Source organism: Vicia villosa, linkage group LG6 (assembly GCF_029867415.1).
Source record: "Vicia villosa cultivar HV-30 ecotype Madison, WI linkage group LG6, Vvil1.0, whole genome shotgun sequence".
Lineage (NCBI taxonomy): Eukaryota > Viridiplantae > Streptophyta > Magnoliopsida > Fabales > Fabaceae > Vicia > Vicia villosa.
Genome location: NC_081185.1, coordinates 91,369,130 through 91,441,218, shown reverse-complemented (window position 1 = coordinate 91,441,218; position 72,089 = coordinate 91,369,130). Strand labels below are relative to the sequence as shown.

Below are 72,089 nucleotides of genomic sequence, written 5' to 3'. Positions count from 1 at the left end.
GGAAGAACATCGTCAGTGTGGTCCAACTGAGACTGATGAGTCTGCAAGATCTCCTAATGGGATGGCTTGGACGGTGATCCCACTGCAATGGGGATCATGTAGGGCTGTGACACCGTGAAGTACCAGGTGATGTACCCGTCGGCGCAACTTAAGTCTCTCTCTAATTTGGTCGCCTGAGCCTCGTCAGGAACATATGATGCTCCCAGTCTGCAAAGACCCTTATCTATCTGCCGACGGATCATCAAGATAGGAGCGGAGACAAGAGGGTCGCGAGGTATCGTTTGACAGTAGCCAAACTGCCGCATGAAACGCTCTGGAAGATAACAAACAATGATGATCGAATTGGCAGCAACCATCCAGAATATAGGGCAATGTCATCCCAAAGAACCGTCTCACGGTGAGCAGCATAGCAATTCTATCGGATGTCCTCTGCAACCATGCGGCCAATAGAATACCGATAAGGATCTGACACCTGGTTCCCTCCGAGGAGGATGTAGGCACTAGCACGGGGCATGACCTCAGTGTAGCCGGGCATCTCTCCCCAGCCAATGATCATGGGGAAGTGCTGTAATATCCAACCCTAAAAAAAACATGGGAATCAAACATTATCACAAATATATAATGAATAACTTTGAGAAAAAGTAGAATGATATAAAATTGTTACCACTACGAGGGAACAATTGCCAGCAATAGTGTAACACCCCAAATCTACCCGATAAATTATACAGAAAATCAGAGTATAAATTCCAAACAAGTTCATTTGAGGTATCACATATTCGTCATTTCAAAAACAATTACGGCTTATTTGCCTTCATATAGATACATAGCACGTAACTTAAAACGGATAATTAAATCATTATTCAAAAATCACTTTGTTTCAAATTAAATAATTAACTCGCAGCGGAATCATCAAACTTCATAAATATTCAAATCAAGTCGTATCATCATTGCACGGTAACTTTAAGTTACAATTTAAACAAAAACCATAGAAAAATTCAGCATAAGAATTAATAAATAAAACAATCGTTTTATCCCCCCGAGTACTACGTATCAGAGCAAGACACCAACTCGACTAACAGCAACTAAAGACTTCATAAAATCACTTCAAAACTTCCACCGCTATCTTGAGTACCTGTCCGTTTCCCATGGTAAGGAAACATCATTCAGAAAGGGTGAGATATCTACCAATATAAACAAACGCATGATAAACAATATATTAGAATTTAATCATACGAAATTATCACGTTACAGCTTTCAGACTACATTTATAATAACAATTAACCTGAACAGTTATAATTACCAAAAATCAATAACAACAACATATTAATAGTTATAACAACTATTTCTCATCTTCCAGACAATACCTGTCACAACACGTCATTAGTATAACAATGTATAATTACAAATTCACATTATCACAATTCAATAACTCAAGTCACATCACGTCACAATTAAATCACACTCATGCCACATATAACGAGACTCTAACAAATGCACATGCATGTGGTACCCAGGGCTTCAGCCCCCATCGCCAATTGCCAGTTAACAGAGGCATCAAGGCATAAGCCTTCTTCACTAATTTGCCAATCCAGGCCGTCGCCAAAATGCATATGTATATGAATGCAACAAACACATACAACAACAACATCATCGTCACAAAAGGCATAAGCCTATATCGTCGCTATACCAATAAATAGAGGTATACATCGTCACTAAAACATCATGCAACTTCGCATAAAACAACAACAATATACAGATCACTCAGAAATCACAAAGAAATAACAACACAACGTACTCATCATAATTCACAAAACAAGCCGATCACAATCACCTACTAGCATATACGAACTACCTCTACAATTTTCAATTAATTCCGGATAACTAAATACACCATAATCCCACATACAATCATCATATTCCTATCTCCAAGTATTTCAATAATTATTTTGCACTACAAATTTAACTACACTATCGATTCAACAACAACAAGATTCGACACAATAGCATAAAAATTATTGTTTTGCAACATAAATCACACACAAATAAACTGGAATAATTTCCTACGAAATTAACCCCCGCATATCATTCATCATGAGTTCGGTTATAGAGTTAGAACCCCACCCCTTACCTTGTATTCGGAGTCCATTCTACAATTCTATCGATCGAAGCCATCTAGCCTTAGCTCCCAACCATTGCCTCTTTTAATCAGAATCAAAAGCTGAAAATTTTCCCAAATATGCAGCTACAGTGCGATGAGCATATCTCACAACTCATACCTTATTTTAAAGATCCCAACGGTCAAAAGTTAACTATAGGTGTTGCGAACCTACCCACAAAATTTGGTGGCGATCCAACGGTTAACGAATCGGGGATCTTCGATTTAGTGAGACTGCTGCAAGAAAAACGGGAATGAATTTCTCTCTTATTTTCTCTCTACTCTACAACTTCCCATGTCCAATTTCCCAAGACTTTTTCTCTTCTAATTAACCTAATCCTTATCTTAACTTAATTTCATTAAATCTATTGGGCCTAACATTCACACCCCACCTTTTACTACCATCGTCACTTAATTAAGTCCATATAATAAATCTAGTATTTCTTCAATACTATTTCTACAACTTAATTAATTAATTAATCGACTAATTAATCATAAAACTCATGTCAACAATTATCAACACTCCACAAATTCAACAATTAAATTCGAAATAATTTGAAAGTATTTAATTAAATAATTAACTAAATACCGAGTGTTACAAATAGTCCTTGCCTTCCACTTGCAGCCCTATCCCAGTTTATGGTAGTTGTACGCCAGTGTAGTCCCTCCCAAGTTGTACTCATGAATACGTGCGACATCCAATAAGTACCTCAAGTAAGCGACGTCAGTGTACGGGGAGCTGGTGTCCACGAATAGCTGAGTGCCTAACAAAAATAAGAAGTAACATCTCAGCACCCGCTACTTGTGTATGTCCTTCACTACTGGGTCACCAACAGCCTACTATGCTGCAAGGGCCCGGCCTCGTACTGCCGCGTCCAGAAGGAACATCTCACGTGTACGCAGCGGGTCCTCTCCACCTCCTCAAGCGTGTCCTCGGGATCATCCCCGAGCTCAGCAATAAGAACCTCCATCAATTCCTCCTTGGTCAGCGTACCGTGACTAAGAAGGGTTCCCATGATAAGTATATGCAACAGGCAGACGATGACGTCAAGTGATATGGAAATCTCACCATGATACAGATGGAATAACAAAGTCTCTAGGTGACACCTCTCTGCAAATGCCATCATCATCCCATTATGTATTGTGTGGTACCCAATCTGACACAGGTCCTTCAGCCCAGAAGCAGCAAGGACATCTTGGAACCACGATTCGGTAGGCTGCACGAGAGAGGCAATCTTTCAGCTGTGGTTGTATAACTTCTGCGGATCCCTATCTTGAAATTTTCCAAAGAAAACAACATTAGAAATTAGCAAAGTTAGAAATGATTAATTTTCACTGAGGACAAAAAAGTAATAAGTAATAAGTCTAAGAAATTTTACCTCTCCGTCCCAGTTATGTCTGGCTAAATGATCAACATACCTTGTCAACATGGATGAATCTGAAGGACCCCTGCGTAGCCCATAGGCTCCTAATGCCAATCTTCCTCCTCGTGCAGCTCAGGTGGTGGCATCCAGGATCCAGCATCAACCGTAGGTGGCACAGGAGTAGAAGAAGCATCCCGACGACGTCTGCGGGCGAAGGGCGTCTGTGAGGAACCCTCACCGTCATCCCGAGGCCTCCAGGATGAGGTAGTAGATATGGAAGACCCCTCAGTTGGGACGGATGTAACATGTACCTCTGGTGCAACGGATGTATCAGGTGCATCTGTTGGAACGGATGCTTCATCTGTCACCTGTGACAGCATCTGCATCTATGCACGACGCATAGAGGCATGTTGTGTTGTCCTTCTAGATATAATGCGGTCTGAATGGTCAGCTACAATGTCCATATTGTATTACAAATAAAATCTAGTTATATACAATTTGGTTATTTAAAAGAAAAGAAAAAACAAATTTACTTCCGTAGATGCAAATACGGAACTCTTTCGTAGATGTATCTACGGAACAAGCTTACATTTCAAAAAAATGTGTTTGTTCCGTAGGTGCATCTACGGAACTACCTAACGTTTCATTTGTTCCGTAGAAGCACCTACAGAACATTTTGAAACTCAAAGAACACAACAATGGCATCTGTCATTGTTCCAAATGTTTAAAAACCCATTTTTCCAGCATGATTGTCCGTTTTACACATCCAAAAATACCTAAATTGTCTCTAAACTATGTTTCTAAAACTATCTAATCATTTCTACACCTAAAAATTGAATTATAATTCTATTACGGGAAATCTTTGAAATAACTCAAAAACTCGAAAATTTACCGATTAAATTGAGTTTTGAAGATGTTGGAATATGTTGATTGTTGATGTTGATGCTCACTGCCGTACTCGGGAGAAAAAAAAACAACTTTGATGGATTTTGATTTTTGATGTTGAGAGAGATTGAGAGTTTGAGAATATGAAAAGTGAAGAATGAGGGGGAGAAGAGTCTGACGCGAATATAACATCGAATGTTTCCGTAGATGCATATATGGAAGTCTTCTGTAGATGCATCTATAGAACAAAACATCTTTAAAACAAAAAAATACTTCTGAAGGTACATCTTCGGAAGTAGGGGCATTTTTGACAATGCGCATGGTACATGAGAGATTCAAGAAGTGGGGTTAGAGATTCTCAAATACTTTTTTTTTTTTTTGGCTTTATACCACCGGTTTAGTCCGGTTCGGGGGCGAGTTCTGGCATCAAGTGGTTCCATCCCCCTCCCGATCGCAGTTGCGGGGGATTGAACCGTGGTTCTCCCTACCAAGTCCAGCGCCAATCACCACTGGACCAACTAACGATTGGTGATTCTCAAATACTTTTATAATAAAGAGAACATAATATTAATTTTCAACCGCCTCCCAGAATTAAATTTATAAATCTAAATTTTTATACCTTACATCTCAATCATTCATTACAAATCTTTAATTTTAATTAGATTTATCTTAAACATCAAATATTTATATATATATATATATATATATATATATATATATATATATATATATATATATATATATAATATTTTTTAATTGGTTGATAGAATATGAATTTGTACATTCAAAATGCATCAAAAATTAATTTCATATTTAAAGTAATTAAAAATATTACAAAAATAAATAAATTATTTAAGTTGTTAATTTATAAGTATTAATAAATTGTTTACATTGATATATAAATATAGATGATTTTTTCTGCTAGAGATTGAATTTTAAACCAACAGTTACATTAATTAATTTAACTCAACTAACACATATCATTTGAGCTATCTCACTCATCTATTTGTATTTTTTTTAAATGAACAAGAGACAATATTCAGAATATCAATTTGTTCTCAAATTTTAACTACATGACTAATCATATTCTAAGATTTTTATTGATGATGATAATATTGAGAATCTGTGGAAAAGTCACTGGAATCTTGAATAAGGGTGGACTATGTAGTATTGTTAATGCAGGGTTTTTGGCTTTTGTAGTGGTATTCGGACGGACAGTCATGTTTCATGAAACAAGTATCAATTGTATGGTTATTTCTTCTACAATATGTGCAAATTCGCGGTGAATGAGAGTTACAACCCATGTTAGTACAACCTCGACCCTTGATAGTTATGGGAATTGGTTTCTCTGCCTTCCCCAAAAGCGTTGTATGGTTGTAATTGCATGGCCAAAGGTTGGTTTTCAGAAGAATCATTAGAATGGTTTTAAAGGGGTTAAACAATGCTCTTGACCTAAAACCATATAAAAGGTTATATCCAGCAAGGGTAAATGTACAATAATAAGGATTTGAGAAAAAAGTAGAGAATTGGTCAGTGAGACCCTTAAGAAATTTGATATTGATCTATATACTTGTGTCAGAAGCGACACCACAAGGGCATTTGATGCCACTAATATAATCACGAGTGAGTCAGAAAGAGAAAATTTGCTCCAAGAGATATTTGAAAAGGTAATGTGAAACATCGGGGTTACGTTGATGAAGATGAGTTTGATCATCTTGAATATCGTAGATCTTGAAAAAAAACTCCTTGTGAAAACTAATTCTCCATATTCTTCCAACTAGTTTGAGCATTGTCGATCTAGAGGATATATTGAGTAAAAAATTCTAAGATGGATATTTGAAGTCAATAAAGGACCATGTAATTGCAGTGGATCCATGGATGATATAGGGAACGACTGGTAGATGGTTGGGAGAGTGTATTGTCAGTGAATTAAAGTTTACTTTTTATAATGAGGACAACAAACGTCTAATAATTTAATCCACAACATCATAAAAGAGAAAAGTGACTAAGAGATCCTCTCGATCCCTTAAACTTAACACCCATCATGAAATAATCTCCCCCTTACCTCCATTAAACCGAAAAACTATAGTTGTTCGTGAATGGAGATCCTACTCTTTCAGTTCTCTCTACTAGGGTTTGATTCATCTTCTTCTCATTTTTCCCAAAACAGATCGTTCTCTAAATCACTCTATGCTTATATAGAGAAAAACTTTATTTTATTCTATTTATTTTATTTTCACTAAATCTCTTAGTTGTTAATTAATTTTATCTATTGCCCTCTATTTTTTTTTTTTAAAAAAATCTCAATATTAACCCTAAATTTCTAAATTAATTTAATTATTAGAATTCTCTATTATTTCCAATAATTTTAAATGAATAATTTCATAATATTATTACTCTAAAAAATAATCAATAAATATTTAAGAAACAAACCAAAAATTAAACAAAATCATAAATAAAATTTTGGGGTACTACAACTCCCCCCCCCCCCCCCTTTATAGAATTTTCGCCCTAAAATATTTCCTGATAAAATAACTATGGATTAAGATTCCTCTATTTGGCTTGCCAACTCTAAAGAAACGCTACCACTACACTACCCTGAAGTTCCATTTTTTACTTATGATAAACTAACGATGTGGTTGCATAACCACAGGTTGGTAGCAATAGTAAAGCAAGTAGCAGTCTAATGGGATAAAGTACTAACAGTGTTAACACAAATGTCGTGTACAAGGGTAAAATAATTATTAATACCAAAGGACAGATGGACTGACCTCAAAATGATAGCAACTATGTAACACCCTAAATCCCAAGTATAATTTATAAATATTACGGAAAATATGAAGATAAAAGCAAGGGTGTCACATTGACAAAAACCTTTCAATTGATATTTCAATGCAGAATTTAAGTTAAAGCATAGCATCATAAAATATACCAAAGTGATATGTTCAAAACAAATTAATGACATAGAAAAATCCTTAACCCGATATTAATGAGTTTACTCCTGAACTCATCCTCCTAGCCTTCCTTCCTAAAGGGTGAATCCTCTTCAACCTTAGGCTTTCTCCGTATAACTTCTTGGTGATATATTTATCTCCTTTGATAACTTCCACTCGCCCATTGAAGAATGGATACTTCATGCATAAATATAGAGTGACAGAGCGGTGTCTATCTGGTTAAAGGATGGTCGCCCTATAATCATATTGTACAAAGATGGGGTTTCAATAACCAAATACCTAACCTTTATTTATTTGGCTTGATCTTCTTATCCAGAAGTGATTCTCAGGGTGATATATCCTTTTACATGTACCTATTTACCAGAGAATCCAACCAGCGATCCTTTGAAAGGCTTCAATTCGATGATCCCTTGGTCTTCTCTATCGCCTTACCTACCCTTTTGAACATAGCCTTGTCCTTTATGGGTGAGGTATAATTACTCTTCCTCTGGTGGTGTCATATTTCAGCGTTGGGAAGCGCTCATTGACATCATGTGCCTTCTTTTCGGAGTAGCTTTGCTAGACCTTTATGTAGCACTATACTCTGGTGACTACTTTCGCTAGTGAAAGTACTGGCTTCTGGGTGAGGGACTCATTGAAGGTCCCTGCCTTAAGTCCATTTTGAAACCCCTCCCACAAACATTTCTTGGTTCGGTTGGATGGCCCTAATTGTGGCATCTTTGAAGCGGGAGAGATAGTCCCTCAATGATTTTGATGGACCCTAGCGTATGTTAAACAAACTGGTCATGGACATCTACTAGTAGCGGATGGTAGAAAATTAGTGCACCAATTAAGAGGCACATGTGAACCCATATACCATTTAAGAGTGGCGTCCTTGAAAGTTCCTGGTAGTAGCTTGCATTTTAAGGAGTCGTGCGCTCCTATGATGACCATCTGTGTATTGATGGAGGCAACATGCTCGTAGGAATCATTGTGCCCATCTAACATAGCCAATAAGGAAGGCTTGAAGTCCTCGGTGACAGGCTCCCCTTATATCTCATCTGAAAGCAGTTAGGGGTCCAACAGTTCCATCTCCTCTAAAGGATTGGACTCCTGTTGGAATTTTCTGATGTTGTGGACGTCATCCTCAAGCATCTGGTTATGACAGCGTAATAAGTCCATGGCGGCACGCATCTCTGTTAAGGCATTGGAATCACCACTACCACTGGTACCTTCTGGCGTGGAGGAAGAATCTCTCTTTCTAACCATGGACGGAAGTGGCTAAGTGTATACGTGAAGGGCAACAGTTAGTAAGGTGATGATGATGAAGAAGATATATAATCACGCAAGTCCTGGCGTTGTTATATAGAGTGTTGTTGTAAATGCGTTACTTACAATCATGATCCTGTGACCGTTTGTCATACCCCAAATTTGTCCTACCCTTTAACTTCTAACTGGCTTAGGCTTTGCATTCATGTACATACATCACTTAGGACATAATCCATACCCATGCATTCATATCATAGGTGCTATTCAAGGGCTAGCAAGAAAAAGCTCTGTTGCAAAGAATTTCTGATCAGAGAATAAGAAAACTGAGGTATAACCATGTGGCTCTATGTTCATTGAAGTCCTCCTGGATTGGGGTTTTCTCAATCTCAAGTCAAGGCATTGGTTGAAGGATGTTGGCTTGCAAATCATCCGGTTCTTTAAATCAGGGTTTCTTTGACCAAAGTCAACCAGTTGACTTTCTGGTCAACATTCAATCAGGAACGGATTCTATGTGTGAAAAGATTCTCATGCCGACTATGTGGATGTGTTTGTTTGACTGGATTTGATTGGAAGAGATTTAATCGGGAATTTCATCAATAGTCGGAAAATCAGAACAATTGACTTTTGGGTCAAAACCAGAAGGATTATTCGAATGTTGATTTTTGGTGGAAAATTAATCAAGAAAAGTCGAAGAATGGATAAAATCGGGAGTTCGGCAAAAAGTTGGGAAAAATAGTAAAAAGACAATTTCCAACACTTAGAAAAATTTTGATGCTCTAAATCTTGGTGAGAAGTCCACTCCAGCACTGATTTACACGTGTCAAATGGCATTGTTTGGAAAAAATTCCAACACCAAAGTTGTTCCTCTCATGGAGGAGAACAGCTTTGTGGTTGGAAGTTTTTTCATTTAAAGCTTGTATCAAGAGATATTAAGGTGAGAAGTTTCTGAAAACTCATTTGAACCAAGTCACAATCCAGGTCACAAGTCAGGTCATGACCTGGCATTTTGCCAAACACATGGCGTGCCAAATCTCAAGCCGTTTTTAGAGCTCTACAAAAATGCCATGAATGCAAACTTGGTATCATTCTTTTCTTTGCCATCCCCTCTATCCATTGAAACAAGAATTGGCACAATTGGACAAATATTGAATGAGATACAAGTCTTCAAAGTCGTGCCCTCATCAAGTCACAATGATGCGTCTGGCTGAGCAGAAGTTCAAGGCATGCGCAAGGCTTTTTGTCAAACACATGGTGGGCCAGATTCAGACTCAAATTTCTTCCTCCACAAGCCACTATCTTGAACATGCTTGATTCTAAACCACTCCTTGCCATGCCCTCTATCTAATAAGCCCGACAACATTGATTTTGGACGCATATTGAGCAAGTTATGAGACTGCAAAGTCATCCTCCAACCTAACCGTATTCTTGCCGAGGCACAAGCATCAGACCCAGGTCATGCGCGCGTGGCATATTCCAGATGCGCATCCATGTTTCCAGGCGAGTTTGAATGACTTGCAAGCTTGCAACTCCAATCTTCCCAACACGAAACTTGCACTATCTCATGTTCTTTTCAAATTGATGTCTAGATTACACCTTTTGAGAACTTGTAGAGGAAGATATAAGCACCCAAAGTAAGACCTGGACATGACCTTGTTGTTGCAATATAGAGGACACTCACCAACATTTCCATACAAATACTACACTACAAATCACCATGCACAGGACTGTCACGTGAAAAGTCCACCAAAAACTTACCTCATTGATTCACTACACCCATGCACACCATACGCACTCACGCATGCACACTATATAAAGCCATACCCTTCACAAATCCATCACACACATTCATTTTTTCACACTCTCATTTTTTCCCTCACTTTCTCAAAAGCTCTCTCCTCGCTTTACTCTCTATCTCTCTCGATTCTCTCTCTCTCTTCCATGAACTCACATTCAATGTTTGTTACAATTTGTAACAAACTTTAACAAACTCACACAACCACAGCTTCATCATCTTCATCACAGTCATCATCACCTTCAAACGCAACTTTCATCATCCTCCATCAAACTTCATCTACCTCATTCCATTATCCTCCACCTCATTTTTGCCACCACCATGGATGTTACCGAATCTCGCTACGCTACTGCACGTTCATCATCATCATTACCACTTGGAAGGTGCTGATTTCTTCGTTCACAAGCAGCGAGAAGAAGAGGATCATCGGAACCTATTTCTAAAGGTATCGCATACGCTCCATAAGCACTCATCATCATCAACGAGGAGCTGCAAGATTCGTGGATCTTTTTGTCGTTCTCTTCAAGATTCATCAACAAGTAAGTCATTTGAGCTTGCTTAGCATCATAGTACCAGCATGTATGACCTGTATATAGATGAATGCCTGGACTAATTTTTCCTCCTCTGTATTTGATTTCAATGATTCTTGAGATTAATTCACTGTGCGTGTGGTTTATGCATTTCGATCATGGATCTGAGTTCCTTGAATGTGTGCTATTTAGATCTGAGCTTAGTTTGTGTTTCGGTGGAAATGTTCACAGTTAGGTCTTTAGAAATTGTCACGGTTTAGAACGTAGAGGGAGAATTAATGAAAACTAATGCCAGATCTGTGATCTACGCAAAAAACCGAGTGGGAGAGAGGTCTCGTTTGATCATCCGCCGGGAACTCTCGCGTCGGCGCCGTCGTGACCACCGCTTTGGTCCGTCGGAGAAGACAGTGAATAGTACCTCATGTACTGTTCACGTGAGCAACACATGCATGCTGCTCCTCTCTTTCACGTTTTTCTTCCTAAATCTTCTATTGCAATGAGTGTGACGTGTCATAACATGGTTGGCTTGTGCTGTTTTTTGTCTTATTCCACTTAATGTACCTTGACCCAATTGATGCAATGTTCACTTGTCTTCATGTTACGTTTAATGCAAACCATAGGGTATCACATGAAATAAAATAAATGCATGCTGAACGACAATAGTCACATGCTGAATAAAATAATGAACAAAATAAAAATGAGGTAAAATTAGATTGGTTTGTGAAATGATTGGGCCATGGATGTGAGCTGCGTTTGGGCCCTCACCCATTTTCAGAATCACACACTATCATCGCTAATGCACCATCATGTTCTAAACTGGGCCTCTATGCGCCCATGCTATCTCCACCCCCAGTTTCCTGGCCCATCTCACTGTTAACGTGACTTTAGTTCATTTAGAAAGCTGCCGATACACCTCCACCTGTGTAGATTTCAATTTTACTTTAATTTTATTTTCCTTTTAACTTTTTAATTCACAATTTCAATTTTAGTTCAAATAAAAAAATGCATAAAATATGTTTTAGATATTTTAGGGCGTGTAGATAATTGCCTTGATTTTTGTTGATTTTTCCTAATTGTTTTAATCCTTTTAATAAATCATCTTTTACAATAGGTTTGAATTGTTTTGTTTAATACTTACTTGTAAATAAATGTTGTTAATAGACTTAGAAATAATTTTAGTCTCGATTTTCTTTCATAGATTTAATTGGTATATGTGTGTTTGTGAATAATAGTTTGTTTGATATAGCTCAATTTTATTTGTCGCATATTGATCTTCCTTTACCTATTCCATGTATAGTTTTTTTGTTAATAAATTGTATAGTTTTTTTATCTTTGATTCCCTTGTATAGATAACTTAGACTAGAATTTAGGAATAGTCCCCTTCTCATTTTCTTTTTCTTTTCAATTTTTAAAATAATTAATAAAATACCGACAAGGATCATACCGCTATTATTTTTCATAGTAGGAAAGAAATGATTGGGGCGTAGGCCCCGATGTATGTTCTTTTCTACTTAGCGGAAAAGAAATGATTGAGGTGTGAGGCCTCGGTGTATTTCTTAACCGCTATTTAGAGAAACGATTGTGGCGTAGGCCTCGATGTGCATTCTCTAAATATCCACACAAAAAACTTCTTTTTGTATTTCCTTTACTTAGCGGAGAAGAAATGATTGAGGTGTGAAGCCTCGATGTATTTCTTAACCGTTATTTAGAGAAACGATTGTGGCGTAGGCCTCGATGTGCGTTCTCTAAATATTCAAAAACAACTTTTTTTTGGTATGATCTAAGTCCCAAATAAATTCCCTTAAAAAACACCAACCAAAAACACTTAAAACACTAATAAATGGTCAGATTTAAAACAAAGTAAGAGAGTGATGCGAAGCCTTCTAGTAGGTCTTCGTCATCATGGAATTACCCTAAAAGACACAAACCAATCATTTCTTTTTCTTTTGCCTCGTTGGCACCTAAGGGCAATGTCATTTCCACTTGTACGCATCGTAGGTCGATCCCTTATGCAAGAGTGCGAACGTTGACCCCGCCCAATTAAAAAACACAAAAGACAAATAGAAAATATTTAGCCGAGCTACGGTAACTCTGATTCCTGAAAAGGATACGTAGGCAGCGGGGTAGGGCCCGTGCGAGTACAATTCTTTTTTCCCTACATTTTGCATTCATTTCGCATTTAGACATAGACATAGTTATACACCCTTTAGATAGAAACAAACATAGGTGGATACCATCGAGTACGATGGGCGCGAGGGGTGCTAATACCTTCCCCTCGCGTAACCGACTCCCGTACCTAGATTCTCTGGTCGCAAGACCTTGTTCCTTCCTTTGTTAGGTTTTCTGATATTCCTTTCCCTTATGGGATAAATATATTGGTGGCGACTCTGTTCATTTTCGCGAGCGTGCGACACCGTTGTAGTATACTGGAAAGCATGCGCGCTATCACAAAGGATACTTAACTCAAACATTATTATAAACCTAAAGGTCCCAGGTTCTATTCTCAGCAGCGATATTCTGGAACATAAATTACAATTCATCACGATTACATTAGATTACATTGTGGAAAGTACTCATAATTTATTATATATACTTCGTAGATTGCTTATTTTTCCATACACCTCATTAAATAAATATAACCATTCAAATTGATAAAGAAGTATATAATCTAAAAAATTAAATTATTCTTGAAAACCAACTTTAACAAACCATTGTTTTCTGAATTCCATGCCTCTCATCATTCATTTCTACTCTTTAACACATAAAATATGGTTCAATGGTATAATTCGTTCATTGTATCCATTCCTTCAATTCTAGTTTAATTTTAACAACATCAATTTATTGGCTAGGTCTACCTCATCATCGTCGCTTATCATCGTGATTGTTATGATAACTTATCATCATAACAATCACGATGATAAGCGACGATAATGCTGTAGACCTAGCATATAATTAGATTTTATTCAAATTAAACTATAAGAGAAGATATCGATGTATTGAAGGAATCAGGTCACTGAATCACATTCTAAGTGCTAAAGAATGTGAAATGAATGATGAGACGCATGCAATCCAGAAAATATTGATTTATATAATTTGGTTTTCAAATACAACTAAGTTTTCAAATTATAAGTTCTATATCAATTAAAATGAATGTATTTTCACTTAAAGGTTAATGAAACAAACAATCTACATAGCATATAATAAACTATACTTCATCTATTATCAACCTGTATAATAATTTAAAGAACAAAACATTGGTAAGTCATAAGAAGCCTCTTTCTTCTAATTTAGCAACGTCTTATTCTTGTTTTCAGAACATTTACCAACAACAAAAACATACAACAACACAACAAATACATGCAACAACATTAAAAACATACATTTTAAAAATAAAACACTAATAACATACAACATCACAAGATATATTAAATTGTTTCAAAAACGCACCTTTTATTAAAAATAATCGTGGAACTGGAACAAATTACGAAGTTCATCTAGTTTGTGAAGCTATGAAAAATAAATATAAGGTGGATAAATTTTCCACAATAACTTCATACTTCTTATATTTTTCCATACGCAAACCATATGTATGATAGCCACGCATGCGTTTTATTAAGGTGATGAAACGAATCTGAATAAATCATGTCAACAAACATTTATCAACAACAACATACAATAACAGCAAAGCTAATGACGATGAAGAAGAGAACAAATCTTATGAAAATCATGTGGAATATAACAAGAACATACACGAAAACGAGAGAATAAGAAAGAAAAAGAATGCCTTCATGTATGAAGAGCAAGATTGATGGCTATTTTGTAAAATAGAAAAGCTAATGACGAAGAAGAAGAGAAAAAATTAGTGTTAGGCTTTTGTTGTGAAGGATACGACGATAGTGTCAAGAAGCGAGAGTTAATTCAATTATATATAGGTAAATTTTTTCACAACGGTTTTCATTATCAACCATGGTAATAGGTTTATATATATATATATATATATATATATATATATATATATATATATATATATATATATATATATATGTGTGTGTGTGTGTGTGTGTGTGTGTGTGTGTGTGTGTGCCTTAACGTTTAAGGAATAAAATATTTTTGGACGCTGAGGTTCAAACCCATGAAAGCTTGATTGTATCACCACAGTGAGCTTAACAACCTTTATTATATCTCAATAATTTTTTATTTAAACATAAAAAATGTTAGTACCTGATAGTTGATATGCCACCACAGTGTTTGGAAGAACCGTGGTGACTTGGGCATTATTGTTTGCGTGTTTTGTTGTAGGAAGGTTAGTTTATCAGGGCTCCACGGTGGGTGCCACTGTATTGGTCAAAAAATACAGATGTGCATGTTCCCCTGCAAGGATTGGGAGACTCAGAGGCCTAAGTAGGTTTATAATAATTTGGAATGGTTAGAGCTAGCCCATAATGGTGAGATACTCTGTACAATGATGTTTTATGATGGTTTTAAGAGTCCTGCTCATGTGAGGTGAGAGGCTCTGTAGATGAATGGTGTGCTTAGGTCTAAGCTTCTGAGGGGGTAATGATTTATATGGCTTAAGATATGTCCCTTCTCCCCTTGAGATTTCGATATGAGTAAGGGGACTGGAAACATAAGGATGCTCTCACTTCTTTCTTGAGTTTGTGAGTTGGAATAGTTGTTAAATGAATATTTATAGAAGCACTTTGGGCCTAGGGTTTGAATAATCCCGGATGTTGGCAACTTCTCCCCTTAATCAACATAAGTTATTGACCACCTATCTTTTAAGGGTAATGGAGGAATCTCTCTCCTTTGACTTACATCCTTACACCCGATCGGTATAGGGCGAGTCTTCAAAATATCGTTTGGACAAGGGAGCCCTAATTTAGGTCATTCACAAATATAACTCTACAATTAATATATCTATAAACCATTATTTTGTCATAAATATGTATCCACCAACAATATTGCTACTAGACCAATATTAGACTAATGATTTTATATAATTTTAAGACAACATGTTATTTATTTACTTTTGTATCATTTTCATCTAATTTACCAGTATTAAGTGTTATCCTATATAGATCAAATTTATTACATATTATGTGATATTTTTCCATTCAATTTAAGTGTTGGAAATGTTGCAATTGTATTGAATTGTTTTATAATTTTTTTATTTTATTTTATATGTAACTCACAAACTCAATCAAGTAAACATAGCATGTATATTAGTTGATTGGTTCGACTTTTGACAAGAAAATTGTGGGTTAAACAATGAACATAAATCATTAAAGTTGAATGGAGTGGATAATAGATTAATACAAAACATGTGTACAACCTAGGAATCCCCGCTAACGGAAACAAGTTGACATCCATAGTATAACCATATTCAAAGGAGTCTTGACCAATGACCACTCATCTTATCTTATGTGTTGTCACAATATTAATTATTTTTGTAATAAAATATGCTGAAGATATTATGTAAAATAAACTTTATAAAATAAAAGTTCTGTAAAAAAAATAGTATGCAATTAAAGTTCTATCAAGTGAAAACTATGTAATAAAATTGAACTGGATAATACAAATTTCCTTTTGAAGAAATAAATTAATTTTTAAGATGTGACCACCTCTTTTAAATGTAATCATATCTACTCATATAAATTGTTGATAATGTTGTTTCAAAGTAAATATTAAAAACAAAGCTTGTTCCTTCCAAGTTATGTTACCAATCTTAGGTCCTACTACTAGTACTCTATAAAACGTATTAATTACTAATTAAGAAATACATTGAACCTCTCTTCTTAGTTCATAATCTTTTGCACTCTTAATTAAGAATATTATAATAAGACATGAAAAAGAGAACAAGGTATCTGAGTTGCTGGAAAGAAAAGACAAGAGATGACACACGCTTTCTACTCTGCTACGTCTCTTATGGGCAAGTGACTTAGGACTCGTTTACAACTATGCTAACGTTTTATGCAAGTCCACAATGAAGTCAAGATTTTTCCTTTTTGGTTCAAATGAAAACAAAGATGATTAATAATATGCTTGCTTTTGTCTCTCTCATTGTTGAAAATTTGATATTGCTTTTCATTTTCACTTTATACCTAGCAAGACCATTTCAAACATAATGGAATTTACTACGTAAGTTATACCCTAACAACTTATTGTTTAAATTGTGTATGTTTAACTAGAATATTATAATATCTAATTATAGTTGTCGCGAGAATATTTTAATTTAGAATTGATTCCAACTTATAACATTCTATTTATTTATTTTTTAAAAATATAATTTTATCTACTAAATTTCTTGACAAATAAAAGTCAAGTGTTTTCAATAATTTATTCAGGTAAAAATTTGATAATCCATAACTATGAACTTGCAACTTATTTTGGTGTGGAATAGAAGATTGGCGGTGTGCTGATTGAAATTTTTAAGAAAGTTTTGTGGTATGTTGATGTGATTTTATATTACAGTAGAGCGAGGGGGGTCTACTAGCAAGGTTAGTACTCAACACACAAGTTAGTGACGTCATAGAGGCCTGACTTGCAAGAGTGAATAAAATTGTACTTGCTATAGTGCGTAGACGAGTTTATATGTGATAGATGATTGAAGTTTCTACTAGTATGCTTAGCGTAGAGTACGGAAGGCCTTTGGAATGGATCTGATGGCTTAAGATGGGAAAGTGGCTTAGTTCTGGGGAACTCTCTTCTGACGATAGTCCACCTATTCATCAGTCTTGAATGAAGGTGTGTTGGATTTGCCTTTAATATTGGGTCGGTCATATTGGATAGTTTGGTCAATCCAGAACAGTTGCACCCCTAAGTCCTTACTATCAACCACGAAGCTAGGAGTGTGACCGAATTGTTAAGACCATCCTCTAGGCTGACCCCATATTGAAGATAATGGTGGAGATATGTTGAGTCGGAGTAGGTGCTTCCTAGGGAACATGCAGATTTAATGTTCGTCTTGTAACTAAAATGTTTTTGCAATATAATCTCTATATGTGGCTCTAGGCCTCTAGGATATAGAGATGGGGTCATCGCTATAACACTCAAGTGCACTAAAGTTATATTATGAACACGGGGTCAATCTTGAGTCGTTGGTGGTGTCTCTTGATGTTTTGGCGATAATTAACTGTAGATCCATGCTTCCTGGCCGTCTATAAAACTGGCAGAGTGCCACCCCTTAAACTTTTCGCTCTTCTTGCACCAATATTTTGCATTCCCAACTTTTTTCCATAACTTCTACTCTACAAGTAATCATCTCCTTCCTTCAGCCTTCATCTTTATTCATGCAATGTTTTTGTATTTTTGGAGAATTTGTCCTTGTTTCTTCGACTCAACTTTTGAATCTTTCTTAACGTAACATTATTTTACTTTATTCTTTCAGTTGTTTCCATTTATTTCTAGCCATGACTAACATACAAAATCCAAACGTTGCCTTCATAGACTTGTCTAGTAGGGATGATACAAGTGACACTTTCTTGCAAACTAAAGTGATAAACCAAAAAAAAAAATGGAGGTGTCTCCTTTAGATGTGAGGTATCCTTCTATAGATTTTTATAGAGATTAGTGATATTTTTGATATTGTGGAGAATTTTGAAGAAGATACTGAAAAGTAGGAAAATCTCTAAAATACGGAAAATAATGAAATGATTGTGGATGAAGAGAAAGAAGTTAACCCTTTTAAGATTCATATGAGGGAGGTTGGTTGTGGATTTTCATTTCCTTAAATTCCCATACAAAACTTGGAGACGGTAAGCGAGTATCGGGATGAGCAGAAGGCTCGAGTTTATATTAAAGCTTTTAAATGGCGTTATGGTCGGGAAGCGAGTGATGATGAAGTTGGGATGCAGACTGAGTCTCAAACGCATTCCAAAACTCATAATCATAGTTTTTCTTGTTGACACTGGAAAGGCAATGGTACAGAGCAGATAATACGCTCTCAAGTTCTCTAATGAGGTAGACCAATACCCATGGGTAGAATAACATGTATTGGGTACAAAGTGTGTCTTTAATGAGGTATGTTAGTTGGTATAAACAGATATGTAACCACTTTGATGGGTGCACGTTTCCACTTCATAATAGGGTTTAGGCTCTGCTTCAACGAGTTTGAAGTAAGGGCTGTGAATTATTTGAATATTTCCCCCTCAGAACTGCATTCTATGATTAAGGCTTTTGTCAAGGTATTTCAGTATTGGTGAGAATACAAAATTGATATCCCTTTCTTAAAACTTTTATTCCACCTCTTCAATTTACAATATACTTCGGCCACAGAGAATCAGAATCAAGGATTATTTTCCTTCAGGAAAGTAAAGAAAATGTTTGACGTCTATATAAAAAAATTCAAAACATTTATGTATAGTGTCTGCCTAGTTATCCTCCACGGTTACGAGGCCCATGATAGAATATCTGTACTACTAAAGGATTTCCTTGAGTAATAGAGATTTTCCTTTAAGATGCAGCTCTCATTTACCTTCAACTGCTTTTAGGGGTTATAAAATTATGTATGTTTCCTAAGTAGTAGAGGAACAATCACTTTTCAGAGGTCCCGAATATGGGACATGTGACTTCATACACAATAGGGGTGAACTGTGGAGGTTTGAAAAACTTTTGTTAAAAATAAAATCATTTGGAAAATTAGAGTTTGAAAAAAATTCTAAAAACAAATGAGTAAATCAGCAATGAAAACAAAAGGAAAAAAATGACTGAAAATAAAATAGATAAGGGAGAAAGAAGACCACCAGAAAATTATATAGGTTAGACCTAAAATGACCTACTCATATCCCAAATAAGTATTCTTAAGAGTATACACTAAACTTGAGAGCTTTGAAGAATGTGCCTTATGGACCCTATCACACAAGGAAATGAAGTTTTTAAAGCTTACTTTCAACCAAACAACAAACAAGGTCTATATTAGTTACCCTTCAAACCAAATAGAGATTTTCCAAGGGTTAATCTCAAATTAAGACGGAGTTTTGAATTGGCTATCCTCTCATCTGAACTGGGGTTTTGAACATGGTGACCATGAGGTGAGGTTTTATACTGGCTAACCTCAAACTGATTTGAGCTTTTACCAAGTTGAACTCAGGAACCAAGTGGAATTTTAGTCTAACTAATCTTGAACTGGTTGAGGTTTTAATTGAGCTAAGCTCAAGAATAGTTGTGGATATTTTAATAGTTGATCATCATGGAAAAAAATAGAGCTTTTTCATCTAGGCGAAACTCAAGAATCAAATAGAGAATTCTAAAAGCAATCCCCCATAAATACAAGAGCTTTTAATGGCTTAGCTCAAAACCATACAACTTCATATGGAAGGATACTTTACATAAGAGACAATACACTCTTGGTAAATTACAACTTAACCCTCTCCCGAAATAATGATCCTCACTTAGATTCAAGAATACACTCAAAGAACTATCGCTAAATATATGTGAGAAAAATGAGAGGTTTAGAAAAGGTGATAAGAGAAATGAAAGTGAGATCAAAGCTCATTTTCTGGATGTGAAAAAGTGATAGAGAAGCTATCTATTTATAGGCCAAGGTGTGGTATAAATTTTGAAACTTTTACAGAGAACTTAAGTTATCTAATTGATTATGTAATAGACCTGATTGATCATTTGACCCCAAAAAGGAATCTTTTGATTTCTAGCTATTGCCAATCTTTAAGAGATTGTCTCTGTCGATTCTAAACTCAGTTGACATAAAATAATTGATTAGGTACTTGGTATAATTGATTATTTAGTTGGAAAAGACATTTCAATCAATCACACTCTCTCTTGATCAATTCTCTAGGTTGTAAAAACATTTTTAGGTGGTTTAAACAAAATATGAAAGGCTTCTCAAACTTTTTTAGTGTGTGTGATTTAGTCATTGTTAGGGGTGTTCAAATCCAAACCAATCCAAATAAAAACCACAAACCGATTCAAGAAAATCGAAAACCACAAAAAACCGAAGTTTATTGGATGTGTTTGGATGTCATTTTGTGAGAACCGTGTGGTTCGGATTGGATTTCAAATTGATTTTTCAAAACCAATCCAAACCAAACCGAACCGTGTTATATATTTTTTTTACTTATTTATTTTTTAATAGCATGATATGTTACATAAATTTATTATTATCTGATAATTATTTTTTAATATTATATATTAACTTAGTTTAATCTATTTATTTTTATTATTTCATTTATTTCAACCATAATCCATCATTCTCATTTTATAATATTAACTTTTAATATACTATATGATATATATTATATCAAATATATGACTGATTAGTATTTTAATATATTAATAAATATATAATTTATAATTTGGATATTCAAAAAACTGGTTCAAATTAAACCGCATTAAATTGGATCGGATTGAATTTTTTTAACATGTCATCCAAAACTAAACCAAACTGCGAGTAAATTTATCTTTGGATCAGATGAATTTTAGACTTAAAACAAATCCAAACCGAACTGCGAACACCCCTAGCCATTGTATTTCCATAAATACCCTTGTATTTTTACAAGACACTGGTCACTGAGACAGACACGACCAGGCGACCTTTCACACTTTCTCTCTTTCACAACTTTGAACTTTCAAGTCTTGGCTTCATTGTCTTTGATTTTAACAACACACAAGAATCTTGAATCTTCTTAATGAGGTTTGAGATACTATATGTTGATTACCATCATTTTAGAGTTAAGAGGTTACACCACCATGAATTCTAAAAAAAAATATTCACTTAAATATCGTTTGATCACAATGTTTACTTCAAAAATATTCTTTGATCTTCAAGAGTGTTTTCAAAAGTATAACTCGATTAACCATCTTTAGTATTTTTGACCACTTCAGCTATTTTCGTTGGATAAATATTTCACTATACATATTTTGATATTAGGTGTTATCGTCATCAAAATTAAATAACTACTTATTTAACTTACGACTTTTATATCTATAAGTTTCACCACCTTGGATTATCTTAATAATACCTACAAGCACATAGATCCACACCAAAAACATATGCCTTAAAATCTTGTGATTTGTCTCTTGACGAGAAGGGTTTGAAGTATCGCTTTGTTGTAGTTTGGGAAGGCTTAAGTTTCGTTCAAGATAACGACCTCGATGTCATAAATAAGCCTGAAGAGTGTCTTTTCACTGTCCAATTGCGTGTAGTTAGGTATGTTGGAGTATTTCATATTTAAATATTATTTAATTATTTATTCCAATAATATTATATGGGCAAATATATTTATATGAATTATACTAGCTATTTATCAAATTAAGAGTCTTCATTGATTAAGTGATCAAATAAAGTTTAAAAGGCTAATTAGATATCTATTTAGTAATTTAATTAGTTAATTAATTTGATATGAACTCAAGTGTATGTGGAAGTTTGGATGACCCATTTTTGAATAATGGGAACCCTATTTGACCATCATTATGGTCTCCAATATACCAGACATAAGCAGTTTACCAGGCATTAGGAGTAGCGGTTGAGGAAGTTCCACAAGCCAACAAGTGTTGGTCACTTGTCTCTACACTTTTGTGTTTTAGGATTACTGTTATATACCCAAAAGACTTTTATCTTATGGATTCAGGTATTCTTGCAATCTCATCTCTCATATACTAACATGTCGTATATCCTATAAATATGTACATGTTCATATTTATTTATTTTATTCCACACTAAAGTATATATGATATAATATGTTGAACATGTTTATGTGATTCACTGCTATTAAATTAATTTCAACTAGTATCAGAACAGGTGTTCATGTTTAGTTTATTGAAATTTGTCCATTAAACTTCAAATTGTTTGGATATACGAATATGAAACATAGGTTTGATTTTCATGATTGTGTGAATTTTGTTTTATAAGGCATAAAAAAATTATAATATTTGGGGATGTTTCCTTTTATTTGTTAAACTATTGTGATAGTACAAAATTTATGGTTATGAGTATATTTAATTTGAAACGATTTGTATAGATTTAAGTTCTTCTGTATAATTTTATATGCACACATGTTCTTTTATGTTCTATCGTGAATTTGTTCTCGCGTTAAGGATTTTCAAGAAATATTATTATTATCAAGAGCATCATAAATGATTATGTCCTATATTTGTAAGTAGTGTCTTGTAAATTTAATACTCTCCCCATTTAATTTTTTAAGAATATCTAATAATTTTGATTGATTTGGTTGAAACAACATGTTGCAAAAGTAACTCATGTTGTGTAAATTTGTTTCAATTAGAATAATAGAAGATACGGTGTATAATTGTTCATGCAAATTGATATGGTCGACCAAAGGAAAGATACACTTTGGCCGAATAATTGCATACATGTGAGGGTAAATATGTAATAATTATCAAATTTATCCATATGGGTAATGATTGATGTCAAAAACGTCCATTATCTGATCAAACTTATTACTAATATTCGATCGTTGTGTGAGAGTGTTACAATTAATTTTTGCAATCAAAGATTTGGTGGGGTGTTTGGTATCTTGTTTGAGTCTTTTGATTTATAAGTGAATATGCATGTTTATATAATAATTTATTGACATATAAACAATGATATTGTATTAGCGTATATTTTTCAATTGTTTATTTGATTGCGCTCACACATATAAGGTAAACATGTGACGATTGTAAGAATTAATTGTTTATAAATATCAATTGTCAGTGTATGATCATTAAAATAGATATTATTAGTACCTGATGTTATTGTCTAAATAATAAATATCAGCCATGCATCCATTACTTTGGTGAGTATATTTTTTCATTTTGTTGTTCTCTTTTAAGCTAACTCTAACTTATGTATTAGCATATTTAATTATTATTTTTCTCTCTTATAATTTATAACTTTTAGGGCTGAATTAAGAATATTAACATGTTCTTGGATCTACACCTTTAATAAGGATGGAGAAACTCACAATTCAGTATCTCTAAAATGAGAATAAATTATAGTAAGTGAGTATGCTCTAATTTAAAAGGTCCTATAATCATAAGGTATGACATTCTAATTTTTTTAAGGTATTATTTAGAGAATTTCTTTGCCAACCTCCCTACCTTCTAGTCCACCTCTGGTGAAAACCCCATACTACCCCTGACTTCGGAAATGCATTTCCGAAATGCAAGAAAAAGGTGTTTTCGGAGATGCATCTCCGAAAACGCCTTTTTTTTTTATAACGTTATCTTATTTCGGAAGTTCATTTCCGAAAACAGCATTTCGGAAGTTCACTTCCGAAATACTGCGCGTTCTGTAGATTTATCAAAACACTCCCCTTCCCCATTCATTTACCCTAACTCAAATCAAAAACAAGCAAAGGCGGAAATTTGTGCAAACGCACTTCCAAGGTTGCATCAAGGCTCCAATCACATTGCTATACAACATTCAAAAGCCCACAAATCACTCAATTTGTAAGTTTTAAATTTGTTAGATTCATTATTCAAATGCATGTTATTTAGGGTTTCAATTGCATAAATGATATATGGACTGGTTGTTAGTAGTATTTAGGTTGTTTAGAAGCTTTTTGAATTGGTTTTATGTTTGATTTTGGGGTCTTCCATGGAAGTTTCAGAAAACCCCTTCGCAGGGATGTTTCGGAAGTTCATTTCCGAAAACACCTTCATCCCATTTTTCGGAAATGAACTTCCGAATTGTATCAGAAGTTCAAATTTTTTAGTTTTTTATTTTGTCTCGCATATTAATCGATTTCAATTGTTTACAGGAACATGTCAGGCAACCAACCAGCACGCATCAGACAGGGTAGGGAGACCCAGACTGCGTCAGCTACACAGGGTAGGGAGTGTCCGTTTTAATTTGCAAGTACTTTATTTTTAACGCCTTTGTTTATTGTGCCTGTTTCTTTGAAGTTTGTGTGCATGCGTTCTGCTTCACCTCCTTTGTTCTTTAATGACTTGTCCGTTTCCCAAGCGTTTTTGTCCCCTTTCTTCTTTTATAAAAGGAGGTCTCATGGACCTTTCTTTCTTCATTTTTACACAGGAATGGGTGGCGCTAAGGGAAAAAATGAGGTGAAGGAGAAGAAGAAGGTTTCGACCGGCTCTACTTCGTGCTCTCGCAGAGTGAAGGAGGTGAAGGAGAAGAATAAGATTTTGACCGGCTCTACTTCTCGTTCCCAGGGGGCCCGGGGCCCGGATGCTCAAGCTCAACTATCTGGCGTGAGAGTCGTGGTTGATGCTGATGGTTCTGAGACTGAGTGGGATGAGGATTGGTATCAGTATCTTCATTCGGAGGAGTTCGCTCGTCGGACAGAATAATGTGTTTTTGTTTTATTTGATGTGTATTTTGTAACGCTCGTCGGGCAGAATAACGTGTTTTTGTTTTGTTTGACGTGTTTTGTTTTGTTTTGTTTTGATTTCGGATTGTATCTTTCGCACAGTGTTTTTGGATTTTATTTATCATATTAGTATTTTCTGTTTATATGTCGCTTATTCTATTTGCCGTTTGCGTTTAATTAAAATGCGAGACTGTTTAAGAAAAAACATAAAAAAAAAACACAGTTTCTGCATAATTCGGAAATGAACTTCCGAATTCACCCCCATGAGGTGTTTTCGGAAGTTCATCTCCGAAGACACCCCCATGAGGTGTTTTCGGAGATGCACTTCCGAATTATGGAAATTTAAAAAAAAAAAAAAAAAACGCTTCGGAAGTTCATTTCCGAAGCAGGGGTACTTTCGGATTTTCGCTGGGGGTGACCCCATAGGGAGGTGGCTAAAGAAATTTTCATTATTTAAGATGAAATTAATTTTGTCATATTTTTTATTTTAATCTAAACTGCTTTTTTCACATTGAAGAGACGGACAAATTCTTGTTTTGAGATTTAGAATCTTATTAAGATTAAATAAGAGAAAAAAATATCCTTAATATTTTCGTAACATTTTATTCTTGCTAAGGTGTTGTAATTTCTTACTATCGGGTGATTTGCTCAAAAAAAATTAAGATTTATTATTCTCTTTATACAATTAAATTATAGTTGGAAATAACATTTATATCCACTTTGTACTTTGTGACTACTACCATGGCTGCTATCACCAACAAAAGCACTTCATTAGGGATAATATTCAAAAAAAAATTGAAACACTAGAATGGATATTTCTTCCATTGATTCTTCTTTTTCATCATTCTTCTTCGACCCCGCGGCATTTCTCTCGGCAGATATTTTGACCTCAATGCTAACTTAATGTAAAGATAATCTAAGGCTAGTTTGTGGAAGAGTGTGGTCAAGTTGCGGCAAGTAAATCTTTACATTAAGTGATTGATTGGAAATGCCAAAATCATTTATTTGTATATCACATTTGGCTAGAAGATGGGATAAAAATTAAAGCGTTGGATGTGAACATACCGCGCGAATTAATTGGAGCCAAGTTTGTTTATTTCGTTGACACGGTTGGTACTTGGAATTTGAACATATGTGAACAAGATGAGTTAAAGTTAGTATTGATGGATCGAAATATGATAGTGCATGGTGTAGGGTGTAATAAGGAAAAGTGAGTGCGAGTAGCTCCCTGGCTTTACTAAATTTGTGGGGCAGCGTAACTTTTGTTAGAGTTATATGGGTGTATGAAGGACTGCAGTATGCTAGAAGACTTAGCATAAAATTGATTGAAATAGATGTTTATTCATTGGTGCTAGTAGGTTGAATTTCAATGTAAATCATCCGAGTCAAATTAGATTGAAAAAACATCTTGTATCAAGAAATGACTTTTGTTGAGATATTTTACTGAACTAGATCAAGTGATTGCTGGGGTGATTTACTACTCTAATCTCTATTTTTGCTTCTAGTTAGTGTCAATTTTGAGTTCCCAGAAGAGAAGAATTATGCAGACATTTCCCAACTAAAATAGATGTGTTTTATATTGAATGACAGTATATACTCGTTAAACTCTTAATCAATTTAAAAATCAGGACCCGCACTTCACTTTGCAGAAGGATTAAAAGGACTATAAACTAAAATGAATAAATAGAAAGTCTGGTATCTTGATTATTGATATGATAAACTTCACAAAAACATAAGGATATACAAATCTCATTAGAACAAAATTTATAACTAAAATCTTCACAAATTTACAATCATCCTATTATCATATTGAAATGGAAGGTGATGAGAGTTGTTTATAATATCAGTGCAACTATATGTAATCTGAATCAGTATCTCTTCTGAAATGTTGCAAATCTGGATGAGCATCATATCCTGGCCTTCTAGGATTCCTGCAAGATATGAAAGAAAAATGTGGTTATTTTATGCTAAACATAAATAACATCATTTTCTGCAATATTATGGAAAATATGATATATTACACCATAGTACCTTGCAAATCTGTTGGGTTCAAAGCCAGGGAGACCAGGAGGTCCAATAGGATCATATCGAGCACCGGGAGGAACGCCCCTATTTAAATAAATTCATTAGTCAGATTCAAACATAAAAATAAGCCAAAAGTATCCATCACAGCACACAGGGTAGTCAAATGCAAAAGGCAGCTCGAGTGGTGAATCAAAGAGCAAAAGTGAAAAGGAGTTTAAACAACTTACGGTAATCCCCCAGGAAAGGCAGGTCCTCCACCAATACCTCCACCAATACCACCACCACCAAACCAACGAGGGTCGTTAGGCCCTACGAGCATGCTGCCTCCAAAACCATGATCACCCCTGAAAATAAGTAGGAAATGTTAAAAGTTAAAGTATGAATTTACAATTTGTGCTAAGAGACAACAAAATGTAAAGTACGGTTTTACCTTGAAGGATACACACCGGCAGCAGGCCCTGGAAAAAGATCACTACCAGAACCAATGCCAACTGGAGGGATAATGAATCTATTACAAACACATCAAAATGTTGAAACTCAATGAATTAGTACAGAAGCCAAAAGCATTTATTATAAAGAAAAAACTAGAGAAAGGGATTGTAAAGACGGTATAGCATGTAGACAACTAATCACCTCATTTAAAGCTGATAAGTATGTGGCTTACATGGAGAATAAGCAAAAACAATTTGATGAAGACAATAAGACCATAAACTAGACATGTACTAAAGATTTAACTGTTTAGAAACATCAGATAATTTTTTCTACAATGTGCAAGTCTTAAGAAATAGTTAAATTCACCAATTTCCAACGACGGGTGGTTACAACACAACCATTTGTTGGATAAATATATACCATACGGGCTGATCAGAACCACAAATTTTAAAAAAGTCAACAATAAGACAGTGTAAAATCACACACTTGACAATCAACTATTAAGCAGCATAAACAATATAACACAGTGAAACTAAAAATATAATAGGAGGAATTAGAAATTTCTTACCCAGGGTTATGATCGTAAGGGCCAGTAGGTTCACCATATCCAGGAACAGGTTCAGATGTCTCTAATCTTCTTTTGTCACTGGTTTCTGAGCTGTAAAGGAAACAAAATGAATTTTGCAATTATAGTCTCAGTTCACAAAAATGAAATATTGGGGATTACAACTACGGGAGAATAAGAACATAAGTACCACTAACCAAATTGATATCGAAACTGTTCTACTTTTTAAAACACAACCTAAAGATTTATAATCATCATATGGAATGTGCATCAGTATCTTTGATTTCCATAACTCAAAGATTTATAGTCCTATACAAATATATACTTCATCATCAACAATTATGACTCACAAACACTCCACCTTTCACTTTTTCTTCAACAACCCAAAGAAACAAGGTTTTTTTAATTTTAAATTTCACTTATTGTTCCTACAGTTTCGAAGAATGCCTTCGAGATCTTGTTTGAGTTTTTTAAATCATGTATCAGTTAATGATTACGAAGAGCTAAATAGAGTTCCGAAAGTGATGACGCTAAGCGAAGACGGACAGAAGTTACAACAAACGAATAACTGTTCAGTTTCTTCACCTGTTTCGTGTGAGCGAAGAATGATAACAAACCAGTTACCAATACACATTTCTATTTTTTAGGGAAAGAAGTGGAAATTCAAATGGGATGTTGATAGTATAGTGATTCAGCTGAAACACAGTTTCTTTTCAAAAAAATTGAATTATTGTACATTAATTCGTTCAAAACAGAGATCGAACTGTCAAAACAAGAATTTTTTTCAGGATTTTATGAGAAATACTTTGGTTTATCAAACTAGAACCATTAAGTGAGCTGCTTCATATGGTTTGGTTAACCATGCATGCCCCTAATCGCCACATAGTACAACATTACTATCCCAAATAAGAACAAAACAGAAAGTTGCCCCCCATATCCTTCACCCGATTCCCATATGAGAAGTGTCAAACACAACGAATATGGTAGTTGATACCCTTCTTATTAAATGTTTTTCCTTTTTTGTGTAGTTTTTATATAGATGCCTATTTTGTATAGTTTTACAACAGTAGTTTATAATTTGTTCTGGATAATTATATCATTTTGCCAATCACGGTGTATTTTATTGGTTGAATTTGCTTCTACCTTTGATTGAGCAAATCATTAAATTTAACCTTTGTTATTTTTATAAATGACAAGGAATCCTAAATATTGAACAATAGCGGTGACCAAGGTAGAAGAGGTCGTGTTCAGGACCATGAAAGCGTAAAAATTTGCAACCGTTGGACATTGTTGTTGGTTTACAACAAAATTTGATCTAAATACCCAGAAGCATTAATAATAGCAGAGAGGTGGAAGTTGAGGAAAAGAGAAAAAGCACTGTAGAGATTGTTGAGGGGTCTAATAAGCTTTTCATGAAGAGGAGAATCAGCATACAAGTTACTATACTAGTACATTCAAGATAAAGGCAAGAGAGGAAGCATGTCAAGTATTTGCTAAGTTTTTCTACAGTAATGCCATTTCGTTCAATGTTGAGAGGAGCGTTGAATTTCCCATTATGTGTGATCTGATTGCAAAACATGGCTTCGGACTAGAGCCACCATTTTATTATGATTTTAGAGTGGAGTATCTAAAGGAAGAAGTGAAGTTGGCAGACGCGTATTTGGAAGAACCTGAAGTTGAATAAAGTTGAGTGGAAGAGGTCGGGGGTGCGTCATAATGACTGATGGGTGGACTGATAAGGGATGGACAATGTTGAACTTCGTGATTAATAGTTAGTAGATGCATCATTGAAATCTAAAACAACTAACAAAGTGATGAGATGATGGACGCTATTGTGGAAAAGGTTGGAGAAGAAAATGTCATCCAAATTACCACTAACAATGCAAGATGAGTTTGAGAAGACTCACATCCGTGATAAATAAGTTATTAGGGTGTGGCTGGTTGAAGAGTAATAGGGAAGAGAGAGTGAGGTGAGAGTGAGAAGTTGGAGAGATTAAAAATTTCTCTTGACTGGTTTAGAAGAGAGAGAAAAGAAGTGGGGCCGACCACTTTTTCCATTCTCTTCCATTTACACCCCTAATTTCTTTCAACTTAATATTATTTTTTAGAGGTATTCTCATACATTAAAAAATAATCAACATTGCTCTCTTATCTTTCTCTTATACCGAAGATACCTCAAATCTTCTTGATTTTTCACTTCTCTCTCTTCTCACACTTTTACCTATTTCTTTCTCCTCACTCCCCATAACATATCACAACCTAACAGTAGGAAAATTACAACTGCTATTTATTCCAAAATCTCTCTCTTTACTCTTTTGCAACACTTCACAAATGTGGGAGATTTGGTGAGAGCCTTACTCGCTTTGCCATGTCTTATCTAACTTTAGGGTGTTTGCATGAGTGAGCTTTGATTAGAAAGTTTACAAGTAAGAAATAAAAGTGCAGCCATTTTGAACGGAAAGAGGATGGGAAAACCATTGAGGATGTAGTTTTGGAGTAGGGGTTATGAAAGAGCAATGTGATTTGTTTGAAGGGCGCACTTCCTCCAATTGAATTGCTTCGTTTGGTCAACTAGGATAAAATGTAAGATTCAGTTGAGGCAATTGCGCAAAAGCATTTCAATGGTGTGAAGAAAAGATAGTTTAAATTCCTTCAATTGGTTTTGTTGTGTTGATTTTAGGACAGTGTTGTTAATATCAGATCGCGGAAAATATCGGATCACCAAAAACCCGATATGAGAAATATCGGATATCGTAATGGGCAAATGCAGAAACCATATAGGCGGTTAAAATAAATATTTATATATAAAATAAAACATGAAACACATATAAAAGCTACTAACATAAACAATTATTAAAAAAGTTTTGATGCTTCACCGTCACTTTCCATACTATAACAAATGTATAAAAACAGAGGGTTTAAGGACTTGAAAACTGAGAACCCAATGGAATGGAATGAAAAGAAACTAGTTTGAGAACACTAGAAGAAATGAAACCAAAGAACAAAATTGAGAAGAAAACAGAAAAGAAATAAGAATTACCTGGACGAGATGAATGACCAGGAAGAATGAATGTGAAGAAAGAAAATAGTGAAGAGAAATTTATGGTGATGGACTACGACTCCTATTAGTCCTATATATAATCACACCAATTAATATACCTCTTCACATTCACTTCCATTTTCGAGACTACCAAGAATATGTTAATATCCATACAGCTTTCCACTTTATTACTCCCTCCATCTCACAATAGGTGTTCTCTTTGCAATTTTGAGACGGAGGGAATATTACTTTACCTCTTCACATTTTCACTTGATTAGTCTGCACCTCTTCACACTTCACAGCCTACTTACTAATTATTACTGGCCACCTCTCCACCTCTTCGCAGCCTACTTTTTCCTTCCACCTCTTCACATTCAATATTTCAATTATTTTTTAATATAACTTATTAAAAAAATGATCAGAAAAATATAAATTCTGATATGAACTTCAAAACCAGTAAACTGGTATACTAGAAAACGGCCGAAATGCGGAGCATCGCGAAATTGAAACGGAATATGGGATATTGTATCAGATAGGAAAATTCCGATATGAAAAACCGGTATATCGGCGATATAACCGATATTTAACAACACTGTTTTAGGATGCATCCAATTTGTAGAAAATAAGGAACTAGAAAACACAACTCCAACTATATCGTGTTTCATTTAAAAACTGGTCATGAGACTGAACAAAATGAGAGGCTAGGGACTGGACAAAAGCTAAAATTTGTGTCCGTCACTAAAAACCATGGGACTATTTGTTCCTCGAGAAAGCTATCGCCCACACACACAAACAGACACGTGATTAATAAAAAACTCTAAAAAGATCAGTTCCATTCACTATCAGCATAAAAGTCATGATAAGATAATGACCTGATTCAAAATTTTCAAGCATATCCTCCCAAAAAATTACTCGAGGTTGGCATTCCCACAGTTCGTTTCAAAACTATAAAGAAAAAGGTTCACAAAATTCAAATTTACCTTTTAGTTGAGGAGCTTGCATTGGAAGAACCATCTAATTTTGATAAAATATCTGCATCTATTCTCTTCACCAGCTTGTCTAAATTCTTGAACTGCTGAGAAAAATTGCTACCTCCATCCTCTCCAGAGTAGTCCCCAACACTGCACATATAGAAACACACCCAAATCCCATCTCAAAGTGAGCATAATTCACACAAAATCGAGTCAAAAAAATTCCAAACCTTGCACAAGTTGGTACAAAATAATCTTTCAACTAAAAATAAATCAAAACATTTAGAACATAACCAAATAAAACACAATACCACCATTTTCCATACAGCAACCCAACCCAACAAAGAAAACCAAGTTACAATCCAAACTTTCCAAACTATAAAATAACAACAATCAAACAACCAAGCCTTATCTCACTAAATAGGGTCGAGTACATGGATCAATTTCGGTCATAACGTTCTATCCAGGACCATGCTTCTATCCAAATTATTAATCTCGAAATCTTTCCTAATAACTTCTATCTCTAACGATTTGACTTCTCTACATCTGATCTACTCTCATTACCACAAAATCTACCAATCTTTTCACTCCATGCTCTAACTACTTAAGTCAATTTTCCATCATCTTTTCTACTATGTCAGCTCAATACTTTTCGAATATGAGAAAAGGGATGATGCACTGACAGTGTAAAAAAATTTTACACTGTCAACCAATTACGACTTTGTTAAGCGTAAAAAACAGTCAATGCACTACCTTTTAACTCCTCTAATATTGTCATTTTCAAAAAAGAAAATTAAAAAGAACAAAGTAAAATCATATACAATAGAAAGAAAAAAAAACCCAATTTCCTAAAATATCAGCTGAATTCATCACAACAAATAAACCCTAATTTCAAAAATCAAAACACTCAGACAATTACAAGCAAAAACAAAAACAAACAAATTACTTGATCTCAAGATGTAGAGGCTCCGGAAACCCTTCAGACAAAGCATGAACAAGCAACTTCTCATTCATCACAATACACTTAACAAGCACTTTCTTCCCACCCTTCTCCCCATTCAAGTAAACAAACGCATACTCATCATTAAGCTCGTTCCAATGATCAACAGATACCTCATCTACACACACAAAACCCACCAAACACAAATAAAAACCTAAAAAAAATATCAAAAAATTGAACGAAAAAAAAAGGAATTTTTTAGGGTTACCATTAGAGGAGTTGGAAAGCGCGGTATCGGAGAGGGCAAGGGGACCTGTGGCGGTGAGGATGTAACCGGAAGCGAGGAAAGAAGAGTGGACGACAAAGGCGATTTTGTCGTTTTGATTGCGGAAGGTTGGTCTCGCGGCTCTGATAACCGCGAGCACCGACTTGTCAGTTGCCATGGTTTGGAGGTGATCGACGACGTGTCGTTTATGATGAGAGTGGTTTTAGTTTGTGAAAGGGAAAAAGAAACATGTATTGTAGATGGTTCTTGTAAAGATATGTTTTAAATTCAAGAATTTGTGTTTTATAAATTCTTGTAAGAGAAGCAACATTTTTTATAAAAATACAAAATAGCCAAATATATTAACCGACTAAAGATATTTTTAATAAGAAAAATCTTTCGCTTATGCTATTAATTAATTAATTAATCAATTAATAGTAATAATTTTGTTTAAGTTATTTTATTAATTTATAGTTTTATATTTAACATTTATTTAACCAACAAAATCTATTAAAACAATACAATAATGGATTTTATGGCAATAGTCTATACAATCAATTTCAATACTTTTAAAATTTATTTTTCAATTATATTTTTAGCCTAGAACATTTAATGATACGAAGAAAATATAAGATAAAGAGTTGCAAAGGATGGATCAAAATATTGTGGTTGGTATATTCGGGGAATACCGAGTTCGATTTCTGGCAGAAACAACGCTTGGCCAGTGCACGTGCCTCCGTAGCACGAGCCGGATTAGTCGATCTACTAAGTAGGTCGGAACCGGTGCGAAAGCAAAAAAAAAAAACATTGTGGTTGGTGGAATTTTTTTTTTGGAATCTTCAATGAAGGATTTGAGAAATTAAGTTTATACTCGGCACTAGAGTCTATTGTCTCATACATGTTTGTGACTTCTAGGGGTTGCGAAGGATGGATCAAAACATTGTGGTTGGTGGAATTTTTTTTTTTTGGAATCTTCAATGAAGGATTTGAGAAATTAAGTTTATACTCGGCACTAGAGTCTATTGTCTCATACATGTTTGTGACTTCTAGGGGCACGGTCTTGGGTGTTACAAAATCACATATTATGAGACAGTGAAATATATGGTATGAACCTTGATTTTAACAGAACATTAAATGATTTTACTGTTGTCATTCCAAATTTTGACATTGATAATTATATTAAAAAGGACATTGTCCCTCCTAAAGCGCATATATTTTACCGAGAGCCCTTTTTGAGACAGAAGGAGTAGACATCGGATCGGATAGGGCGGTTTTGACCGGAAAAACAACTGAAGGATAGAAAAACACTTAGAAAGGGGGGGGGGTTGAATAAGTGTAGTTTTAAAACTCTTAAGATAAAAACAATTTGCACAATGATTTTTATCCTAGTTCGTTGTTAACTAAACTACTCCAGTCCACCCCCTTGGAGTGATTTACCTCACCTGAGGATTTAATCCACTAATCACACAAGACTACAATGGTTTTCCACTTAGATAACCTCTAAGTCTTCTAGAGTATTCTGATCACAACCTGATCACTCTAGGAACACAATGCTTAGATAACCTCTAAGACTTTCTAGAGAATCCTATCACAACTTGATCTTCTCTAGTTCTTTACAAATGAATGTAAACAAATTCTTACAAGAGTATTACAATGCTTCTTAAAAGCTATAATCACAACTGTGATATTTCTCTTAAAGTTTAAGCTTAATCTCACTAAGATATTACAACAGTAATGAAGTGAGGTTGAAGATGAAGTTTGAGAGCTTTTAGAATTTGACAGTGTTTCTATATGTTTGCGCAAAGTGTTGTATTCATCTTCTCATCAGAACTTCTATTTATAGGCGTTTGAGAAGATGACCGTTGGGAGCATTTAATGCGTTGCGTGATCCGTACAGCATTGCATTTAATGTTTCACTCTTTTGTCAACTACCTCGAGCCTTGCTTTTGCTGCGTCTACTGACTTTGCCGTTAATAGCTTCTAACGTTCCTTTTGTCAGTCAGCGTAGCCTGCTATCCTGTACTTGCTTCTGATCTGATGTTTGTATGAACAACGTTTGAATTTCATCAGAGTCAAACAGCTTGGTGCAGAGCATCTTCTTGTCTTCTGACCTTGAAGTGCTTCTAGCGTGATACCATGAGAACTTCAGTGCTTCTGCTTCTGATCTCAAGTTCTTCTGATGCTTCAATAGACCATGTTCTGATTCTGCTTGACCATCTTCTGATGTCTTTCCAGAGCATGTTCTGATGTTGCATGTTGAACCTTCTGAGTCAGTGCTTCTTGCGCTGATTTTGTGCATACTCTTTATGTGATTCCTGAAATGGAAATTGCATAGGATTAGAGTACCACATTATCTCATACAAAATTCATATACATTGTTATCATCAAAACTAAGAATATTGATCAGAACAAATCTTGTTCTAACAACAACAACTGAAAGCAACCGCGGTTTCTATATTGCCAGCCATTTCCGCCTGTTTGAGCTCTCGGATTTTGCGGATCACGGGTTCGGTAAAGCACGGATTTAGCGGGTGGGTTGATTCGGTTGTCACAAATAAAGAAAAACACAAGATTAAGCAACATGCTTAATTTAGTCGGATCAAAATTTTGAAGTAAACAAGTTGTGCATGTGCAAATTTCAAGGCGGTGAAGTAATGTTGGTGGGTGTGAGTAGAATAAGTAATTTATTCTACATCTTCTTCAAACCAAATAGTTCATTCTACACTCTCTAAACATTTCGAGCTTACATAGGAAACAAAAGGGTTATTTCAAGAGTTTAATATATAAGTTGAAGAAGAATTTGTGTTGTGTTGTTAGTATAGGAGAACAATCTTCTCAAAAGAAAAAAGAGATAAGAGAACAAGGAAGAAGAAAGGTGTGGGTTTAGTTTGTTGAGGAAAAAAATAAAATGAAAAAAAAATGTAGATAGAAAAGGAAAAATAGACATTGACATAAAGTTGTAAGTTGTTTACAGCTGTAAAGTTAAAAGAAAATTAGTAAAATTATTGATGATGAAAGTTGTTGGGAAGAGAGATTGGTGACAATAATAAAATAATAAATTTACACATGTATTATAACTCAGATGAAACAAATACTTATGAGACATCTTTGGGCGGTTCGGGTAACCGTTGGGTTTGATATTGAAAACCGCACCCGCCTAGTAGAACTCTTGTTAATCCATTTTGTAATATTTTTTAAACCGCAGCTTATTTAAACCCGCCCGTGAGAGAAAAAAACCAAACGGTTGAACCGGTTTCGTTCGGATACGCGGGTCTTGTCCACCCCTAAGTAGAAGGGTAATCAATTTTTTTTAACAACATTGATATCAGCGACGTTAAAATGTTGTAAGTTCATGACAATTAACTTTTCTATTTGATGTTATTTTAGTTACGTTAGATTTATGATTTTGACCATAATACACAGTATTGTGCATATTTGAAGTTGTTATTTTCAATGCATTCTATTGTTTTATTAAACTTTAACTCCATATTTAAATTTCATTACTTTAATTTCACTTTTAAATTTCATTTGATTTTTTATATATTTTTTTAATTTTGAAAATAGTAGAAAATATTATGTATATGTGAAGTTGTTATGTTGAATGCGTTCTACTGATTTATTGAACTTTAACTCCACATTAAAATTTCACTTGGTTTTTTTTATACATTTTAATTTCACTTTTAAATTTCATTTTGATTGTATATATATATATATATATATATATATATATATATATATATATATATATATATATATATATATATATATATATATATATATATATATATATATATATATATATATATATATATATATATATATATATATATATATATATATATATATATATATATATATATATATATATATATATATATATATATATATATATATATATATATATATATATATATATATATATATATATATATATATATATATATATATATATATATATATATGAGGAGGGATCAAATTACACCCGAAGAGTTACACCACGAGTTACACTCGTTCAATAACTACATCTCGAAATAATATTTTTTAAATTCAACCGTTGGATTGAAACATAATATCATATAGATCATTCCTATAAAGTTTGAGCTTAATCTATAATGATTTACTATGTCATTGAATAACATCAAAATTAACGTTATATGAAAGCTCATTTTGACGTTAATCTTTGGATATCTTGATGATATAGTAAATCATTATAGATTAAGCTCAAACTTTATAGGAATGATCTATATGATATTATGTTTCAATCCAACGGTTGAATTTAAAAAATATTATTTCGAGATGTAGTTATTGAACGAGTGTAACTCGTGGTGTAACTCTTCGGGTGTAATTTGATCCCTCCTCTATATGTATATATATATATATATATATATATATATATATATATATATATATACATATATATATATATATACTTTAATTGTAATTAGGGATGACAATGGGTAGAGTTTGGATAGGGATCTATAATACCGTTCCCATACTTGCAGTTTGAAAAAAATCTTCGTACCTAAACCTATACCTGCGTGGGCACCAGCATTTCAACTCGTGCTCATGCCTAATGTGTATCATCATGCTTGCCTCTCTTCAATCTGCACTTTCTAGGAGTGGCATGCCTAGTGTTTTGGGTGGGCTTTTTCTTCCACTAGGGACAGGGTTTGTCTTGAGCTTTTGTTTTTTGAGGGTTTGGTGTTGATTCTTTTTTTTTTGTTGGTTTTTTGTTTGCTGTTTTTTGAGGTTTTAGTGCCCTTACGGTGTGCTTGTTTGTAGCTTTAGCTTTTCTTATTTTTCTAATAAGTTTTTATGCTTTCCCATTAAAAAATGTATCGTGTCATTTTAAGTTTTTAACAACAATTTTAAAAAAATCAATGATGTTATTATTGAGTTAAGATATAAACAAACACTTATATTAAAATGCGTATAAGTTTAAAGGTGATTTATTTAATAAAATCGATAAACATACACGTGTCTATAATAATAAAAATATATATTGTGCGGGTACGGGGTGGTTGGGTACTAAGATACTCATATTCGCGTCCATACCTACTTATTTTAGTAGGTAATTGTTCATGTTCATTTGTGTATTCATTTTGCGAGTTTTTATCCTACTCATTATAGATCATTTTTGCAGGTACCCACTGGAAATAGGTTCAATTGTCATCACTAATTATGACCAAAGTACACCACAGTATTTATATGTTAAGTCGTTTTTTTCAATGCATTCGACTTTATTAAACTTTAACTACACATTTAAATTTCATTCCATTTCTTGTATAAGTACACTTTAATTTAAATTTTAATTTCATTCGACTTTCTATATATATTTTAATTTTGACCTCATATATGCAATTAGGAATGGCAAAATAATCTGTGCCCGCTGATATCTGCGGATAATATTTGTCACGGGTACGGGACGAATAGTTTAATAGATATTCGCGGATAAAATAAATTGATATTTAAATATCCGTTTTTAAATGGATATGGATACGGATTTGATGATATGTTTCCATGGATATCCGTATCCGTTAATAAATTATAAAATTATTTAAATATCATTAGTTTAAATCATTTAAAGAAGGAAATTAAACTTGTGATGAAGGAAATTAATGTGACGATTTTTTTTGTTAAAGTAAAAGCAAATTGTATGGATCTTATGACATAATAACTTTTTGTGTCTTTATAAGAAGCTGAACATTTTAAAAAAAAAATGTTATTCATAGATATCTATAAATATCCACGGATATCTTAAAATCCATTGATTACTCGCTTAACGGATATCCGCACGAATATGGGGCGGATATGGATATCATATTTATCTAATGGAGCGGACACGAATATCATATTATCCGTCCCCATAGATATCCATTTTACATCTCTATATGTAATATTGTGTATATGTGAAATCGTTATTTCAATGCATTGTACTGATTTATTAAAGTTTAACTCCCACATTTAAATTTTGCTCGATTTCTAGTGTAAAATTAGTTTCACTTTTAATTTTATTGTATTATATATATATATATATATATATATATATATATATATATATATATATATATATATATATATATATATATATATATATATATATATATATATATATATAGGTTAATTTTGACCACAATACACATTGATTATTGTGTATATGTGAAGTCGTTGTTTTGAATGCATTCTACTGATTTATTGAACATTAAGGGCTCGTTTGTTTTGGCTTTTTTAAAAATGATTTTATAGTGTTATATAATTTTGTGAAAAAAAATTTACAAAGAAATTTTTTTATAAAAGTTTCAAATGAAAATTTTGTTTGAATAGTTATTCTTAAAATGTGATTTTAGGTATTTCATCTATTTATGGAAAAAAATTGCATATCAAAATTTCAAAAAAATCACTTAATTTTGAAGCTATTTCAAATAGATTTTCATAAAAATCATTTTTAAAATACAACCTTTTGAAAAAATTGCAATTTTGATTAAGTTTTGGTCTTCAATAATGTGTGTTTATGTTATAGGATGTCAAAATTAGTGTTTCATTTTAGAAAAAAATGAATATAAAAAAACTTTTAATATTTTGAGAAACGGTTTTAAAAAATACAAAAAAAATCCATTTTTTTAAAGCTGAAACAAACATGCCCTAGCTCCACATTTAAATTTCATCCTATTTCTTGTATAAATACACTTAAATTTCAATTTTAAATTTTATTCGATTGTCTATATATACTTTAATTTTGACCATATATACAAAGTATTGTGTATATGTGAAGTCGATTTCTTATATACAGTTTAATTTCACTTTTAAATTTCACATATAGAAGCAATCTTCTGGTATTTCTATATTTGATTCAATTATTTGTATTTTAAAAAAAAATTGAAAGATGTGCCAATACAACTTCATTAATGCTATTTATATTATTTTCAATACAATATTTGACATTTGGGTAAATTCATTGTACGCAGTTATCAGAATCAATAACATGACATCTATTTTTTAAGTGTTTGGATCTTCTGCTGCGCTTGTATGCCGCTTCCCCTGCTGCTCCATATCCAATGGTTAAGAAATAAGGAAATATTAATGAATAAGAAGAAAGATAAAACTAAAAAATAATCCAAAGGTCATACTTAGTGTTGTTATAGAGCAGAAGACAATAAATTGAAGACGATCTAGATCCATTTTTTAACGACGTGTATTGTCAAGTTGGTTTTTTTCAATATTTTTATTTTCTTTTTAAATTCATGTGGCTTTACTTTTTATTTCTTTTAAATTTATTTTAAAACCTAACAATGCAATCATATCATCATATCATACTAAATTATAATCCTACAACTTCTTCCCGCCAAAATTTTCCCGCCAAATTTTCCACCAATAACAATTCATCAATAAATAATAATAATAGGTTAAGTCTAGGGTGAGGGCTTAATTAAGTCCTTCACCGGTGAAACCTCTAAAAATAACCCTAAGATTAATTAAATGCGTCAGATCTAATATAAAAATAATGAGAACATGTAAAATCAATTGTAGGTAATTTTTTTCAACATAGTAGTACGATATTCTTACTTTTCGTAAGAATGTTTTTCTACTTAAATGTTACCCGGTTTCTGTTTCTACTTTGCAAGATTTTCTTCTTCATCACTGTCACGCGCAAAATAACTTTCTCCTTGTTCATTGCACCTTCCTCTTCTTCATCACCACCGCAACATAACTTTCTCTTTGTTGTAAAAGCTATTCTCCACTACAACACAATATATTTAACACTGCGAGAACCACCGCTGTAACACATTTTTATCACCGCCATGAGATCCACCGCCGCAACATAACTTATTTACCGCCCCGAGAGCCACCACTGCGACAAAGCCTATATACCGTCACGAGAACCACTGTTGCAACACAACCTATTTATTACTGCGAGAGCCACTTCACTCATAGTCTCGCCGCCGTCACTGCCACTTGAAGTAGTTCTTATTTATTTTTACAGAACTTCTAATTTTCAATCTCATTAATTCAAATTCTCGATAATCCAATTTTAATTGGTGAATTTTCACTTCTTCAAATTTTCTTTGATTGGCTATATTCTTGCAGCATCAATGCAGCTAATATTGTTACCAAACTCAATTTTAGGTCATTTTCTTGCTGAATTGTTTACGACACTTGTTTGATGTAATTTTCAAGGACCAACTCCATATTTCTCGAATTCGAGTTTGTTCTTCTGCGTGAAGCTTGTAGTCATATGTCTGATGTTTGTGTTCTTTTGTCTGTGAGTAACCAATTATATGTGTGTTTATTTTTTGAGAGTATTTAAATTTCTTTCCAAGACTGTATCCCGCTAAATAATTTTAGTAACTTTGTATTGCTTTATAGATGTTAAATATTGCTCCTCAATATAGCCTATGTTGTTTTTATTTGTCTGCTCGGATTTGCCAATAATGACCTATTGTAAATAGGTGACTTTGGCTCCTCATTTGTTAATTTTTGAGCCAACCATGAATGAGTTTGTCTGTAGAATATTTGTTGAGGTGCTTATGAAGTTGTGTTCTTCTGAAGTTATTATTTGGTTAACCAAGACTGCTTGAGTATACTTGTTAGTAGTTTTTGTTATGAAAAAAACATGGATGACATATTTGGTGCAGGAAATAGAGAAAGAACATCGGTACCATTTATCGAATAGTTATAGGTGGTATGGAGGTAAAAGGAGAAAATTTTAAATATTCGTATTAGTGTACTTTAGTACTTATGTTAAAACTATGTTGTTTATTGTGATAGGGACTAGAAGATGTGTCAACGGAAGTGGTTGATGAAACAGGTGAGACTATTGTTGATGATATTAGTGCTGAGGATGGAGAAAATATTGAAAATATTATAAATATTGATAGTATGGAGGATATTCTTAGTATGCACCAGAAAAGACTAAGTCCCCATGACATAAGAAAAATTCAATTTTCAAGTCTGGACATGGCTTATGTGTTCTACAACCAGTATGCTAAAATGAACGGGTTTGCAGTTTGCAAGAGCAAGATCCTTCGAAGCAAGAAAGGAGAAATAGTCTCGCCGCCGTCACTGCCACTTGAAGTAGTTCTTATTTATTTTTACAGAACTTCTAATTTTCAATCTCATTAATTCAAATTCTCGATAATCCAATTTTAATTGGTGAATTTTCACTTCTTCAAATTTTCTTTGATTGGTTATATTCTTGCAGCATCAATGCAGCTAATATTGTTACCAAACTCAATTTTAGGTCATTTTCTTGCTGAATTGTTTACGACACTTGTTTGATGTAATTTTCAAGGACCAACTCCATATTTCTCGAATTCGAGTTTGTTCTTCTGCGTGAAGCTTGTAGTCATATGTCTGATGTTTGTGTTCTTTTGTCTGTGAGTAACCAATTATATGTGTGTTTATTTTTTGAGAGTATTTAAATTTCTTTCCAAGACTGTATCCCGCTAAATAATTTTAGTAACTTTGTATTGCTTTATAGATGTTAAATATTGCTCCTCAATATAGCCTATGTTGTTTTTATTTGTCTGCTCGGATTTGCCAATAATGACCTATTGTAAATAGGTGACTTTGGCTCCTCATTTGTTAATTTTTGAGCCAACCATGAATGAGTTTGTTTGTAGAATATTTGTTGAGGTGCTTATGAAGTTGTGTTCTTCTGAAGTTATTATTTGGTTAACCAAGACTGCTTGAGTATACTTGTTAGTAGTTTTTGTTATGAAAAAAACATGGATGACATATTTGGTGCAGGAAATAGAGAAAGAACATCGGTACCATTTATCGAATAGTTATAGGTGGTATGGAGGTAAAAGGAGAAAATTTTAAATATTCGTATTAGTGTACTTTAGTACTTATGTTAAAACTATGTTGTTTATTGTGATAGGGACTAGAAGACGTGTCAACGGAAGTGGTTGATGAAACAGGTGAGACTATTGTTGATGATATTAGTGCTGAGGATGGAGAAAATATTGAAAATATTATAAATATTGATAGTATGGAGGATATTCTTAGTATGTACCAGAAAAGACTAAGTCCCCATGACACAAGAAAAATTCAATTTTCAAGTCTGGACATGGCTTATGTGTTCTACAACCAGTATGCTAAAATGAACGGGTTTGCAGTTTGCAAGAGCAAGATCCTTCGAAGCAAGAAAGGAGAAATATTACAGCGGACATTTATTTGTCACAGACAGGGGTTTAATGAGGATAGAGGTTTAAAAATAAAAAATCGTAAGCGTGAGCGTAAAACTGATACTCGGTCTGGATGTGAAGCAAATTTTTGAGTGCATATAGATATGTTCTCACAATGTTGGTGGATAATATTTTTTAACGATCAGCACAACCATGATCTTTTAGATGAAGAGTATCATGGAATGCTTGCTTCACATCAAAAAATGGAAGATTCAGATATAATGCAGATGAACGACATGTTGAAGGTCGGTATAAGACCGTCTCAATTCTATGGTTCTTATGCCAACCAATCAAGAGGGTCTGGAAAAATAGGGTTTCATAGGAAAGATATATATAATCAGATAGGAAAGCAACGCCTTTTGCAACGATGTGAAGGTAAAAATGTGTTACACTATCTACATGGACTGGCATCAGATGACCCGATGATGTTTTATCGCCACACTGTTGATGGAGAAGATAGGCTTGACAACCTTTTTAGGTTCGATGGTATAAGCCAAATGAATTTCAAAGTTTTTGGTGATGTTTTGGCATTTGATGCAACATATGGGACGAATAAATATCGTTGCCCCTTAGTGGTGTTTTTTGGAGTTAATAACCATAACCATAATATTATATTTGGCGGTGCTATTGTTGCAAATGAAAAAGAAGAAACATATGTGTGGGTTCTTGAACAGATTTTGGAAGCAATGTCAGGTAAGTCGCCTATATCTGTCATTACTGATGGCGATCTTGCAATGAAGAAAGCTATAAAAAAGGAGTTTCTGAATGCTTATCATTGGTTGTGTGCTTGGCATCTAATTTGCAATGCAATGTCTAACATTGGAGTTCCTGAATTTGTTAGTTAGTTTAGGAAATTCATGTTGGGTGACTATGACCTGGGTGAGTTTCAATGCAAGTGGGCTGACATGATTGACGCATTTGGGTGGCATGGCAACAAGTGGGTTACAGAACTGTATGCAAAGAGAAAGACGTGGGCTACAACTCATATACGCGGATTTTTTTTTGCTGGGTTCATAACTACCTCCCGGTGTGAGGGGTTACATTCAGAAATAGGGAAGTTTCTTCACTCAGGATATAATTTAAGTGACTTTTTATTACATTTTCATTAGTGTGTTAATTACATGTGTTATAAGGAGGTAAAAGCTGACTTTGTATCAAGTTACGGTGATCCTGTGCTACAAACAATATTTTAAAGCATGGAGCGTTGCGCTGGGAAGTTATTTACTAGAGAAATGTTATTTATGTTTCGTAATCTTCTTGCACAGTCTGCGGAGATGGTAGTGGCAACATGTCATCAAACTTATACTTGTATCATATACACAATTCGCAAGTACCAAGCATCAAAAAGGGAGTGGAACGTATCACTCTATCCTGATGATGACGTGTTTAACTGTTCTTGCAAGAAGATGGAATCATTTGGTCTCCTGTGTGAGCATATTATTGAACTATTAATTTTTTTAGATGTCGCAGAATTGCCAAAGACTCTGGTGGGAGATCGGTGGACAAAGAACGCGAAGGAAGAAATATGTAGAACAAATAAGCATCCTCCAAAATATTGGAATTCAGACAAGTCGTCGAGATAATCTACTCTTATGTTTTGATATATGCGTTTGAGCAGATTAGTAAGTGAGAGTGGTGATGATTTCGATGACCATATAAGAGATGGAAGCAAAAAGGGGCTTACATGATGATGGACCCACAATTTCAAGTGAATTTGTCCACGAAACATTGAAGGATCCTACTCAAGCTAGAACTAAAGGATGCGCTGGGGAATCTTCATCCCGTCATAAAAAAGGAAGCGGACTCAGTGTTCTACTTGCAGAAAATTTGGCCATAACAAGCAAACATGTTCATTACCTCGACATAATGCTAACACGGCAAATTCGTCACATGGAGATTTTCACAACATTGAATTCAGTGATGACTCTGTAAGCAATTTCTGTAATGTTGCTATTTAATGGTATCGTTATATATATTGCCCATTGTTATAAACATCTATGGTACTTGCAGTTGGATAACGATCTTGATTGAATTTTAAAAGCGCATTTGCGAAATAAATGTGAAAACAGATGCACCTTGTAAGTTAACTTAAATATAGTAATTATTTGGATACATATGCAATTGCGATGTGGTCTATTGATATTATCTTATTTTAATTCTTGACAGGAATGTTAAAATTGGTCATGCAAGATGATTCAAGAAATTCGTAGAATTCTTTCACTGGCTATTGGATCTCAATTCATATTTTTTCTGTTTATTTTTATTAAAATATTTTGTTGCATGGATGATGTATTTGTTCACCACTTGATGAAACTTACATATTTCAATTGCGCTTTTTCTATCTAATAGAATTTGATCTGTTAGTTTGGTTATACATGCATTTGTAGTGTGGACTACTCATGTACTTAATAAATTAAATTTTATTTTATTAAATTGATTATTGGTTTGATTTGGATTATCTTTCCCGTTACACGTAAGATTGGATAAGATATATCTTGGGTCCCATTACAGCTATGTATTACCGCTGTATGTCGCATAAACGAGTTCCCGAGTAAGTTCTGGATATAGCTTTCTTAACAGGCCCTGGTGTGTGTCGGATTCTAGTTTATAGATCCATTGCAGTTCCAGTTGGTCTCGTTGTCGAGGTTGATATAATTAAGCAAAATTGTACACGGAAAGCTCCAGCAACTGTATTTTATGGTGCGATGTCGTGACCAAGTGCGGCAGCTTTGAAGTGGCTTGTGTCGTTAGCATATTGGTGGTTGGGATTGTCGCACCCCAATTTTTGTCCTACAAATTTCAGTCATTTAGGCGTGTCGCATTCGTATTTCGTTTGCATTCAATCATCACATTTCTCGCATATTTCCAAGTTTTGTTTAACCTTTCAATTTCTACTTCAAAATTATAAAAAAAAATTAACTCCATTTAGATTTATGTCTTCACATCAATTCAATTAAAAAAAAAAAAGAAAAAATATGTGTTTTAACAATTAGTCTAATTTTGATCATTAGAATTAGTGTTATTTTATAGTTTATATTTATTCTACATTTTTTATTAGTATTTCTTCTAAAAAAGATTTTGTTCAATAAAAATAGAAGAAGGCTTTGTATTTTGGGCTCAAGTCCTTTCAATAAGCCCATTTATTTTATTTTATCTTACATTAAACAAAAAAAAAACAAAAACAAAAAAAAGTCCTCCTTCATCTTTCTCTATCCCACGCTTCTGCATAGCTGTCCAAACCAGTCCAAAATCCTGCTCTGCTCCACCAAAGATCTGCCAAGCAACAAACGGTCAAAAAATTGCATTTGTCCAAACATTGCATTGAAGTAGACCAAGCCAAACCTGTACCAAGAAAACAACAAGCTCAGTTAACAAAATTGTTCAAATTCATCTCAAACTTTCCCCCGAATTTCCCTTCATTCCATCTATATAAACAAGCATTCAGCACAAGCAAGAGGGGGAGAAGTCACACGAAAAACTCTGTAAAAATCCAAAATAGCTTCCTCCAAATTTTACCGAAATCAATTCTCCATTCATAAACCACAAAACCAACCTTCAATCCATTGCAACTGTACTCACTGCAAAGTAACCTCACCCAAACTTTCTTCAATCGACCCCCTGCCCATAAACCATAACCTTATCATTAAACATCATCCTCTTCATTCATCACTTGCAAAACTGTAACAACCAAAAACCAATACCTCTCATAAAATCAAACAGTGGCTCACGACCTCAACAACAACGTAACTTCCATCGGTAGCTGTTAGGATGCTAGAACCCTAAACCTAATAAAACTATGAAAAGCTGGAAAACTAAGAGAAAGATAAAACTAAACTATAAAAATTAAACTTCATTTCTTTTCTTTGATGAATAGCAAATGTGTCATAGACACTACATATATAGTACTCCTAATGGTTAATTAAATAAAAGCCCAAATCTATTAAAAGCCCAAAAGTCCTAAGAATATTCTAGAAAATATAATAATATAAAATAACTCTTAATTTATCAAAATACTGTGAATACAAGATTACACTCAAAGATGTTTTTGATTCATGGCAAACTCAAATAAGCATTCAAACAACAAGACGGAAGCAGAAAACTTAAAGAAAAGCAAGCATTGATCACTCATAGGTCAACCCATTATGTTTATATGTTTATAGGTTGCCTCAACACAAGCAAAACAAGAAGAATGCAGAAAAACAGCAGTTAGGTCGACCTACCATCAACCCAGGTCGACCTAAAATGGAGAAAAATTCATATATCCCTGCTAGGTCGACTCACACATCATTTAGGTCGACCTAAATTGATGAATTCTACATACCAGCCTGTTAGGTCGACCTACACATAAACTAGGTCGACCTAATCTGTGAAAATGTCCCCAGAATGCATCAGAAGAGGATTCTGGTCGACCTACTCCTTCAACAGGTCGACCTAACTGGGAGCAAAATTCTGCAAGCTCTGTTAGGTCGACCTAAGCACTACAAGTGTTCGACCTAACTGATCAAGAAAGTTCAAAAATTAGTTTTTCTTGGTTCTAACTGTTATGCAATCATATATATTGTGCAAGGGTAATTATTCAAGCAACACCAACGACTGAAAGATACACAAACGCTTCTCATCTTCGTTCTTCATCATCTCCAACACAATTACACATAATCATTCTTGCGTTGCGGGTTAGTGATGAGTTCGATAACGTCCATGGAACGGAATTGAAGATTCCTAGTGGGTGAAGGTTTGTGGGGTTTGTTGGTGAATAAAATCTGCGGGTTTTGTCCTCCACGACGGGTGGTTCTTGGGGGTTTTTATCAAGAGGCGTTCATTGAGGATTCGGCTGAGTGTAACGATTGAGGAACGGGGAGTTCAAGGAATCAAGACACTGCAGAAGGGAATCAAAGTGAAGCTCTTGGATAACCTTGATCTGGCTCAAGATTAAGGGGGAAGAAGATTCAAAGGATCGACATAATTGGTTTATCGTTTATCGCTTTGTTATCTTCTTTGTATATACTACTTTCAACATTAATGAAAGATTACCCAATTTCAATTTGGAATTGGGGGCAGACGTAGTCGTAGCGAGGACGATCGACGAACTGCCTAAACAAATATCGTGTTCTTGTCGCTTTTACTTTCTCTTTTACTTTCTGTTCATAATTGGTTATAAGTGCAAAATTGATCAACGATTCAAGTGTTAAAATTGTGAATTAAAGTTCTGCACAAACATCACAATTCACCACAACTTGAATCACTATCAATTTGAACGTATCACCAAGTGTTTGTGTTTTTGCTTAATCCAATCTTACTGCATTGCAAATCAAAGTTGTCAATCTAGGAGTTAATTGGTTTTCAGTTGTTAAACGTGTTGGTTAGCCATCATATTACTTCACCATCAATTCCACTTACTTTTTGGTTTTGAAACACATACGACCTTTGCAATAGCGGTCCGGAATAGACGCAAGTCGATTCAGAACCGCTTTCGCTCGAGTCAGTAGAAAAATCCGTAAAAACTTAGAGAGATCTATTCACCCCCCCTCTAGATCTTTAGGCCAGCGTCTAATAAGTGGCATCAAGAGCTCTGGTTTATTCCGTGCTACGTGAAACACTTATTGGAAAGATGGCTTCCGGACCTAAAGGGGCTCATAATAGAGCTCCAGTTTTCAACGGAGAAAACTACGGCTATTGGAAGGATTGTATGTGTGTCCATATCAATGCAATTGATAGGAACATCTGGACAGCTATTGTCAATGGTCCATTTCAGATCACCATGACAAATGCAGCTGGTGCAGTTGTTCCAAAACCAGAAGATACTTGGAATGCTGAAGATGAAAAGAAATATGCATACGATTGGAAAGCGAGAAACATTCTAATCTCAGCTCTAGGAGTTGATGAATACTATCGCGTTTCCCATTGTAGATCAGCTAAAGCTATGTGGGACACATTGCAAGTTGCCCACGAGGGAACGGATGATGTCAAACTAGCTAGGATCAATACGTTAACTCAAGAGTTCGAACTTTTCCACATGGAAGATGGTGAAACCATCAAAAGCATGCAGAAAAGATTCGTTCACCTGAAAAATCGATTAAATTCTCTTGATAGACCTGTTTCCAATGCAGTTGCTACTAACAAAATCTTAAGGTGTTTGAACAGGGAATGGCAGCCCAAAGTTACAGCAATTAAGGAAGCAAATGATCTCAACACTTTAGACATTACCACTCTCTTTGGTAAACTAGAGGAACATGAACAGCATCTTAAATGCCTTGACATGCATGAGAAGAGGACAAAGAAAGAAAAGAACATGGAGAAAGAGGTAGAGAAGAAGTCAATAGCTCTAAAAGCTTCGAGCTCCAAGACCTCAAAACGAGAGCCAAAGGATAGTGACACAAGTGATAACGAAGACTCCGATGATGAGGAAATGGGACTGTTTGTGCGAAGATACAACAAATATCTAAAGAAAAATGGAGCAAAACATTCCGACAAAGGATTGGTCAACTATAGAAAGCAATCAAACATGTTCAAACAAGATGACGACAACAAAGGAAAGATCAAAGGTCTTTGCTTCAATTGTGGGAAAGCCGGTCATTACAAACCGGATTGTCCATATCTTAAGAAAGAAAAGGAGAAGAACCAAAGCAAAGGTCACAACAAATCTAAAAGAGCTTACATAGCATGGGAAAGTGATTCATCTAGTGAAAGCTCGTCAAGCGATGAAGAAGAATCAGCAAACCTATGTTTCATGGCTCATCAAAACAAGAAAAAGAAAGCTGTAAGTCATCTTAAACCTGAACTAGTAGATAAGGTATCTCATTCTCAACTAAAACTTGCTTTTGAAGAATTACATAGAGATGCAATTAAAGCTTTCAAACTTTTGGCCTCAAATAAGAAAATATTTTCATATCTTGAATCAAAAGTTGAGAAAACCGAAAGGGATATGGAAGCTTTAAAACAATCTATGCTAGACATTCAAAAGGACAAAGTTGAAATAGATCCTACATCATGGTTTGGTTGTGAGACATGTCACATTTGGCAAAAAGAAGTGAGAGATCTAAAAGCCAAGTTAGACAAGGCTCTACAACCAAAAGTGACTTTTGCAGTTGATCCAAACAAGTTCAAAAGATCGTATACTCCTTTATATAGTAAATACACTTTTGTACCAAAAGTATCAACTAGCAAAACTCCATATTCTCATCATATTACCTGTCATTATTGTTGCAAAAAGGGACATACCATTGAAAAATGCAAATTTAGGAGAATTTTAGTTCCTAAAGGAGTATTTCAATGGTTGCCTAAGTGCAACAAATTGTGTACTCACCATCCAGGACCCAATGAAGATTGGGGACCTTCCACTCTAATTTAATCTCGCAGGAAAAGTGTCTTGACATCGCCGAACGGTGGTAGTTCCTTGACAGCTGGTGCTCAAGACACATATAGGTAGACATACCAATTTTGGTATGTCATCTATGAAGACAGTTTGAAGAATCATACTTGGCAAAGGAAATGTAGGTGTTCTAGCCATCACAAATGTATGAGATACATTACAAATACAGATATTCCGAAAAACACTTAGGACGCAGTACTTGATGTGCAAATTGGCAAGTTGCATTGCAAAGAGATTTTAAACTTATTCTTAGCAGAATATTGTTTGGGACTATGTCCCGCATCCGGGAGAACATCGAGTAATCGATACTAGATAAGTTTTTCGCAAAAATCAACCTGTGAAACATTCCATCAAAACAATTCATTATCAAATCTAGGAGTATGGCACACTGACAAGAAGACTCCACACTATGATGACAAAACACCTACATATTGAGAAAGCGGTAACATGTTTATTGTTCACTTCCAAAAATTTTATTGATGCTATAATATGCTATCAATTAACATGCTTATAGTGACTTCATGTGCTCTTATCTACTCTTCTCAAATACTTATGTATATATGTTCATCATTTCATTCATAACATACAATGGTTGTGCATTCAAGCAAATGACAAAACAAAAATACATCATATAGAAACATTTCTAAGGCATTTTCATCATTGAAAGAAACTTAGGTCGACCTACCCTGTATTTGAGTCGACCTACATAAGAAGCTTCTTTAGAAAAACCAAAAAGGTCCAGTTGCGTCGACCTACTCACAATTTAGGTCGACCTAATTTGGTCATTTGTTGTTGTTACTTCTGTTAGGTCGACCCAGCTTCACTTTAGGTCGACCTACTGCGTAAATTTTTCCATATTTGGGTCTGTTAGGTCGACCCGACCCAATAACATTCATTCAAAACACTCCATTCTTGCATTCCCTCTCATTCTCATCTCTTTTGGTACGGCTAACCCTAATTCCTCAAACTCAAAACTGTCAAAAATCATCCCTCTCTCACTCAAAGCATCTCCAACCATGCCTCCAAAATCAAGAAAAGGAAAGGAAATTGCTTCCAGTTCATCATCTCAACCGGTAAGTGCTCTTGTTCATCCTGATTGTAGAGAAAACTTTGAGAAGTGGCAGATGAAAAGGAAAATTGTTAAGCAATATACTTATGATCCAAATCTTGTCGAAAACATGCATATCCCTGATGTCGCTGCGTTAATTGAACATCAAAATATTCATCCCTTATTGCAATGTGATACCCCGTACTGTGAAAATACCGTTAGGGCTTTCTATGCAGGATTTACAAAAGGAGACGGTTGTAATTTCCGTTTCAAAATGGGATCTAGATCGCATGTTGTCGACAAACGGGTCTGGATTAGTATCTTTGGTCTGACAATCGTTGGTGATGAACTCCGTATGGTAGACGGGGATGTACCGGGAAACTATGACCATGAGGCCTACATGAAGTCAATCCTCAAAGATCCTTCCGTATTTGACAGATCAAATGAAACAATAACAGCTGGTCATTTGAAGCGAGATCCTAGGCTCTTGAACTGGGTAATCTCAAGAATCATTCGACCAAGGGCAGGAGGATATTCGAGAATTGAAAGAAATGAAGTGGTGCTCATGTATCTGCTGCAAAATAGAACGCGCTTACACTGGCCTCACTTCCTAGCTGCTAAGTTTCATGAGGTCAAACAGAAAACTACAGCCCTGTGTTATGGTTCAATCATTCAAACAATTGTCAATCACTTTGGTATGCGACTTGATCACTTACACTACACTCGCGTACATCAATCCCAGGAATTCTCACAAACCACCTTGACTCTTATGGGATATCATTGGAATCCTGTTAGGAAAACCTATTATCTCATTCAAAAAGGAACAGGGAAGGTTATCTACAACTATGATGATCCTACGGAGTTTGGAAACAATGTAGGAAATGAGGAAGAGGGAAACGATCAAGAAATAGCAAATGATGAGGATCAAACCATGGAAGACATAGCTCATGACACGGATCCAAATTGGCAATATGTTCCGTCTCAACAGGAAGAAGTTCCTTGGGGATACACTGCTCCACCTCCTCCTGATCAATCCAACATAATATCTATGCTTGAAGCTATGCAACTTCAACAACAGCAGAACTTTGAAACTCAACAGCTTCAATTTCAAACAATGCAGCAGCTTCAACAAGATAGATATGAGGAACAACAACGTCAATACCAATCTTTGTACGGCTTGGTTCAGGAACAAAGGAACGATTTTGAAACGTTTGCATCCAACTCCATATTGAGGCAGAATCAGTTTGAGGAAACGGCATTGCATCGTCATGCTAACCTAAGCCAAAGCTTCAACACTCTTAACATGTCTGTGCTGGATTTGTTGGAACAGGTTGAAGAAGATCGACCTCATACATTTCAAAGAGGAAGAGGAAGAAGGGGCAGGCGTTAGGACATATTGTTTATCATATCATCATTTCATTGCATTTCATGCCATTAAGTTTTTGTTTTGTTGTTAAAAACATTATATGATGTAGTACTCTCTGTTTTCTTTTATAAATCTCTTGAACTACTATGTATGTTGTTGGCTTTCTTTAAAACATGATTAGCTCTTATGATTTCACCATTTACATGTTATCTATCTCTATGACTACCGGCATTCTTTATTACTCTTGTTTCTCTCCTACTCTGTTCTCTTTGTTTCTCTTTTTGATGTTGTCAAAGGGGGAGATAGATACAATAGATGCTGAGTGTACGGGGGAGCTTTGTTGAGAGATTGCCCTGTTGAGAGATAGATGCTGGATGTACGGGGGAGCTCTGTTGAGTCTTTATCATTTACTACCAAAGCTTAGACGAATGGTTTGCCATCATCAAAAAGGGGGAGTATGTGAATACAAGATTACACTCAAAGATGTTTTTGATTCATGGCAAACTCAAATAAGCATTCAAACAACAAGACGGAAGCAGAAAACTTAAAGAAAAGCAAGCATTGATCACTCATAGGTCAACCCATTATGTTTATATGTTTATAGGTTGCCTCAACACAAGCAAAACAAGAAGAATGCAGAAAAACAGCAGTTAGGTCGACCTACCATCAACCCAGGTCGACCTAAAATGGAGAAAAATTCATATATCCCTGCTAGGTCGACTCACACATCATTTAGGTCGACCTAAATTGATGAATTCTACATACCAGCCTGTTAGGTCGACCTACACATAAACTAGGTCGACCTAATCTGTGAAAATGTCCCCAGAATGCATCAGAAGAGGATTCTGGTCGACCTACTCCTTCAACAGGTCGACCTAACTGGGAGCAAAATTCTGCAAGCTCTGTTAGGTCGACCTAAGCACTACAAGTGGTCGACCTAACTGATCAAGAAAGTTCAAAAATCAGTTTTTCTTGGTTCTAACTGTTATGCAATCATATATATTGTGCAAGGGTAATTATTCAAGCAACACCAACGACTGAAAGATACACAAACGCTTCTCATCTTCGTTCTTCATCATCTCCAACACAATTACACATAATCATTCTTGCATTGCGGGTTAGTGATGAGTTCGATAACGTCCATGGAACGGAATTGAAGATTCCTAGTGGGTGAAGGTTTGTGGGGTTTGTTGGTGAATAAAATCTGCGGGTTTTGTCCTCCACGACGGGTGGTTCTTGGGGGTTTTTATCAAGAGGCGTTCATTGAGGATTCGGCTGAGTGTAACGATTGAGGAACGGGGAGTTCAAGGAATCAAGACACTGCAGAAGGGAATCAAAGTGAAGCTCTTGGATAACCTTGATCTGGCTCAAGATTAAGGGGGAAGAAGATTCAAAGGATCGACATAATTGGTTTATCGTTTATCGCTTTGTTATCTTCTTTGTATATACTACTTTCAACATTAATGAAAGATTACCCAATTTCAATTTGGAATTGGGGGCAGACGTAGTCGTAGCGAGGACGATCGACGAACTGCCTAAACAAATATCGTGTTCTTGTCGCTTTTACTTTCTCTTTTACTTTCTGTTCATAATTGGTTATAAGTGCAAAATTGATCAACGATTCAAGTGTTAAAATTGTGAATTAAAGTTCTGCACAAACATCACAATTCACCACAACTTGAATCACTATCAATTTGAACGTATCACCAAGTGTTTGTGTTTTTGCTTAATCCAATCTTACTGCATTGCAAATCAAAGTTGTCAATCTAGGAGTTAATTGGTTTTCAGTTGTTAAACGTGTTGGTTAGCCATCATATTACTTCACCATCAATTCCACTTACTTTTTGGTTTTGAAACACATACGACCTTTGCAATAGCGGTCCGGAATAGACGCAAGTCGATTCAGAACCGCTTTCGCTCGAGTCAGTAGAAAAATCCGTAAAAACTTAGAGAGATCTATTCACCCCCCTCTAGATCTTTAGGCCAGCGTCTAATAAATACTAATAAAACTTATTTAACTAATAAATTATTCTATTAAACTTCCTATCATTACTCACCCCTTCAAAAACAACCTTGTCCTCAAGGTTGTAAAAATGTATAGTTCCTCTAAGCTTTCCTGGATCCCATTGCTTGAACTTATAAGAACCACATAATGTAGACATACCAAATTGTTGACATGCTCTTGAATAAGCTCTTAAGCTAGCTATGTCCCTTTCACCTTTTTTCCTCTTAGCATGTTGTACGCTACCAAAGTTTTGAGAAATAATGCTAATGTTAGGAAAGAAATGGTTCCAAACATAATTTGTTGATACAGTAGCATAAAATTGGAGTTGCAATGGTATTTTAATTGTGTGGGACCCGGTTCTCAAGAGGATAATTGAATTGATAGTGGAAAAGTTTTGTAAGAGGAAACAAGTGTAATGGTTGGACGCTTGTGCAACTCTAGTGGGAAGAGGAAAAAACAGATTGTCTATCCAAAGGTAGAGGATTATTTGCCCACGTGATTGGTGATGATGCCTTGTCCCACGCGCCTGCAGGTGCGACAGGTGTGTCAGCATTACTGCACACAGTACTGGCCTGTTGTAGGGTGTAATTATATTAAAATAAAATATGTGGTACACAATGGATGAATGATGAGTGGTCACATGGATTGTGATATTATTGAGTGACTATGATTTACCCTTGAGAAATTGATGTTGATCTAATGGTGAGAAGCAAGTTACTTTTATGAAGTAAATCAAAGGTGGTTTTGATGGAAAAGGCAAAAAAACGCTACTCGGCGGTTTTGACGGAATGGAGAAAAATTCAGATTGTGGTTTCTCTTGCGATGGCTGATATGCAAATACGACCGTATATTTCAACGATGGTGATTTTGCCGGAAGAGAGGACGCAAGTGTTGCTGCGGATCTGAAAGGTTTGGCCGAAGATGACGCAATAAATGTTACCGGAGTTGAAAATTTCACTGAAAAAATTACTTGTGAACCAGAAGTTTCTCTTTCTTTTTGTTCTTCTGTTTGTTTTTCTATAGTACTCTTGAACACATATTTTTCTTTAAGTTTTTCTTGTGACCTTTTCAACGTAGCAGAGAGTTTTTGTGAGGAAGTTTTGATAGAATAACTCAAATTTTGAAGTTGTTCCTTCAACTCTTCTCTATATTTGTTTGAGATCTCATGAGTTTCAATCAAATATTGTTTTAGAGTTTCCAGGTCTTGGTAAAATGTTTCTGACTGTGAATTGAAATTCTGAGGTTCTTGTTGGTATGAAATGTATGGGTTAGGTGAAAGTGGATATGATGTGTATGGGTTAGATGATGGAGGTGGTATAGTTGTGACAGTAGAGTAATAAGGAGAAATGGAGTGATAATAAAATGGTGATGGAGCACTAACATATGGAGGAATGAAAGATTGATAGTATGGATTTGCCATGGAAGGATTGAAGTTCAAGGATGAAAGCACCAATGTTATGGATACCTTAAGAAGACTTAGCCATGATGCTGATTCAGAAGTAGCAATGGCAGCTGTTATCTCCTTGAGTATAATAGGCGCGAGAACAAACAATGCTCGAATTTCGGGCATGCTACGTAATCTTTCAAGCTATTACTACAAGGATACCAGCTTTCTATTTTGTGTGCGCATTGCCCAAGGTCTTGTACATGTGAGAAAGAAACTTCTTACACTTAATCCTTATCATTTTGATTGGGACTTCGTGTCACTGACAGCGCTTGCCAGACTAACTATGTTGAATGTTTGCCTTGATATGAAAGCTATTGTGTTGAGAAACTATCACCATGTTCTCTACTTCTTTGTTTTGGCAATGCAGCCGAGGATGTTTTTGACCGGGGAAGAGAACTTAAAGTCTCTATTAGTGCATGTTCGGATTGGTAAAACAGTTGATGATAAGAGCTTTGATACTGTGATTGGAATTTCTATTGGCTTTAGTTATGTCTATGGGAACAAATGCACTATGGAGTTATTTTTTGAAGAGTTAAAGTTGTTAGTCTTTAATGATGATATACTTACTACAGACAATAGATGGAATTGGAAAAGGAATGTTGTTGTAAGCGTTTCTATTGCTGTGCTCACTGCAGTTTCTGTAGGAATTGCTTTCTACATCTACTATTATTGCAGAAAGAAGAAAAATAATGTTCATGCAATATTATTTACTAAACTATATCAATGTGCTTCTGGTTCTGGTTCAAAAGTCATTGAAAAGGGAGGTAGATACTGTGGAGTCCATTTCTTCACCTACAATGAACTTGCAAAGGCCACAAACAAATTTGATTCTACAGAAAGCAAATATGAATATTACACTTCATCTTTACCTTGCTATAGTTGATGAGCTTGGCTATTTCATTGAGCTTGACCATCTCCTCTCAATTCAAACAATGGAATCCGATAATAATTTTAGAACCTTGAGGACAAGGTTCAAGTGGACCCGGCGGCAATGATAGAGAGTGAACTATGAGTTAAATTAAGTTAGAATAATAATTTAGTAAGTTATTCATATTATTAGTTATTTTGTATTGTTATGGGCTCTTAGTAGTATATGGGCTTTTACATTTAGGATCTATTATTAGTGTTATATAATGTAGTCCCTTGAGACTTTGAAGAGTATCAAAGAAATCAAAGTTTATTTTATCTCTATTTTCTTAGTTTATCTTAATGTCTTCCTCTTTTTATTGTTGAAACGTAAATTGATAGTCTTGGTAGGATTAGCTTCTTATCAGTAGCAGCAACGACACACAAATCATAGTACTTTTAGAAGCAACAGTGCACAGAAGGACCAGAGCATAAACGGAGGACTCAACGTACCTGGGCTCTATTCATCTTCTTCGATTTCCATTCCGGATCTGTTGTTGTAGCATACTAGTATCATCTTTTCTTTTTCTGTGGTTTAATCATGTAATCTTGTGACTCTGATGAACATAATGAAAATAATGTTTGGGGTTTAGGGATTTATGTTGGGATAAGGGCTTTTGATTATTTGATTGAATGCTGCTGTGTTGTTCTTGATGATGTGAGTGTGAGAGATCGAGAGGGATGAGCGATATGTTGTTGAAGCTCCATCCATGGTGATTTGAGAGAGAGGCCATGAGAGCGAGAGAGATGAACAGATAGAACGAAGGCATGAGCGCGAGAGAAATCTGAGAGAAGAAAATTTCATTTCTTTGAATTTTTTCCAGAATCGTGAAAGAGGCGGTGCCTCTGTGTTTTTGTTTTCGAGGTTTTTTTAAACCCAATGGTATTTAGAAGGTGAGGCGGATCCGAGTCTGAACCGGTCCGACCCAAGTCTTTTTTTTATTTTATTTTTTTGGATCCAAATGGGCCTAGCGCCCTGGCTCATCAGAATGCATTTCTTCTTTTTTATAAAAAAGAAAACACCACCACTTTACACTTTCATTTTGCACACCCCACTTTATTTATCTTTAGCCCATTTAATTGTTTTGATTATTTATTTGTTCTAATTTTCTTTATATTTCAAAAAATACAAAAATATGTTTTAGTTCAGATTTTATTTTTCTTATTAAAATACCAAAAATATTGGATTAATCTCGATTCAAAAATAAATAAACCTTGGTTCAACGCCAAGTCGTTACAAATAATTCTCGATCCAACGTCGAGCTTCTTCTTTTCGAAAACCTTTTTCTTAACCATACCGAGAGATCGTGTGACAAGGGGTGAACACCTCTTGAATACCTCGATTCTTTTGGATTAACACTTTTTTTTTAAAAAAAACCTTCATTAATCAAATCAAGAGATTAAGTGACAAGGGATGAACACCTCTTGAATACCTTGATCTTTTGAATCAAAACACATTAATCAAACCAAGAGATTAAGTGACAAGGGGTGAACACCTCTTGAATACCTTGATCTTTTGAACTAAAACACATTAAACAAACCAAGAGGTTAAGTGACAAGGGGTGGACACCTCTTGAATACCTTGATCTTTTGAATAAAAATACATTAATTAAACCAAGAGGTTAAGTGACAAGGGGTGAACACCTCTTGAATACCTTGATCTTTTGAATTAAAATACATTAATTAACAAGGACAACAAGTGACAATGGGGCTCGCTCCTGTTGAATACCTTGGGTAAAGACGCGCTAGGTGCACACCTATGCTCAATCCTTTGCTAAACGTCCACAAACATCTCCTTACCATTTTAAAACTCTTTTCATAAACGAGACACTTTGTCAAGTTCATATGCGAACATACTTCCACATGTGAAGATCAAATATCTTCCACTCGAATGTGATGATGGCCAAAATCTCGTCTCACTCTTGATTTAGTCATCCATTCTTGTAGTGATCCCTTATCCATGTGCACGTAGTATTGTCTCCATTTGGAAGCGATCGAGTACCTCTCGCTAAAATTAACCAACAAACCTTTCGTGGTTCTTAGCCCGAACTACGATTGCTCTGACTTTCCCATTGCACGAGGGAATACGTAGGCACAAGATACAAACGTCTTGGCGAGCATAATAATAAAAAATCTTTTCTTTTTCTTCACAATAAACCTAAAGACCTTTTCTTTTATCTTTCTTCGACTAATAAGCAAGAGAACGCAAACATTACGCTAACACTCAAACACGAAACTAACTAAATGGGACCCATCGAGTACGATGGAGGTGAGGGGTGCTAATACCTTCCCCTTGCTTAACCGACTCCCGAACCCTAATTTGGTTGCAATGACCATCTTATCCCTTTTATTTTCTCTTTGTGGGTTTTATCGATATTTTCCCTTTCCTTCTTGGAATAAATAAAGTTCGGTGGCGACTCTGTTGTACTTCGAGCGCGCGATTATGCTCGAGTAATTTTTTTGCCGCTACAGGGATGAATTGTTGTACTGGTGCAACAGGGTGCAAAAAGTAGCTGAGCCAGCAGTTTTTTTCAGGAGTTTGGTCGTTGTATTGTGGCTGATTTGTAGACTGTCTAGCCTATTCTAAAGTTTAAGTTAGTGCATCAACTGTCTGCTTTTAAAAATGTAGACATGTTCATCTAAACATTACTATAGCAGTTTTTTTGTTTGTGAAAGGTATAGAAGTAGTTAAATGAGTAGTATCATTTTGAAAATTTAAATAATGTAACCATTCTAAATACTTTTACACTGAACATTAAACTAATAGTAATTAAATAAGAATCATCTTCAACACTGTCACACTAATAATTCTGACTGCAAAAACAAATTGGACTGTAGAGGTAATCTAAACAGAATCTTGTCTATTTCATGTTCTACATTAATTGTTTGTCACTTGGGAAGGTGTTAATCAATCTATATGTTGCTTGTAGGTTGAAAAGGTTGTTGTTCGTGTCAAAAGGTCCATTGAAGATGAGACCTTGGATCAACTGGTTGCCAACATATAGAGGCATGAAAGAATACTTTAGTAGCAGATTAGTCTTGGTTTTGGACTACAAGGATATGTTTGGTTTGTTCTTTATAGGATTTAACTAAGTTTGAATCAGAAGAGAGTGCCTGCAGAAAATATGTGCCACATAATCAAACGAAGAATCAAACTCAGCAGCATCATGACATATGATTTGAGACCGCAACGGACACAGTTTTTCTTCAACTGATTCATTGCAAGGCCAGTCCATTTCTACCAGCTTCTTAAATGAATCAAATCATACTTGCGACAGTTATGTGGGAAGTCGGACGACGAAGAGTCAATTTGCTAATATCGTGTTCTCTCCTAAAAATATTAGTTTTGAAGACAACGAAGCTCGACTAAGTCCTTCGGCCTCTTCTGGTTTTGATAACACTTCAATACTTGTCATGCTTTTATTTTGTTTGGAAATGAAGACTGTGATAAGGAAGGGTTGTCTTCAGGTCCCGATTATATGGCAGAAGTTGTTGTTCATGTCAAGAGTTAGAGGGGCATACTTTTGTTAGTGTAGTATCCTTGGGAGCGGTCAGTGATATGGTTACGTTTGTTTTGAAGTGGTTGTATCTTGGCATTAGATTTATCGCGGAGTTGCTTTTCAGCTAAGGTCTTTCGTGCATGTGGTGCATTCACGCTTGGTTCTTTGCTTGAGGCGGTTCTTAACGGTAGCTTGGATTTGGTTGCGTGTAGAATCTGATTTATCAATGTTTGTATGTATTTGAGTAGCTGTGATTAATTTTGGGGTTGGATTAGCTTGGGTGGAGTTTCTTTCATATAGAAGTATGAATGTAACATATTGTAACTTATAAATTGAAATTGTCTTTAATATTACTTTTATATACAATACTTTAATAGACATATCTATGATAATAAACTAACAAATTTTTTTAACACACATGACCCATTTTCTTCAGACGAACAGTGTTGAAATGTGTGTTCAGTAAGGTAGACTAGAAAAAATTAATATCACTGGAATAGAAAATTAACTTCTAAAACTATAATTCATGACTAGTTCTACCTTATAAGATTTCATTGAAGTTTCCTAAATATATAAGAAACAAATCAGTTGCATAATCATGTTATTTTCTTAAACAAAATCACATTGGTAGGATATTTTAATTTGACTTACTCTACATAAATATATGATATGATTTTTTATTTGTCGGCCAACAAGTTTCTAAGTCCACTAAAATATTTAAGTTTATACTAAAGCTTCAATTATATGATGTTTCCAAAATACGGCCTTAGTCCAAAATTTGACTTCAGATCCATGCTTGGTAGGAATTTAATGTAAAGCTTTTTTTGCCTTATACCAGCAGCATGTGTGCGGGAGAGGTGAGACGAGAGTTTGAGGGGGACCATACAATAAAAAGATCATGGACACGACCATAAATCTATATTCTTAGACACAATCAATAAGAAGAGAGTAATTTTTAATTTATTTTTATTTTAATTTGTTTTTAATTGAATTCATGGGGTGGTTGAGATTATGAAGGAGAGAGAAAATTCATAATTTATTTTTTAATTAATTAAAATTATGTAATTGGTGTAGCAACCTGCTTAAAAATTCACGTTCAAACGAGAGTCGCCACTCACTTTATTTGGGCAAGTGAGAAACCCTTAAAAAAATATAAGAGATTTAGGTAAGTAGGTTAATTAGGCAAAGGGAAGGTGTTAGGCACCCTTTGCCTTCCTTGTACTCAAGGGGACCCATTTAATCTTTAGGTTTAGGTTTTATAAAAAAAAGTTTTTCAAGCCTTTGGACAAAAGGGTAAATATCAGTTTTGATAAAGCCATTGTCAGATCGAGACAACAATGACCACAAGCCAAAACCCATGTATAGTAAAAAGGATAGACCATTGTCAGATCGAGACAACAATGGTCACAAGATATGGCCATTGTCAGATCGAGACAACAATGGCCAAGCATATCAAAAAGACGGCCGCATCATCATTGGCCAATTGGCCAAAATAAATATTTAAAAAAAAAGCAGGCCTCATAGAAATCATTGGCCAAAATGAACATTTTTTAGAGCATACAAAATCATTAGCTAAAACATGTATTAAACGAAGAAAAAAAATATTTTTTAAAAGAGGGGAGGCCTCAGTTATCATCATTGGCAAAAAACCTTTAAAAGATTAAAAAAATTGTAAAGAATTAGGCCATTGTCAGATTGAGACAACAATGGCCAGAAACCCCTTTTTTATGGGAGACAGGCCATTGTCGGATCGAGACAACAATGGTCAGAAACCCTTTTTTAGGGGAGGCAAGCCATTGTCGGATCGAGACAACAATGGCCAGAAACCCTTTTTTAGGGGAGCCGACCATTGTCGATCGAGACAGGCCAAAAATCCTTTTTTGGGGAGGCCTCATAGGTAATCATCGGCCAAAATTTGCGTTTGAAGGGGGAAAGGGTTTGTCGGCTGTTGTCAGTTGATCGACAATGGCAGATTAGGAATGTTCAAGACAAACCCTAAGACAAACCCTCAAAGGGAGGAGAGAAAAAAAGCGTAGAAAACGTAGTTGTCTGAAAAACGTAGTTTTTGAGTGTGTGTGAATTTTGTGAAAAAAATACATGAAAGTGAAAGAAGCCCCTGGTAGGATTGTCAAAGGTCCTATTTATAATGTTAGAAAATTAGGTTAAAACCCACAAAAGAAAAAAACTTAAATTTTGTCATTTTTTAGAAATTAATAATAATTAGTTAAATAATAATAATCCTAATACTAATAATATTAAAATTAATAATACTAAAATTCTAATAAGAGTCAGTAATAATATTTAATAATATTTAATAAAAACCCTTATGATAAGACAAATGGACTGACTGGTTTTGGGCCCAAAATACCTGCTAATTACACCCAATAAAAATAGTTTTATAAGAGCGTGGGTTTAACAATAGATATGTTAAACCCCATAACTCTTAATTTTATTACCCTTGATAAATTATTAGACGAGAATTGATCGGGCAAATTTTGGGGTATGACATTTGGTTGTGTGTAAAACAATTTCTTAGGTCCGTGTCCACCTAAGAATTTTCCCATTAGCGAATGTATACGCGAGAACCTTTAACTTTTATTCCATAATAAAAAATAGTTAAATAAATAATCAAAACTAATAGTATTATAGTTACCGGTGGAGAAGCGTCTCGAATAAAATTTCATTACGGTAAAATTTTGAATTTTCATTACTCAAGATTACACATACGGAAGGATACATTTTCTCTTTGGATATCAAGACATGTTCATCTCACGAATTTGGACCACTTTGCTAGTTTGAGATCAAGGTAACTTGAGAAAGGGACAAAGCTTTAAAAACTGAATATGTCTAACTCGGTGTATCTTTCTAGGACACGCATTCTGCAATCCTCGGCAGTCAATGTTCCAGTAGAGAATGCACCTGATATAGATAATGCCTGCTGTCTTGAAAAATTCAACACATATAATGAATTATCTGATACAACCCTTAAAGAGTATAATACGAAATTTCCTTGGGAGGATTAGGCCCTATTTCTCTTAAAGTTCTAGTCATAATGATCTCGAATAAAATTAGACTACGATAAAATTTAGAATTTTCATTACTCAAGATTACACAGACGGAAGGATACATTTTCTCTTTGGATATCATGATGTCAATGTAGTTTTTATATTGCAAGACATGTCACTTTTAACATAAACCATTTTCATTGGATCAAAATGACTTGTCCTAGGGGCAAAGAATATTTAGGCAGATTTTGTTAGAACAAAGTTTGGTTCTACATATTTGAAATAGTTTTGATGATAACAAACACATAATTTTAATAAGAACATATATGCTCCCTAATCGATTATTTGTGTTTCAGAAGTTCTGAAGCAGAAAATGAAGCATAAGGCTGCATTGAGGGAAGCTTATAAGAAGAAGATAGTCTGAACATTAATCTCTCAGAATCATAAGGCTTTATCGAGAGAGAGGTTTACAAGAATAAGAAGATCTAATCTCTGGAGGAAGTTTATAAGAACAAGAAGTTCTGATGACTTTGAAGGAAGTCTACAAGAACAAGAAGTATTTGCCATTTGATCTCCGTTCTAAGAAGATCATGTTCTGAAAGTCACTACAACAAGCTCTCCAAGATCAAGGTAGTAAGGTTGTCGATTGCTCAGGTTTTGACTGTAATTTCTTAGAAGCAGAAGTTTTGATAAAGCTCTGATAAGGAAAACGCTTCTTGCACCAAACGCTGACGTAATGCTCTGATACATAATATTCTGACACTTAGCTCCGTTACGAGTCATTTAATTCAAGATCTTCTAGTAACGGCTGTAACTTTAACTCTACGGACATAATCCTTATTTTTGGAAAGAACTTAAAACGAATTATATCAACCTTCCAAAAACGAAGAAATGTGTCTCTCAATGGATCCAAAGCTTCACTATATATTGAAGACACTACTAAAGTTTGAAAGCAGAATTCTCACGCACAAACCATTACGACAAGCTCTCAATTTTCTATTCATTCTTTTATTGTTTTTGTGCATTGTTCTTAAACGTTGTGTACACATCACAGTCTTAGATTAAGTTTTATTGTTATTGTTCCTTGAGAAACCGGGTTGTGGTTCATCTCAAGAAGACTTTGACGGTTGTCATTGTGAAAGTTGTTGTAATCAAGTTTGATTTAGTGGATTAAGTCCTCGTAAGAGAGAGCAAAAATCACCTTGGCGGGTGGACTGGAGTAGTTTGAGTTCAAACGAACCAGAATAACCAAACGTGTCACACATTTCTATTTTATCAAAAACCCAATCCAACCCCCCTTATTGTGTTTTTTGAACCTTCGAGATTTAGGCCTGAAAGTAACTCATTGACAACATCAACAAAGATCCTAACTGAACAACTGGAAATTTTGGTATTGTGGCAAAAAACTTGAACGGACCAAACCTATATTAAAAAAGAACATTGCTTATCAAGGAGTGGAATGTTAGTTTTACTTGGATTATCTTGGAGTATATTCACATAATAAGAGAATGGAGAGCTATTGCTCTCTATAGGGGTGTGGCCTTGTGGCAGACTAGCAGTTATACTCAATCTAGCTGTAAACCTTCCTTTTCAATCAAATAATACAAATCTTGTTCTCAATATATCTCTTTGTTTTTAATATTACAATTCCCAGTCCCTATCAACAACAAATAAGAAACGTGCAAGCTGTTTCTGGTGGCAGTAATTTTCCAACAGACAAGAATGGTGCCATTTCTAGTGTGAAAATGTGATTGATGATAATAACTGGGATACAGTAGATAAGGATATTGATGTTTCTGGTGAAGCAGATAAAAATGTTTCTTGTGGAAATATTTTTGAATAGGGATACTGTATATCAAGGAAATGCAGTTTAAGCTAAGCATAGGACCGGTTATTTAAAACTTGAAATAATAAGTAGTATGATACTTTGATGTCTTAGCAACATTTTTAAACCTCAATGTTTTGTTATATGGTGTCTGTTATTTAGTGGACTCTGTAATTGGCATAGCTTACACCATAAGTCATAGATTTTGTAAATATAGAGATATTTGATATTTGATATTTGATATTTGATGTATGTGTCTATCGTGAAGTGAGATTCAATCGACTTATAATAAATATCATTTAGTAGAGACTTAAAATTTCATGTTAAGCAATGAAGTTACTTTACAAAAATTTAAAAACACAAGAAAAAACTTTATTAGTTGAAAGAACAATAAAAATAGAATAAATGCAACCGCTTCATTAAAAACCTTATAATAAAAGGAAAAGAATGCAGTGTAAAACGGCAATAAAAAATCTAAGGAAAATGATTGAATAAAAGCACGACCAAAAGGGTCATCCAAACTAACTTAAGTCTAACACTAGGGACCATTGTATACATGCCTACAATAGCTTAGATAAAACTAATTGAATGTCTTTACCGCAATTCATCAATGTTTTTCGGCCTTGTCCACCAAAATAACATTGTCTATCTCATCATCATCTGATATTATTAAGATAACTTCAACATTTTCATCAAAAGAAGATCTGGATGGAGTCTTTCTTTTAGGCACCGACCTATCATCTGATATTTTCAGGATAACATCTTCAACATTGTCATCAGAAGAATATTTGGATAAAGTCTTTATTTTAGGCACCGACCTAGGGTTGTCACTCAGATATGGATTGCTAGTTTGTGTTGACCTATCCAACTTAGTCTCAAGCTTTTTCAACATAACTTGAAAGAATTTGTTCTTATTAGTAAGAGAAATTATAAATGATGAACTTAAATAAATTATAACTTAAGTAACAAAATATAGGGAATTGGATATACTTGAAGAATTTCCATGACATCTTCAACAGTAGATCTCAAACCATGTAACACATTGAGCATTTCCCTCAAATATTTCGATTGATTTATGCCCTCAATTCCAACATTCAAAGCCATGGTTGTGTTTCTTCCCTGATGTATGTTGTTGTATGTGAATAAGAGAAAGAACGATATTAATGTGTTTGAATATTGAATTGGATGTTAATATATACCATAAAACAACATGGTAACGACCACTTATCGCAGAAAATTAAGGGTGTTGTGGATTATGGATGAACTCAGAGAAGGTGGAGGAGAAAAAGAAGGAGGCGTGGAAAAGAAAGAGTCGTGGTATGGGTCGAATAGGTTCAATAAGGGTGTTATGGGTTATGGACTTATGGGTGAATTCATAGAAGGTGGAGGAGAAATAGAAGGAGTCATGGAATAATAAAACAGAATAAAGTCAATATTACTAACAATAATAAAAACAAATGAATTAAAAAATTAACCATGGTATGGTTCGAATAGGTGCAGTATATATGGATTCAAGAACACACTTTGTCAACTGATAACTGAACCCACACTTTCAATTGTTATTACACTAAATAGAATGTGTTATATATGGTTAACAAAAATATAATATTATAATGTAGGCCATATATTACTTTCCATATTATGTTTTCCATGCTAACAATAGTCCCAAGTATACATTTTGAAAAAATATTTATTTTCCAATTTCGAGTTAATAATTAAAGGTACCTGATACATATGTTATATTTTTTATGAATTCAGTGAAAAATTATTCAAGTTTGAAACCATTACATGCATGCGGAAAAATTTTCAAATTCTAATTCCTGGAAGAATAATATGGAGGTGCGTTAAATTATTGTAGACTTACTAAGCCAATACTTTTAAAATAATTATTTACATTCTTATAACAATTTTGTTAATTGATTACCGATAATTCACATAAGATTATAGACCAACTTCGTAACCACCTCAATTAGGGTTATTACGTCATATGTAGTCTCATATTAGGCAAGATTGGTCATATGAAACATTAAAATCATGATTCTTTAGTCATATTTAGTCTAATAAGTAGGATTAGGATATCTGAATCATCGATAATGTAAGTATTAAGTTGTACATAGCCTAACTAAATAAGAATGAACATCTTAATCATCGAAATTAAAATTGTTAAGTTGTACTTATCTTAATTAGTTAATAATCGACAATGGATCATCTTTCATAAATATTTTTTAGAAATAATAAAATTTATTTCACTCATTTTATATAAAAATCATATTCATGGTTCTTAAAACCTATTTAGTCTAATTAGGTAAAGACACCTTTACGCATAAAACCTATTAATTTTAAAAAAACGAAAAAAAGAAAAAAAATAATTGCAGAAAGGATTGAACTTAGTCCCTCTTAATGCTCAGATGACATTCTAACCAATGACATTCTAACCAATAGGCTAATGCAATTCATTCAAATATGATGCCTACCATTTAATATTTCATGAAAAATTTATTTTGATCTAAGCGAATCATTTAAGCCGTCCGCTGTGCTAACTTAAAATACTTCGACGGTAATTCCAAAAGTAACTTCTTCCCTCGTCACCTGTTGAGTCAAAGAGTATTGGTCTTCTTCATAGGATTAGAGTCATAGTTGAGTCAAGGAGTGTTGGACAAAGGAATTGTAGTGTAACATTACATACCAAAAGCATAGTTCTCATTGATCATTCAAAAACTGCAAGAATAACTATGCGAGCTTCAACCTATTAACATAAAAGGTTTGATGACAAAAGTAGAAATTAAGAGTTCATATAATGTTTAAAAAATCTATTAACAAAAGTTGAAGCTTTGAATCATGCTTGAGAAAAGTGCAACAATGCGGCCAACTCTCCGTTTAGTTATTCAAAATCTTTGTTGGAATCTCCACAAAAAATCAATACATCGAATCATTACCAGTCTCATGTATTGCTAGATTGTCAGTACATGCATTCTTATAACAATTTTGTTAATTGATTACCGATAATCCACATAAGATTATAGACCAACTTCGTAACCACCTCAAACCACCCTCTAAATAGGTAATATTGGATATCTAGATCATTCTAATTATAATTCTTAAGCCGTAATTAGGCTAATTATGTAAGACTTGACATATGGAACAACAAAATCATTATTCTCAAGTTTAGAGAACTCCTTAGTCTATCAACAAAAGTTGTAGCTTTTAATCATGCTTGAGTAAAGTGCAAATTCAGAGAAGAGACGCATCAACATAATGCTAAAGCACCATACTTAATCTAATTAGATAAGATTGGACATATGGATCATCGTAATTAGGATTATTAAATCACATGTTGTCTTGCTAGGTAAGAGTGGACATTTGAATCATCAAAGTCGAATTTTTTTAGTCGTGCGTAATCTAATTCGATAAGATTAAGCACGAGGATCATCAAAATAAAAATTTCTACCTTCGTTCCTTTATATAAGAGACAATTCACGTTTTAGGTTCATTAAATAATCAATGTATTTGGCCTCATACTGAAGTAACTGCCTTCTATTTTTTTTTAGGTCTCATAAATCCGAGAGATATTTGTCATCTCTTTCGTAGATATCTATCATCTCGAGTTCCCTAATCCTCGAGATCAGCTGAGCACGAGTTTAGAAGGCCTTCTCCCCTTCAGTCTCATCTTTCGCAGGACGAACAGAAGACTCCAACTCGACAACCCGGTTACGCAGTTTGTCACGCTCCTCGGTCACAGTCTCAAGCTCTTCGTTCTTCTTGCGTAAGTCATCAACCAAACTGACCTAAATTTTATACCTGCTTTTATACTTTTCAAAATCCAATCTAGCTGGTCGAACTGCTCCCCGAGCTTTTTATACTTTGTCTCTGTTCACTGAAAGTATTTCAATGGACATGTCTTCGCATCATTCAGGGCAAGAACAGCCGCCAGAACCCTCATTTTGGTTTTAGCGTCTCGGGCGAGCTCTTCCCCCCATACTTCCTTGTCTCGACCCAGGATGTGTCTCACTTCTTCCTCGTGCAGGAGAAGGGAATTCTTCCCGCTGAAAAGCCCCCGGTAAAGGGTGCAGGGAGGCAACACAAAGCACTCTAGGGAATCGACCTCTCTACCATCGGGTTGGTCAACCAAAGGAGTCACCTCAGGCCTTTGTTTTTTAGAGGGGTTGCCTTGCGAAATTGGACTACCTTCAGCCGACAACAGAGAACCGTCGGGAGTGACGACCTTGGCATCAGTACGAAGCTAAGAGACACAAATTTTCTTGGGAATCACTTTGGCTACCTTTGCGGCCCGCAACTTGACCATACGCTCATGTAGGTCGGTCATTTCACGTGCAAAAGAATGTGGTCAACACGACAAAAAGAAAATCACATACGTGCACATAAAAAGCATATCATATACCTAGCAAGTGCAAGGCCTCCGCATCTGAACGACACTCGAGGAACACCTTCGTATTTATAAAACGAGGATCATAGACCGGCTACCCATGAGCGTCATCAATTTATTTCTCATCGGATGTCATGCACCTCGCCAACCTAAAACTTAAAACATAGCCCATAAGCCGCTGATAGGCATCACGGTTCCCGTCATTCAGATCTTCATCTTTGAAGATATATGCCTCGACCCCCCTTTCGAAATGGTCATACTGCCATTCTAGAGGAAACCTGCATTGAATCCCTCTCTTTAACTCCCCATTCTCTTCGTACTCCACGGGCTCGAACAGGATCGCCTCCGCAGCGTGGGTAAGAGGCTTCACTATGAAATATCTGTCCTTAAAATTTTTGACAAAATCCGCATATATTCAGAATAACTTCTTGGGATATTTTAAAGACACCCAACTTTGCTTCCCCTTGACACCACCTTGCCGTTGTATATGAAAAACTCTAAAGAATAAGGGCACACTGGGACCGATATCAAGGTAACGACAAACAAGCTCGAACGCCCATAAGAAGGCGAACGAGTTAGGGTGGAGATGCAAAGGTTCCTATTGCATCCAATTGAAATAGCTCGTTTGCAAGTCCGTAAAGGGCAACCATAACTTCGCCTCTTTAAACGCGAACTCGTACATGGGAAAATAGTTCCCCGCATATACCAAGTAGATCCTTTTGTGAGACTTAGGAGCGAAATCCTCTCTATCCTCAACTATATTAAAAGCCTCTCCAGGATCAACGGTAAAAAAACTATGTTCAGAGGATCAAGCACCACCCAGTCAGAAAGACATTTTATCAAAATAGGCATTGCCTCCTACTCGACAGACACCAGATTCTCCTCGTGGTCTTCGATTTCCGCCTCGAGGATGTCATTCTCAGGTTGGTTTTCAGCCATTTTACCTGAAAATCCGAGGAATCAGTGAATTCGACTGGAATCAAATCCACCCTTCCACCGCAAATCAAGTAAAAGGGTGAGGAGAATCAGGAGAACACGTGTCCCTGACAGTGGAGCAACCTGACACTAAAAAATAGCAACGGCCTCACCGCCCCTTATGCCTCACCGGGAAAGATATGTTCATACTGCCTCAGAAGGTTACTAATCTTCCTTGGATAACTCACGAACCTCATCGGGAGATTCTTCAAACTTCCTAATATCTTCCCAGAAGATTCATGGCCCTTATCAGCAGATTCATTAGCACCTCGAGGGAGGCAAGAGCCTCCCCGCATGAAATGGAGAAGCTAGACTCAACAAACTCATGAATCTCCTTGGGATGTTCATGGCGTAATCGGTAAATGTATAATATATTCATGGATCAAATCGTGAAACACATAAGACTACAACGAAAAATCACATACAAATTCTGGAAACACCCGCATATGAAAATCCTAGGAAGAAAAATCCCAACATAAATGTACAAGGGCAAAAAGCGCAATCACTTACTTGGTTACTCGAGAGTTGTGACAGAAAAAGATGGCAGCACAGCAGTAGAAAGAACTTCGGAGCTTGGAGACAAATAGGGGAAAGCAAATACAGAAAACTTAGAAACAT

General features: G+C 34.9%; 2 protein-coding genes across 2 annotated transcripts; one reads left to right on the top strand and one right to left on the bottom strand.

Annotated features, from left to right (window-relative positions):
• Positions 1-26,896: 26,896 nt before the first annotated feature.
• Positions 26,897-33,737, bottom strand: LOC131609303 (probable proteasome inhibitor). Its single transcript, XM_058880994.1, has 8 exons — positions 33,458-33,737; positions 33,196-33,367; positions 32,259-32,399; positions 28,242-28,331; positions 27,672-27,749; positions 27,469-27,585; positions 27,248-27,325; positions 26,897-27,147 (listed from the first exon to the last, which is right to left on the bottom strand). Exons 1-8 carry the CDS (start codon positions 33,630-33,632, stop codon positions 27,069-27,071), a joined length of 930 nt encoding a protein of 309 aa, XP_058736977.1. The 5' UTR covers positions 33,633-33,737; the 3' UTR covers positions 26,897-27,068.
• An 8,328-nt stretch (positions 33,738-42,065) lies between these two features.
• Positions 42,066-44,486, top strand: LOC131614127 (protein FAR1-RELATED SEQUENCE 5-like). The gene is made up of 4 exons (XM_058885754.1): positions 42,066-42,107; positions 42,221-42,526; positions 43,335-43,571; positions 43,788-44,486. Exons 1-4 carry the CDS (start codon positions 42,066-42,068, stop codon positions 44,484-44,486), a joined length of 1,284 nt encoding a protein of 427 aa, XP_058741737.1.
• The last annotated feature ends 27,603 nt before the right edge of the window (positions 44,487-72,089 follow it).

Bases quoted from the DNA above. Each gene is read 5' to 3' on its own strand.
- LOC131609303 (XM_058880994.1), bottom strand. From the start codon at position 33,632: ATGGCAACTGACAAGTCGGTGCTCGCGGTTATCAGAGCCGCGAGACCA. The intron at 33,368-33,457 runs GTAACCCTAAAA...TTGTGTGTGTAG, and splicing joins GCTTTCCAACTCCTCTAATG to ATGAGGTATCTGTTGATCAT. The intron at 28,332-32,258 runs GTAAATTTGAAT...TTTCCTTTACAG, and splicing joins GCAAGCTCCTCAACTAAAAG to CTCAGAAACCAGTGACAAAA.
- LOC131614127 (XM_058885754.1), top strand. From the start codon at position 42,066: ATGGATGACATATTTGGTGCAGGAAATAGAGAAAGAACATCG. The intron at 42,108-42,220 runs GTACCATTTATC...TTATTGTGATAG, and splicing joins GAAATAGAGAAAGAACATCG to GGACTAGAAGATGTGTCAAC. The intron at 42,527-43,334 runs GTAGTTCTTATT...TTATTGTGATAG, and splicing joins CGCCGTCACTGCCACTTGAA to GGACTAGAAGACGTGTCAAC.